The following is a 60,948-nucleotide window of genomic DNA, read 5'->3' on the forward strand; positions in this document are numbered from 1 at the left end:
CAGGGAAGAAACGGCCTGGACACGCTGAGCCCGCAGGGCAGGCTCCAGCTCAGGCCCCACCCCACCGCACCCAGGCCAAACCCAGGCTGTGGCTTTTGGTCCAGACACTGCTGGGCCCCAGAGCAAGGACTGGGGACACTGGTCTCACTGACCTCAGTCAGAGCTGAACAAGCGTCCACTCATGGCTCCCCGGCCTCCCAACATGGGGCCTCTCCCCAGGGCCAACCTCCTGGGAGTTGCTGGCTGCTCTCTCCTTTGACCTGGGTCAGAAGAGGCCACCAGGAGACTGTGAAGGACATGGGGACCTGGAGGAGAAGAAGGGCCCCCCGCTCTGCAGCCCTTGGTCCAGGCTGGATGCACTCTCCAAGCTCAGCTCGTCCCCTGGAACCTCAGCCTGCAGCCTCACCTGGGAGTGGGCCACCCTGGGGGCCACCCTGAAGAAGGCCGTCCCGAGGAAAGCTGGGACCAGTCGCGGCACTGGCTTCCTCACAAGAGGGGAGACACAGACACGGGAGGGGCCTGGGGGCTGTGGAGACGCACCCAAAGCCAAGGGGCTGCATGGCCAGCTGGCAGCGAGAGGCCCGCGGAGGACGCAGGACAGACGGAGAGGACAGCTTCTGCTGGGGGAGCCCCTCGGTCTGCGGGGTTTGATACAGCAGAAGCCAGGAGCTAACACAGCCCCATAAGCGTGCCCCTTGCCTGAGAGATGCCTTGGAACCAGCTTCCGCTGCATAGCCGCTCAGGCCCCACCAGGGGACCCCGGTCACTGGCTGCACCGGGGGAGGGGCCTTGTTCCACCCCATCCAGAGATGCTGGTGTGAGGGCCCCGCAGAGGGAGCACAGGTCCGCAGGGAGACCCGACCTGCAGTGCAGCTGAGGCCGCTCAGGTCCTGGGCTTCCCTGGAGCTCAGGAGCTCCCAGACCTGCCGGCCGGGGTAGGGTCGTGTGGAACTGGAAGCTGGGGGAAGGCTCTCAGGATGCCAGCCGAGCCCCGCCTTGCACTGTGGCCCCAGCAAGCAGCTCAGTCCCTCTGAGTCTGTCCCATGAAACTCACCTTCAGAGGCAATTTTGTGGACATTCACCACGACACAGCTAAGCTGGATGTGTGCAAAGTGTGAAATTTGATGAGTTTGACAGACATAGACGCCTGTGGATCCATCACCTCAATGCGGAGACTGAGCAAACCCATCACCCACAAGGTTCTCTCTGTAGCGCCTTGTCCTGCCCCACACTCACCCCGAAACCTGCAGGCTGCTCTCTGACCATAAACTGCTCTGCGGTTCACAGGGCCGTATGAGTCACACACACACACTCACACTCACACACACACTCCGTCATCTGCTTTCCTTCTCTGAGCAGGACTGTGAGACTCACCAAGGCTGTTAATATATGGTAGCAGTTGACCCCCGGGGCTTCCTCGTGGTCCAGTGGACAAGAGCCCGCCTGCCAGCGCGGGACACACCGGCTCAGTCCCCGGCTGGGGGAGCCCCCACATGCCGTGGGGCAGCTGAGGACCTGTCCACGACCACCGAGCCTGCGCTCTGGAGCCTGGGAGCCGCAAGTGCGGAGCCTGCACGCTGCAACCACCTGAAGCCTGCGCGCCCCAGACCCCGTGCTCTGCTACGAGAAAAGCCGCTGCAGTGAGAAGCCCCCGCTCCCCACAAAGACCCAGCAAAGGCCCCGAAATAAATAAAAACAATTATAGAAAAAATACCCAATCCCTCCGTGTGTGAGTTCATTCCACGCTCTTCACCCCTTCACCTGTGGGTGAACATTTGGGCTTTCTCAGTGATTAGTCATCATACGCAAAGTTGCTATAAGCGTTTGTATGCAAACCTTTTCCTTGACGAATACTTGAACTTCTCTCAGGGAAATGCGGGGAGGGGATGGCTGGGCCACAGAGGAGACATGGGTTTACCTTTTCAAGACACAGACAAAGTGTTTCCAAGTACTTGCAGCGTGCTGTGCCCGCCAGTGAATAAGGTCCCGGAGCCTCTATGTCACCCCAGCCCGGCTGCAGCACCCCTAACTTACACGTTCTAGTTCCCACAGGGCTGTGCACACACTTCCGGGGGCTGGAGACACTCAGCACCATTTACACACTTCTCTGACACTAGCACACCAACGTCAGGAGTGTGCCAAGTCACACTTCTTGCCAGCTTGCATCAAGTTGTCTCTTCTCTTCCCAGTGGGCTGTAGGCTCACGCATTTTCAAGCGCTCTATAGATCAGGCTTTCCACCAAACGTGTGGCTTGCAGGGTTTCCCAGTCTGTAGTTGTCCTTTTATTTTCTTGATGGGATTTTTCACAGAAAGTGAAAGTGTCAGTCACTCAGCTGTGTCTGACTCTCGTGACCCTGTGGCCTGCAGCCCACCAGGCTCCTCCGTCCGTGGGGCTCTCCAGGCAAGAGCACTGGAGTGGGGCGCCATTCCCTCCTCCAGGGGATCTTCCCAACCCAGGGGTCAAACTTGGGTTTTCTGCATTGCAGGTGGATTCTTTATCATCTGAGCCACCAGGGAAGTCTATTTTTCACAAAGCAGTTCTTAAAGAACTATAATTCATCAAGTTTCTTTTATAAATCACGCCTTTGGTGTTGCATCTGAGAAATCTTTACCTAATGTCACAAAAGTATCCCCTGTATTTTCTTTTGGGGTTCCATAGTTTCAGGTTTTACATTTAAGTCTATGATCCACTTTGAGTTCATTTAGGTACATGGCATAGTGTTCTGTTTTCAAATACAGATGTCAAAATTTGCCAGCATCTTTGGTAAAGAATCTGCCTGCAATGCAGGACGGCCTGGTTCCTTTCCTGGGTCAGGAAGATCCCCTGGAAAAGGGATCGGCCACCCACTCCAGTATTCTTGGGCTTCCCTTGTGGTTCAGTTGGTAAAGAATCCTTGTACAACATGGGAGACCTGGGTTCAACCACTGGGTTGGAAAGATCCCCTGGAGAAGGGAAAGGCTGCCCACTGCAGTATTCTGGCCTGGAGTCCATGGAATTCATGGACTGTATAGTCCAGGGGGTCGCAAAAAGTCAGATGACCGAGCAACTTTCATGCTTCACTTTTGTTGACAAGGCTAAGTTTATTCCATTGAAACGCCTTTGAAACTTTGTCAGAATTATTTCTGGACTCTTGGTTCTATCCCGTTGATTTATTTGCCTATCAGCTGCCAATACCAGTGTCTTGGTTACTGCAGGGTTATTTTCCAGTTGTTAAGTCGTGTCCAGCTCTCTGTGACCCCATGGACTGCAGCACACCTGTCCTGAAGCTTTCCTGTCCTTCACTGTCTCCTGGAGTTTGCACAAACTCATGTCCATTGAGTCAGTGATACTATCCAATCATCTTATCCTCTGCCACCCCCTTCTCCTCTTGCCTTCAATCTTTCCCAGCATCAGGGTTTTTTTGTAATGAGTAGGCTCTTCACATCAGGTGGCCAAAGTATTGGAGCTTCAACTTCAGCATCAGTCCTTCCAGGGACTGATTTCAGGGATTTCCTTTAGGACTGACTGGTTTGATCTCCTTGCTGTCCAAGGGACTCCCAAGAGTCTTCTTAAACTCCAAAGTTGAAAGCATCAATTCTTCAGTGCTCAGCCTTCTTCATGATGAACTCTCACATCTGTACATGACTATTGGACCATAGCTTTGACTATATGGACCTTTACTGGCAAAGTGATAACTGATTTTAATAAGCTGTCTAGGTTTGTCATAGTTTTCCTTCCAAGGAGCAAGCATCTCTTAATTTCATGGCTGCAGTCACCATCCACAATGATTTGGGAGCCCAGGAAAATGAAGTCAGTCACTGCTCCCAGTTTTTACCCTTCTATTTGCCACGCGTGATGGGACCAGCTGCCATGGCCTTAGATTTTGAACGTAATAGAGCAGTGAAGCAACATAGATGACCGTTGAAGACGTGGCCAAGGGAAAGACGCCGCTAGCAAGGCCGTGCGGCATGGGACCTGTCTACACGGAGCACACAGAGTGTGAGAGTCCACACGGATGGCAGACAGGGCTCATTCTCTGAGCTAGGGTGTGGGCAGGAAATGCTGCGAGATGGGCAGTGAGGATCAGCTTTCCTCACAATGATGAAAGTTTCCTAAGATTAGGATGCCTGGTGGTTTCACAACTCTGTGACAGTGCTAAAAACCACTGCCTCTCACTTTAAACAGACTGAATGGGGCACGGATTGTGCCTCAATCCAGTGGGCATGAAATGCTGCGAGAGATTCTTTCCCACAAAGTGGAGGCGCTTTCGTCCCGTCCACACACGCTCGCCAGCTCGGCCCTGAGTCACTATGAAGCCAGCTCCTTCTCCTCCCTGCTCATGCTCTGCCCAGCCTGGCTTTGTCACACAGGGGCGTCCCCGTCGTCCCGTCTCAGGGGCATCACACTTGTCCTTGGCCCTCGCGTGGACCAGATCCTCCTTAGGTAGAGAGGGCTTCCCAGAAGGCACTCTCTGAAGGCCCGTTGAGGCCCCTACATTTCGCTCTCCATACGTACGGCATCCCCCTGCACAACAGCCCCATGTCTGCACCTTCCCCGCTCAGATGACACCTCCATGAGAGATGAGCACAGGAGAGCCTTGAAACATTCACAGGAGCACGAAGGAACCAAGAGAAGGTGGGGCAAGCACTCAGAGGTCCCCATGGCCTCCTCACTTCCTCCTGAGGCCTGGCACCTCCAGGGAAGATGCTCATCCACCCAAGCGCCCTGTGGCCTTTCCAGGGCTGCAAGGCCCACATGGCCTCAAGTCAGCCCCTTGGAACCCTGGGCACCCGACAGGAGGGAGAAGGGCGGCCCTCAAAGCCAGTCTGGTCACAACAGCTGCTTCTAAACATCTAGTTGCCAAGGCCTCTGAGGCCATTGTTCAGAGCAGACCAATTGGTTATTGAAAACGCATGCACTGAGGATGGGCCGCAGCGTAACTAGATGTCTGTCCTTTATGGGGAAAACCTCAAGAAATGTGTTTCTTATGAGTCATTCGTGTCCACTGAGCAGTATAATAGCTATCCTACTACGTCAAAGCGCAACGCATGCACATCCCTTTGGAAGAGAGGCGCTGGGAACCGCCCGAGCTCCCGGGGCCGGGCCGCGTGGCTGACGGGAAGGTCTCAGCGTCGCCCAGAGAACACGGCCTTGTCCGCATGCTGGGCCCCACTGTCCTTTGGCGCAGGCCTCCGGTTGGGGCCATCAGACTCCAGGGCAGGCCCTGGGAAGGGAAGACGTGGGCTCCTGGGGCACCCGTGCTTGGGGCCATCTTGCTGGAGGTCAAATTCCAACATAAAGTCTTTGTTTCAGAGTCTAAAGAAGGATCCCTCAGCTGGCCTCTAGGAAGTGACGCCCCTCCGCCTCCTGGGTCCTGTCGCAGAACACTCAGCAGCCTGACCACCAGGCCAGCACCACAGAGCCCCAGACACACACACCACACACGTTCCCATATTCCTCACACGTTCACACACACGCGTGTTCACACACAACACATGCATTCACACACACACGTTCACACACACATTCACACACAACACGCACGTTCACACACAACACGCACGTTCACGCACAACACACACATTCACACACAACACGCACATCAGAGAATCACACCCCCCCACCACACATACCACACACACCACACACACCACACACATTCACACACCACACATGTTCACACACAACACATGCATTCACACACACACGTTCACACACACATTCACACACAACACGCACGTTCACACACAACACGCACGTTCACGCACAACACACACATTCACACACAACACGCACATCAGAGAATCACACCCCCCCACCACACATACCACACACACCACACACATTCACACACCACACGTGTTCACACACAACACATGCATTCACACACACATGTTCACATACAACACGCACGTTCACACACAACACGCACGTTCACGCACATCACAGAATCACACCCCCACACCACACACACCACACACACCACACACATGCACACACACCACGTGTTCACACACACCGCACACATTCACACACCACACGTGTTCACACACATGCACACACACCGCACACATTCTCACACGCCGTAGAATCACACACACCGCACACACCGCACACACCGCACACACCGCACACACCGCACACACTGCACACACGCCTCATGGCACACTCACACAAGCCGCGTGCATTTGTGCACACACTCGCACACCCCACCCACCACAAACATTCAATGCCACACACTTACACACACCACACATGCACCACACACACAGAGATGCGCCCTTGAACACACACACACAAGAACTTAAAACACCACCAGCCACGCAGACAGAATACCCTCCTGTTAGAGCAGCTTCCTGTCGAGCACCCGCCTTGGGCTGAGCACTATTTCTGTACTTCTGTTCGCTGTGTTTGTCTGTCTCAACAGATTCTAAGGAGAGAGTGCTGATGCTGTGGCGCTTTATAGGGCAGGAGACAGGCCCAGGGGTGCAAGCTCCCGGTGGAGCACCTCACATCCCTTGGTGCCTAGTGGCAGCTCTCACACACAGGCCACAGCTGTTCAACACCTTTCAGGATGGTCGACCAACGAAACACACACACAGAACTACCTGAGGAGCTTTTTGGTTCAGAAAATGACCTGCCTCTGTGGGTGGGGCTGGGGGAACGTCCGCTTGAGCGTCTCGGTCCGTCTGACTGCGTTTTGCGAGCAGGGGCACCGGGCCCTGGGGAGGAAGACGCGCAGAACTGGAGGCTCAGCTGCAGACGCTCTAGTTTTGGGAGCGTCCGCGTGCTTCCTCCCTCCACGCTCCCGACTCCCGCCCTGCCCCGTCCCCACCCCATGGTCAGAGCTGGAGCCAGGAGAGGGTCAGAAAGAAAGGGAAGGGATGTCCCCAGGGGGGTCGCCTGGTGGGCACCCAGCATCAGCAGCTGCTAGCTGGCTGTGTGTGTTGAGAGAATGAAGACGCACGCTGATGTCTGTAACCAGACCTGAGAGAGACGCACACCCACGACCAGGTGTCGTCCATGTGCCCAGAGGCGGTGGTGCTCAAGGGACAGCCACAAGCCTCCTCCTGAGAAACCTCCACCTCCCTCCTGCACCCGAGCCAGTGGGGCCGTCCTCTCGTCATCCGTCAGAACCCTTCCAGGGCCCTCCTAGCCCGGACCAGGCCCCAGGCCCCCTGACCTTCCTACCTCAGCCCTGCACAGGCAGCTCCTGTGGCCGGACACCTGCCACTGGGCTCCCCTGCTGCCCAGAGGCCTCAGGTCAGGCGCCCCCGGCTGCCCCAGCCCCTGCAGTCGGACTGGCCTCTGGCGCCCTCAGCGTCCGGCCGGTGCCTGTGACAAGCCCGACCCATGACTTTCACCGTGTCGGTTTTCACCTCTAGTTTGTGAGTCCGTCAAAGTCAGGGCCACCGCTGCCTGTCTTCCTGACCCAAGGCCCGAGCGGTCCTCAGTGTGACAGACACTGAGACCGTCCCCGCTGGAGAGAGGGCTGATGCTGGCGGGACTTGCGGAATCAGAGGCGCCAGGGCCTGGCTGACCCGAGGCTGCACTGGCCTTGAGACTCGCTTCACGGTGTCCCCGCCCTCCCTCTGAAGAACGGGCTTACGACCCAGAGGCCTCTGTGTGACGCCCACCTGGTCCTGGACGCCTGCAGTGATAGCACGCCGAAGCGTCAGGTGTTGGGGTCAGGACTGTGCTCAGCGCCCTGGAGGGCTGTGGCGTCACCGGGAGGAGGTGCTGGCAGGTGGGGCTCTAGGACCTGGCCCGGCGAGGCCCGTCCTCCATACGGCAGCGTGAGACGTGGGGTCACTGAGGAGGGGAGGAGGGACCTTCCAGGGCTCTCAGCATTGGAGCCTGGGGCAGGGCGGGACGACAGCTGGGGACACAGCTGCAGGGGGGCCCACCGTCCTGCAGGAGTGGATGGAGCCCAGGCACGTGGCCCGGGGGCCAGGCAGGGGATGGCCGGAGGAGACAGCCACCCTGAAGGCTCGCTTAGGACGACCACTGCCCCCAGGGCAAAGGCAGGACGGGCCCCTTGGGAAGGGGGTTGGGGGGAAGCCCCCCTCTGCAGACCCTGAAGGCAGGCTGTTCAACCCCACCCCAGGGCCCGGTTCAGGGAAGAGGCCGCGGGCGGTGGGCGGGTGGGAGGTATAGGGTCGAGAGTCAGAGGTCAGCTGAGAGGAAATGGAGACAGAAAGCAGGGCGGCCTCCTGGGAGGAGGGGCCCTCAGCTTAGACCCCCCGAGGCCAGAAGAGCCGGAGCTCCTGGAACAGAATGGACCAGGAATCCCTTCAGCCTCAGAACTGTTTGCTCCTGTCCTGGCCGGGGTCAGGGCGAGGCGGGGTTCCTCGGTCCTGCCTGATGGTCCGGCCTGTTTCCCCGACTCCCGCTGAGGAACACATGGGGGAGTTTCAGAAGTGGTGAAGATGCCTGGGCTTCACTCTGGGCTGGTCAGGAATATCTGAGAGTATGATCTGGTTTATTCCCAAGAGAAAACAAACTCAACTCCCTGTTTCGAAATAAACTTTCATAAGCGCCCTTGAGGACACTTAGAAACACTGGTCCCGAGGGCCCCGAAGGCCTGCGAGGAGGGCCAGCCCTGCAGGCAGCCCGCGAGGCACGGCCCTTCACACCCAGCTCCCGGACCCTGGGTCAGAGTGAGGCAGAAGAGCAGCCCAAGGGGCCCCGAGGCCCGCCAGGCCCCGCCTGGGCTGAGGGTGGGCGCTCCCCCGTAGAGTCGCGGGGAGGCTGAGGCCCTGCTCAGTCTGCCAGCCACCTGATAAGTTGGGGTGGTTGTCTCCCTGGGGGTGAGGAAGCGGGGCTCCGGGGCCAGTCCTGAAGGTGGCAGTCACACCCAGGGCCAGCCGTCCCAGTGGAAAGATGGACGGTCTCTGCCTCCTTCCTCCTGGACTCCTGACCCAAGTCACGCAGGGACTCTGCCGACAGGGAGCGGGCAGAGAAAGGCCGCGAGAGCCCACCCATCCAGCGCCCCTCTCCTCGGCCCACGCCGCCGAGGGCTGCCCCGCTCCATGGGGGTGCGAGGGTGTCTGTCTGCGGCTCTGGCCCCGGGCCCCATGGCCCCCAGCAGGCGGGGCCACCCTGGATGCCGGCGTGCAGGCGCCTGACCTCGCCCCACTGCCGACTGTAGCCAAGTTCATAGAACCTGGGACCCACGTCCTTTGCATCAGTTTAGAATTGACTGTAAACTTGAATATGCATTGTTGGGACATTCTACAAATGAAGGATTGAGGTCAATTTGAAAATAGAAAGTCTATTGTTGCCTTTTGGATAAAAGTGTGACTGTCTTAGGCTGCTGAACTTTAAAAATCGCTCCTTGCCTCCCATCAGCACGCTGATGACATTTCTTGGCTATGGCTGCTACTGAAGGGAAACAGAGACCAGAGACGTCCGGCCCCACCCCCACGGTGGGGAAGCAGCGGAGGCAGCGGGAAGCTCGTCTGTCTCACGAGGTGCTGGGCGCGTGGCGTGGCGTGGGCACGCGCCGGGCGTCCCTTCCCGGGGTTCTGGGACGAGCAGAGTGCTGAGAGGAGGCTCCGCGCCTTCAGCGGCGCCCCAAGCGTCTTCGCAGATTCTTTTCTGTTGTCATATTTTTACTTTTGCTTTGATTTTACCATTTGAAACGTAATTTTATGTCTGCTAAATATAATAATAAAACTGGGGGGTATGTTTTCAAATGTTCGTATTTTTATTTCTGTAGTACGTCGTTTTTGTCATATTTTACACCAGTATCAACTGACAGGAAACAGACGTGTTCAGCCTTCCTTGCAGGTGGTGCTGACCTTCTGAGGGCGGCTGTAGGGGAGGTTGGGAGGTCGGGGGCCCATGGGGACCAGCTGTCCGGACCCGGGCTGCGAGCTTTTGTTTGGAGTCAAGGGGACACAGCTCCGGGACCTGCACCCGGGAAGCCAGGGCAGGTTCCTCCTCGAGTCTCAAGAGTGACGCTGCCCCCCGCCCCCCCATGACCTGAGTGCCAAGGGCCCTATAGCCAAGTGGAGACTGCAACCACCTTCCCTCTTCTGCACCAGGTCCTGTGGCCACACCTCTCACGGGGCCTCCCAGACTGAACCTCCAGGATGCTGCCCACTCGCCACGGCTGGAACAGGGGCCGGGGCTGGGGAAGGATGGTGGCCTCTTAGGCAGCCTTCCAAGGCCATGCGGGGCATACCTGGGACGTGAGAGGAGGCTGCCCCAGCGGGGAAGAGGGAAGGACATATGGTCCAAGCACTGCCCCGCGCGGCCAGTGGGGACACGGCCGAGAGCCCGCAGCCCAGTGGCTGCGCCAGGGCCGGCCCGCATCCTCTGAGGAGGACGCCGATGGCTGAGGGGCAGCCCCGTGTCTGGGCGCGGCTCTCACGGAGTGCCTGTGAGAGAGCGGGCGGCCTCGCTGCACAGATGGCTCTTTGTCCCCCTGACACCTGCCATCTGCTTGTTTGTCTAAATGATGCTGGAGGGGCAGGGAACTCCCAATCTGCTGCCCGGCCCCTCCCGCTCACTGTGACCTCCTGACCCCTGGGCCCCCAGGTCCACAGAGTTTGTCCCTCCAGCCCAGGGACGCTTCCTCCTCCTCCCAGGCCCTCCCGGGGGATGGAGGGGAGGGGAGGGGAGGGGAAGGGGGAGGGGAGGAATGGGGGAGGGGAATGGGAGGGGTTTGGGTGGGGGAGGGAGGTGGGGGAGGGGAGGGGAGGGGATGGGAGGGGTTTGGGGGAGGGGAGGGGAGAGGGCAGGGCAGGGAGACTGCGGGGCAGAGCGCGCTGGGCCCTCCTCTCATTTGCAAGTGTGTCCCTCACACCCACTAAAGGAAGTGTTCTCCTATGAGGAGTCCCCCCCAAAGTCAGTGTGGGAACCCCTCGGTCTGGGGGCCATCCAGGGGGCTGGGGAGCGGGGGCTCAGGTCTGTGAGGGGAGTCCAGTGTTGAAGTGGTGGAGAGTGGATCAGGTCCAAGAATCTGCCCTTCGGTCACTAGGAGCCTTCCGGAGCCTGAGCCCTGCTGCTGGGGGGCGGCTGAGCCAGAAACCGCCCGGCTCGTGGGAGGTCGAGCTTTGGGCTGGCGGGGTGCGGGCTGGGGCGGGTGGGGTGCGGGCTGGGGCAGACCCAGGGGAGCCAAGCGACCCCAGAGCCCTGAGCCCCCAGAAGGCCTAGCCAGACGCAGCTGGGCCGCCAAGCTCAGGCAGCATCTACAGGGCTCAGAACCACCAGGGCAGCCGGCCCGTCCCCAGCTCCGGCTCTGGGTGACCCTGGGGACGGAGGCCCCCACTCGCGCTGCCTCCCTTCAGTCCACCCCTGACCGACAGATGGCTCACCCACAGCATCTTCTGAGTAAAAGGCAAGGCCTGCGTGTCAGGAGCGGGTGGTCACTGTGACCTGGTGAGGACTGGGTGGGCACAGCTGAGGGGCTTCAGGACGACGCAGGCTGGCCGTGCCGCATTCCAGCGAAATAGGCTCCGGTTTCTCTCCTGGGCCCTCGGAGAAGCACTGCGGTGAGCAGCTGGCCAGGGAGGCCCGAGTGACCTGCGGGGGCCCTGCAGGCCGGGGCCGAGGACAGGGCCTCCCCTGTGCGGGTGGGCTCCAGAGCCCGGCGCTCAGCAGCTGCACCAGACCTGCTCGTCCTGGTCGCCAGCCGGGCAGGCCCGTCTGCCTCACTGTCCGACCGTCTCGTGGAGGACTCCGGAAGGCTCGGGCCACCTGTAGCAGGACGGGGACCGTGCCGGGCCAGGCGGGCAGAGCAGTGGCGTCCTCAAAGGGGCAGCAAATCCGCCTGCACAGGACGCGGGTCTCACAGCTGTCCTGGCTCCGTGGGGCTCTCACCGAGACTGTGTGGGGCGGAGGCGGGACGTTTCCAGGACGGGCGGTGTCTTCGACCCAGAGCTCCAGACGAGCCGGGCTGGCAGCCTACAATCTCTGGTTTGAGGGCTGGCTCTCAGGAGACATTTCCTCCCACAAAATGAGGCTTAAATAAATCAAGAATTGTGTGGCCACAGAATTCTTAGGGTCAGTTTAACAGTAAAAGGCAAACTTCCGTGGACAGCGGTGAGGCTTGGGCCAGCCGCTCCGACCAGGAAGGACCCGCGAGGCAGCACGCAGACAGTCCGAGGGGCTGCAGACCACGTGAGTGGGGCCAGGGCCTGGGCCTCCACGCGCAGCTCCCGGTCTGGAGACGCTAGGAAGGGCCCACTTGCGGCGTCGTGCGCCCTCACACTCGCCTCCACGTCCGGCATAAAAGCGGCAGGCCGTCCTTGACCGGATTCCTCAGTGGACCGCAAGCACGTCGCCCGTGTCTGGATCTTGTGGACATGAGAAGGCCCAGGCACCTCTACATGCGGGTCGTGGACGTGGACCCTCCCCACGCCCAGAGCCCCGAGAGGCAGCCTGCTCCCCCTCCCTCCTGCACGGTGCTCCTGGGGGTCAGGCGGCCCTCGGGGAGGAGCCGGGACACTGGCTGGGGTCCACCTCCACATGTAGCTGAATGTTCACAATGCACACGGCGTTCATGCTGCCAGACGTGGGTGGTGGTGGTGGAACTGGGCGACAACCCCGGAGGGACAACCCTGGGTTCTGCGTGCGACTCCAGGAACCAGAGACGAGCCCCCAGGGAGAAGAAGAAAGACGGTGCCTGGAGGGGGCGAGGGTGGAACTCCATCGGGGGTGCCCTGAGAGGGAGGGAGGTGGCCAGCAGAAGGGAGGGAGCCTTCCGCAGAGAGCGGTGTGGAGAGCGGCCCTGCCGGCTTGGCCTCGGGGCTGGGCTGGCCCTCAATCCAAGGCTTGATCACTGGCTCTCTGCAGGGAGGGACGCACAGACGTCTCCGAAAGCGAGCGGGTCCGAGTGAGCAGCCCAGACACCCTCCCATCCAGGGAACAGCCCAGGCTCAGTGTTGTCCTACGTGGTGTTTTCAGTTAATCACACACCTTGAAATAATCCCGTGGGAAGAGTTCAGTGCTTCCTGAGGCCCCAGAGTTCTGGGAAAGCACAACACCTCAGCGACGTGCCGGAAGATTCACCGATTGGGACATCGGCTGCGCCCGCTCCCCTCCTGCCGAGAAATCTGCCCAGCACGGAAGTCAGTGTCCTTCCCGAGCTAGGGTCTGGCGTCTACCAGGCACCCCTCTGGGTGTCCTGCAGCATCCTGACTCCCTCTTCTGCTAAATGTTTCAAAGTAAAAGACGTCTGTGAGGACTTTCTGCAGCATAGACCGCCCAAGTCACAGGCTGCCGCATTTAGCTGCCCTGAAAACACAAGGCTGTTTTGGAGCCTTTGGAGACACTGAGGGCAGCCCCGCTCTGCTTCACACGCCCGCAGTGAATGCAGTCCCGGAGGCGCGGCGCAGCCCTGGTTGTAAACATGGGACGCGACCTGCGTTCAGAGGACACCCCAGACACCCTGTTCCCCCAGGCTCCCCACTCAGTCCTCACCCCAGACCCCCTCTTCCTCAGGGGTCACCCACAACGGGTGCCCCCCAACCCGGCCACCCTCACCAGCCATCCAGACCACCTCCTGAGCCACTGCTCCCGTCCGCTCGGCTCCCACCATCTTCTGAGCCCCATTAACACATTTGCGGCCTTTGCTCTCTTCCGTCCCATATCCCAGTCGAGCACGAGGCTCTCAAGAGCCAGGAGCCTGTTAACGTACACAGCCTCGCACTGCACCCGAACCGCAAGCCCGTCCAATGAATGTGTGTTGAACAAAAGAATTAAGCAATGACTCCAAGTCCCCTCTTGTCTTCTTATGAAGCCTTTCTTTACCCAATAATAAAAGACAGGTGGATTAAGATGTTCCTTGAATTTTCCATTCCTGGCCTCTCGCGAGGTCATTGTTCTGGGTTTGCCTGACCTACTTTTCTTTCTCAGACTGGAGACTGGAGGGTGTGAAGGCTATTGTAGTGACATGGCCATGAATTACTCTTCCCACTAGAAGAAAAGAGAATCCTACTTAAACAACATGTTCAAGAAACTGCTGATGACTGGGACAACACCGTTAATCTCATCTCTGCTTTTCGATTCTTTCCAGCTGTCTTTATACTGACCGCTTAAATTTACAGATCAATAGGGAGCATTTCACACAGAAAACCACAGAGGGAGCTGGTCTGTGCCACACACCAGGGATGGCCGTGGGCAGAGGAGAGAAGCAGGCAGGAGGCCCTCGGTGAGGGCCGGGGCTGGCCCGAGGGAGCCGGGCCACGAGACATGGACAGGTGGCTGCCCTGCTAGGCAGACTGAGCGAGGGCTTCTCGAGAGTGAGCTCGGGGACACCCCACCGATGACCTGTCCCCCGAGAACTGCATCCGCAGGCCTGGGTCGGATCCGGGGCCTGTCAGGAGGACCACAAAATCAAATGCTCAGGGAATGTACACTCCCCTTAGAGAGAAAGAGGAAAGTGCAGGGAGCAGGAAGGGACAGAGGGGACAGGAGGGGAGAGGAGGGGAGAAGAGGGGAGAGGAGGGGAGAGGAGGGGAGAGGAGGGGAGAGGAGGGGAGAGGAGGGGAGAGGAGGGGAGAGGAGGGGAGAGGAGGGGAGAGGAGGGGACATGAGGGAAGAGGAGGGAAGAGGAGGGGACATGAGGGAAGAGGAGGGGAGAGGAGGGGAGAGGAGGGGAGAGGAGGGGAGTGAAGGGGACCGGAGGGGACAGGATGGGAGAGGAGGGAAGAGGAGGGGAGAGGAGGGGAGAGGAGGGGAGAGGAGGGGAGAGGAGGGGAGAGGAGGGGAGTGAAGGGGACCGGAGGGGACAGGATGGGAGAGGAGGGAAGAAGAGGGGAGAGGAGGGGAGAGGAGGGGACATGAGGGAAGAGGAGGGAAGAGGAGGGGACAGGATGGGAGAGGAGGGGAGTGAAGGGGACCGGAGGGGACAGGAAGGGAGAGGAGGGGAGAGGAGGGGACAGGAGGGGAGAGGAGGGGAGAGGAGGGGACAGGAGGGGAGATGAAGAGACAGGAGGGGAGAGGAGGGGACAGGAGGGGAGAGGAGGGGACAGGAGGGGAGAGGAGGGGACCGGAGGGAAAAGGAGGGGACAGGAGGGGAGATGAAGAGACAGGAGGGGACAGGAGGGGACAGGAGGGGACAGAAGGGGACAGGAGGGGAGAGGAGGGGACCGGAGGGGAGAGGAGGGGACCGGAGGGGACCGGAGGGGAGAGGAGGGGCAGGAGGGGACACTGGTCTCACACACACGTCAAGATGAACTGGGTGGAGCAGAGTTGTGCAGAAAGGGTGAGTGGAGCAGGGTGCTCAGAGCTCCCTGGGGAGGCGCAGACGCAGAGCCCAGGCGTCCGGCAGGATGAAGGTTCAGTGCACAGCCTGGTTGGGGTCCTGGCTGTACACACCGATGACCAGGATAGGGGGGCTCCGGCCCTGGGGACACTGCGCCTCCACAGAGGCCAGATCTAGCAGTGAGCCTGGAGAGGTCAGGGAGACCTTTAAAGCAAAAGAGGGGTGTCGTGGAGCTGGTGGAGACACGAGGAAGAAGAGGGTGCCCTGTGGGGCCGCCAGAACGTGGACTCGGAGCTGGGGTGGTCGGGCGGCCCCCGGGAACAAGAGGGGGCCTCAGTCAGAAGCAGGAGAGGACCCCCTCCCACCCCAGAGCCTGGCGACGCCTCAGTCAGAAGCATGACCCCTCCCTTACGGAGCCTGGGGATGCCTCCGTCGGAAGCAGGGGAGGAGACCCTCGGGTCGGCCTCGCTTGGAGGGGCTGCAGGTCCCGGGTGGAGGGTACAGGCCAGGCGCCCGTCCACCACGCCTCCCCCAGTTTCCGGCACGTCCTACCATTCATCTCTGGGGCCTGGGATCTGGATCGGCGGTTCCGGCCGGCCCGGCCTGACCCCATGGGTGGGGTGTCTGTGGCGACCTCCCCCGGCTCCTGTCTGGGGTTCCTGGGGTCCTGGGCGCCCTTGTGCTCCTCCTCAGCTCTTGCTGGTCAGAGATCCCCCCGGGCTGCCGACACCAGGTGCCCCTCTGGCTGTAGGCGAGGTCTCCCCAGGCAGTCACAGCACAGCTGAAACAGGCCCCGCCACCGGGCAGCAGGTGCCATCTCCCTCCAACCCTGTCCATGTCCTGCAGTTTTATTAAAAAGGAGGATCTCAGATCTGCGGGGGAAAAACTCCGTTCTCTAGAGGCTGTGCTGCTCGGGACCTGGGGCACAGAGAGGCCTCCCAGAGGCACTGGGGGTTCGTAGGGAGTGGACAGTGGCCACAGCTGACCTGTCTGTCTACCAGACGAGACTTCCTGAAAAAATACTACTCTGAGCAGCTCAAATCTGTTCCTCACACTTCTGCTGTGACGAATTCCCTGTGACGCTCGGGTTGTGCAGGAAACCTGGGAATCGAGGGAGAGAGTTCAGGGAAAGGTGGGTGTGTGTCCCCCCCACACGCCAGCTGCCCCTGCTCGCATGCTATTTCCTGGTTTGCATCTACAAACAAAAATCATAAGATCAGTCAGTTTTTCAAAACAACTCTGCTGCTGCTAAGCCGCTTCAGTCGTGTCCGACTGTGCGACCCCGTAGACGGCAGCCCACCAGGCTCCCCGGTCCCTGGGACTCTCCAGGCAAGAACACTGGAGTGGGTTGCCATTTCCTTCTCCAATGCATGAAAGTGAAAAGTGAAAGGGAAGTGGCTCAGTCATGTCCGACTCTTAGCGACCCCATGGACTGCAGCCCACCAGGCTCCTCTGTCCATGGGATTTTCCAGGCGAGAGCACTGGAGTGGGGTGCCATCGCCTTCTCCGAAAGCAACTCTAGGAGTTACTGTTGCTATTTATTTAATTTCTCACTCAACACAGGAAAATTTTAGCCAAGAAGCCCAAGTAAGAAAATTGATTACATGCAATTTTATTAATATTAAAAACATCACAGTGTATGTTTTCAAAGGACTTAAAAGTATATCCATTCGTGTGAAACTGCTTTTGATTAATTTCTGAGTCATTTTAAAGACCCTAAGGATCTGCATACAGAAGCGTTTTAGTCATTTTTCATTGTCAGTCAGTGTTGGGGTTAATTCTCCAGAACTGGCTCTTAATAATTGCTCACAAAGTTGAAAGACATCCTCTGAAGAATAAAACTTTATTGACAGTAAAGATGAGAGAGCTTCAGAGGACTCTGAAGGCAGTTCCGAGAGGGGACTTCTAAACAAGGGAAAAACACAAGAAACTGATGAAAGGCAAGTAAGAAGACAACAGGACAGTGAGTTGGACACATGAAGCAGAGGCCAGTCTCCGCGCAGGGGCAGCTGGCGATGCAACAGGCGATAGCTTTCTGGGTAGTGCACTGCGGCCGCCTATTTTCCTTCTGTCTGAGTGTGGTTTTCTAAAATTGGCTTAATGCAGGTATACAACTTTTGCATTGGAAAAACTGAATTTTGTTTACCAGTAAAACAGCTCAGTTTAAAAACCAGCTGTAACAGGCGTTTATTTTCCACTGTCTCCCCTCCTCACTTGAAAACAAAGTTGGCCTGCTTTCTCTGGTCGTGAGGGTGCCAGCGTCCTTCTCAGGGAGGACTGTTAAACACCCTTCTTATTTCAGAGGGTCAGTCCCTGGACAATCGCATAGGCCTCTGTTGAGCAAGACACTGTGGCCACTCTGAGCACCCAGGACCCTCGAGGTTTCCCTGTCCTGAACCTGACTCCGCTGCCCAGCCCCTTCCTCGGACCGCGTCAGCGTCCCCTCCACCTGAGAAGCTTGCTTCATCTGCGACTGTATTTCAGCCTAGAAATCTCATCTCAACACAGCCTCCCTGGAAAACAGCACAACACAGCAGATAGAAGGCCTGCAGACCCCCGCCCGCACGCCAGGCCGCCTCAGTTCTCTCCGTGGTGCTGAGCTCTGGGGAGGGTGTGGCTCAGACCAAGGAGCCCGTTTCCCGTCCCAAGGCACTGCGTCCAGACGCGGCGAAGGGCAGCTTCACCCCCTGGGGAAACTTGCTGCTTCCCCAGGGGCTGGGCTCCTCAAGGCAAACCTTTACAAAGGGCCCAGGGGCCCCGAGCCGGCCAGGCTGAACCCCAGTCAGCGCTGCCGAAAGCCCAGTTTTCCAGTTCCAAGTTCTGAAAGCACTTGGAAGAATCTGTTCACGGCTGGCTCCCCAGAGCCTGAAGTCAGGCACCTTCATGTCTTCTAATCTGAGGGGGGACCATATGCTTCTCCCTGATGTCCGTGAGACAGGGCAGTTTTCAGACATTCACAGGCTGTCGGAATTTTTCTGGTCTTGTAAACTGTTTATCTTGATCTGGCCTCGTCTCTGCTGTGTGGGAAGCCTTCCTCTCCTGACCCTTCTGGACCCCCGTGCTGACCTGTCCCTCGAGCGCCTTGCTGACCTCACTTTGGCCACGCTAGCCGCACAGCCTCTTCCACCAGGTTCCATTTCCCCACCTGAGTTTTCTTCGCCATTTAAGGTGTTCCCTGCCCCCAAGACTACATAAATGCTCTCCTTTTCTCCACGGCTTTGAATGCTTGCCTTCTCTGCTTTGGTCTCGCCCCTTTGTGGAATCTGATTTTGTAAATGGTGTAGTTGGGGGTTTGGGGGCACGGAGTCCTCTGTGTCGTCTGAAAACCCTCGACCTCTGGGGTGCGGCCGGGGGTCTGTGAGCTGCTGCCCCTCCTAGGCCTCAGAAATGTCTCTCAGGCTTCCTCCCGGGTCCCCTGCACCTGGTCCTGTCCACCTGCTGGCAAGACCACCCTCAGCAGCCCAGTTGAATTCCCACACCCCTGCGTCCCTGGTAGGCAACCTTGGGCTCTGCCCTTCACCCCCACCCCTGCGTCCCTGATGGACGGACCTGGGCTCTCTCCTGTGAAGTCACTGGGTCGGGGCCACTGAGGACGGCCCCGGGGCTGTTCTCCAGCCGTGCTTTGTTTTGATTTTGCTGCCTTTGGGGGACCAACTAGCCTTTAACTAGGAGTGAGTGTCACACCCGTTGCTGCCCCGCTTGTCCAGAAGGGACAGTGGCTTCTTGTCCCTGCCAGGAGGAGGGCAATCAGGGCCCCCCCGCCGCCTGCCAGCCTGGGCTCCTCTGCTGGCGGCGATCCCGCCCTGCCTCAGCACTGGCATGGGCGCCTCTTAGCCAGCCGCCCTCCCGGCCAGCACCCTCCCTGGGCCTTCACCCCCAGCCGCCGGCATGCGCGGGGCAGGCACTTGGGGCCGCTGCAGGGACAGGCCGAGCTCCTCCCGAAGCCCAGCCACAGTGGGCAGAGGCCCCTGCCCCATGGGGCTCGGGTGTCTGCTGCGTCCCCATGGACCCCTGGGCTGGTGCCCGTCATGGCCTGAGCGCTGTGTCCCCGTGCCTCGTCCACGGGCAGCCTGAACCACATGTGAGCAGGACTCCTGCCCTGCGGCCGGGCGGCGGGCTGGCCCCACGGCTGACACCCCCATGAGGCTCCTGGGTGGCGGCTCCGCTCAGTGTGGACCAGACCTCGGGCAGAACCGCAACCCACTGGGTCTGTCCCGGCTGCTTCCAGGGACCTCACCTTCCGCTGAAGGCCCTCCTCCGGCCACAGCAGGCCAGCCCACCTCCAGCCGGTCCCCCACCTGCCACTCCTCGTTTCCAAGCTCGCCCACACCCGCCACGCCTGCCCAGTGCCTGGCACACAGCAGCTTCCACAAACTGGGCCCTCACTGCACCGCCCCTTCCCACTGAGACCTCGAGGTCAGCTGTCCAGTTAGGCATATGGCCCGAATGGCCAGCCTCCACCTGAAACACCGCTGCGGTCCAAGCACTGGAGGGGCAACTGCCTGCTTCCGGCTGCCCCACTGACCGCTGAGAACCAGACCCAGGAGGGGCAGCTCTGTGCCCAGGTCTTCAGCAGTTTAGGGGCTGGACAGAGCTGGGGAGGGAGACCCACCCTGGGACCCAGCAGATGGCCGAGCCAAGGGCCCTTCACTCCAGACAGACTAGAGCTCCACGTGAGCCTGTCAGATGATGGGCTCACAGAAGGTCACTGAAGGGGAGTCTAGACCCTCCTGGGAGGACTGACCCGGGCTTGGGCTGCCCTGGAGGCCCTGCGCACTCCCGGGGGCCTGCGGAGTCCTGCGTGCTTCATGCTCTGCTGAAAGCCACCGCGTGACCGAGTGACGGGGACCCGACGGGACTCCAGGAATCGGCATCTCGGGGTCCTCTGGGGTCTGTTTAGTGTGGCTTTCACGCCTGCATTCACTTTCTATGTCTCTGTCACCAACCGCCCCCCACTTGGCGGCACTTCTGTGTCGGGAGTCTGGGCTCAGCTGGGCCCTTGCTCACGAGGCTGCTGGGCTGGGTGTCGGAAGCCTCTGGTATGGAAGGCCTCTCCCAGGTCTCCCCTGCAGGATGGGAGCCCGGCTCCTTGATGGCTGGAGCTGGGCCCCTGGAAGTCACCCCCCACGCCCGCAGGGTCTCAGGGCAGAGGGGCACGGGCCAGCCCACACTGTTGGCTAGGGCATCCGGCCAGGAGCTGGGTTCAGGGGCACCCACCCAGCCTCCTCAAGGATGCAGACCTGGAGTGGAATGGGCAGGTGGGCCGGGCCGGGGGCTGGGCTAGGAGACCTGGCCCAGCACGGCGTCTGCACCAGCGGCTCCAGGGTGCATCGACTCTACTGTCCACAGCCGCCCCAGAGGCAACGGATTCTCTCTAAATCTGTAATTCCTCCTCCTGAACAGACAGCCTGTCTTCCAGGGTTTCTTCGGAGCTCTTGGAAACTTCTGGGTCTGGCCTGAAGTTACCGCTTTGCTCTTACCCTGGACCCCATCCCTTCCACCCCGCCCGGCCCCACGGAGGCCCCGTCTGAGCCCGCCACGCCCTCTGAACTGCCGGCCGGGCCCTGCCCTCTGCAACCGCCCCGCCTGCAGGTCCCCCTCAGCACTTCCCACCCGTCAGGATTTCTCTGCCGACATTCTTCGGGTTCAAGCATGAGCTCTGCTCCCTGCCGCCTGGCACCCTTATCGTGCCTTTCCTGCCTGTGACTGTGGCTTTTTCCAGCTCTCCCACCTATGCTGATTGTCCTGAGCAGGAAGTGGACTTTCTCACTCTTGCGTTATCGGCTTCGCCATCACGCTGGCCTTTTTCCTGTTCTGAACAAAGTTGACTACATCCCCACTGCCCTGCCGTTACAAAGTTAATTGCAACCTTTAACATCAAACAATCTGAAAAAACACGCCTTCTTCATTTTCTGCTCCACACATCCGTCCTTCTCTGTGAAAATATTACGACGTTTGGTGCCCTCCTTTCCCTTCTTGGCTCTTATGAGCGGGGGGCCTGGGCTCCAGCCGTGGCTTCTCGGCTTGCTCCCGACTCACTCCACTTCAGCCTGTTTCCATGCTGACCAAAGCCACTTCCCAAAACACCCACTGCCAAATAAAAGCCCTCTGCCCCTGGGCTGGGCAGTGATGCCTGCCGCAGGGGGTTCTCTGGGGAGCAGCCTCCCCCAGCAGAAGGGAGCATGAGAGATGTACGGGGGTGCCTGTGAAGAGCAAAAGTGGGGACCAGAGCCTTCCACATGACGCGGACCTGCCACAGCCCTTCCAGCCTAGCGGGGCTGCTGGGGTCAGCGGTGCTGCTGTGAGCCTGTGACCCCTTGACCCCCAAATTGCAGCTAAGCCCATGGCTCCGGATTGAGGGAGGGACATCCTTGCAGCTGGGCCCAGACTTTCAGGAGCTCATTTCCAGGGAGAAGTGCCAAGTAGACTCGGGGTGCAGCTGGGGGCCAGGGAGCTGACCAGCTGGAGCTACTGCCCCTCAGCAGGAAGCTGTGGGCCCCTGCACCCCCCAGAGCCCACCCCAGAGAACCTAAGGGCCTCCCAAGTGCACACGGAGCAGTCGGCGGCCCAGAACTGGACAGGTCTGTGGCCCCAAGACAAGAGCCAGGAGGACAAGGCGAGGTTCAGGCCAGGGAGCCCCATACTCACCCCGACCCAGACCTGGGGGGTGGGTCCTCATCCCTCCAGAGAGCAGGCTATGATCCGACAGGGAGCCTGGCCCACGTCAGTCTGGCCTGGCCTCGGCGGGGGCGGTCCCATGGCTGGACGGTGCTCATGCACTGCAGGGACCCACCTCCAGAGTCTCAGGGTGAAGCTGGGCCTCACCTTCTGCCCGGCTGCCCAGAGCATGGCCAGTGGACCCAAGCGCAGCCCAGCCTCACCCTGGGTTCTTGAAAGAGGCCTTCCCTGTCAGCCTAACCCCTCAGGACTGCAGCTTCGGCCAGACGCCAGACCCCTACGGTGACAACACGTTCATCACCACACACCACAGACTTGGGAAACACACACACGCCCGCGCGGGCCCTCCCAGAAGGCCAAGCGCCTGGCACACAAGACCGCTCCTGCGTGCTCCAGCAGAGACCACGGCCTCCCGCCCCTCGAGGCTGCCCACGTGCCGCTGCAGCGCCTCTCTCCACCCGAGGGAGTGGCTGTGCGAGCTGCCTTTTCCAGCACTTCCCAGCGTCCTCCAGCCAGTCCGAGCGGACCCTGTTCTGGTCAGGGCGGACCTGCGGCAGGTGGGTGGAGGAAGCCTGGGGTCAGCTGTGAGCCCGGGTGGGGCTTAGTTTTAAACCAGCACCCAACCTCTCGAATGGAAATCAACTACGTTCAGGCAATCCGATGTTTACAGAGCCCCTAACACAACATTCCCATATTTTATACCACACCACCGCTTCCTCTGAGGAAGGTTTTTCTAACAAGGATTCAGAGGTTCAGATGGCTGAGTGGCCCAAGGGCCAGGGTTTGCCCTGGACACTCACTGCCCTTCCTGACCTCAGGCCGGGTGCCCTGCACATGCCACGCTCCGGTGGTCCTGACTTAGGGGACGGGTCCTGCCTTGGATACAGAGGCTAATCCCCCTGGCTAGGGGAACCCCTCTCACCAGGTAGCATGGTAGATTGTCCCACCTCAGCACAGTTCTGCCCGGAAATGGCTGCACCACCCACTCCCACCAGGCAGTCCCTCCCGAGAGCTGCCAGGGCTGGAAGCCCCTGAGGCCCCCGGCACGAGGCCCGTGGCCGCTCCCCAGAGGCCAGTGCTCCCCCAGCACCCCAGCCCGAGCCCAGCGTCCAGTCTGCCTGTTACAGGAGCATAGCTTACACCCCAGAGGCCGGTGCTCGCCCAGGCCTGGAGGCCGTCCTGATTAAGCTGCGTGCTCCCCTGAGGCCCCTGGGAGTGGGGTCCCTTCTGCCTCCTCGGGCTGCTGGGCCCCAGGCATCCCTGCTTGTGGCCACACCAGCTGATGTCACCTCCAAGGTCACAGGGCCTGCCCGGCACCAGTCATTAGATTCAGGCCTTGGGGTGATCTCATTGCCAGACCCTCAACCACATTTGCAAAGACCTTCCTCCTGAGTGAGTTCCCTCTCACGAGCGTGACAGGCTTGGGTCAGGCCGCCGCACCCTTCTCTAGGTGCCCCCAGAGCAGTCCCCACCTGCAAGTCTGAGTGGCCCCCCCCACAGTGGGACCCTCCCAGCTTTGCTACCTCTAGCCTCCTTTCAAGATGGCGACCGGAAAGAATTGTACAACCTAGAAGCTGAGTATTCTGTTTTACTTGGGGACACACTGAGGACTCGAGCCTGGCAAGACAGCCCCTCGGATGCTCTGAGGGGCTGCTCCAGAAAGGCAAGGGGGGCGCGGGAGTGGGGTATATGGGAGCTTTGGCATCAAAAGCAGGTGGTCAAACATCAGAAGATTAGGGTCGGTTATGGAGAGCCAGGAGAAGGCGATGGCATCCCACTCCAGTGTTCTGGCCTGGAGAATCCCAGGGACGGCGGAGCCTGGTGGGCTGCTGTCTATGGGGTCGCACAGAGTCGGGCACGACTGAAGCGCCTTAGCGGCAGCAGCACCATGGAAAACCAGACGTCACAGGGCAGTGAGCTTACGCTGCTCCGCGCGCGGGGAGCTGCGGGAGCCTGGCCTGGCTGAGGGGCTCCTCTCACGGTTCCTCAGCTGTCTGGACGCACAGCTCCACGGTGTAACGGCTGCCACTTTGGACTCTGAATCCAGCGATCCGAGTTCGTGTCTTGGTGGAACCTGCCAGCCTTTCCGCTTCCACTCTTTCTGCTCCCCTGCTGGCTCAGACAGTGAAGCGTCTGCCTGCAAAGCGGGAGACCTGGGTTCAGTCCCTGGGTCGGGAAGATCCCCTGGAGAAGGAAATGGCAGCCCGCTCCCAAGGATGGAGGAGCCTGGCGGGCTACAGTCCATGTGGTCACAAAGAGTCAGGCGTGACTGGGCGGCTGCACTTCACTCCAGCTGTCTGGGGCCAGCACCCCATTTTTCCCTGTCCTGAGCCCCCTCAGGGTGTGCGGCTGAGGGCGGCGGCAGCACTGTCTGTGTGCTGATGCGGCAAGTGTGGTTCTCATCCGCACAGGCCTGACCTGAATGGATGCGACCATCACCGTAAAACGCCTGCTCTGTTACGACTGGGGACCTCGGACCCTTTAATCAGTAGAAGCTGACACGAGGCCAGACGTGGAGCTCGGGCAGGTCTTTCCTGGGGCTACAGCAAGAGGAGCCAGGGCAGGACCAGGTGCTCCTGCACGCCTCCTGGGGAGCAGGGCGTGAGCTGGCTCTTCATGAGGCGAGGCCGGGGCGGGCCCAGGGGGCAGGCCCGCTGGGTGGCTTAGGCGGTGCTCCCCCAGCCCTCTGGAGGGGCTGCTCACAAGGATCAAGGGCAGGGCCTGCTTTTGCTCCCAGAACCTGGGAAGCGGAGGTTGGTTTTCGGCCTTTTTGTGTCTTGTTGCTCACGGTTTACGGTACAGGCTCCCAGCTATTTTGTCCCTCGTCGTTTCTCGGCATCTGCTGCTCAGGAAGCCTTTGTCCAAATGCGAGTCCTCTGGCAGAGGGGCCCAGGCCGCAGGCTGTCTCAAAACCATAAGCACCTGCTCAGTCCAGGTACGGGGCTAAGCCTGCAGAAGTCGTCTCCGTGAGCGCCTGTGAGACTCCACATTTTCCAGAAATCTGAGGCTTGAGCAGGTCTGGTGGCTTCCTGATCGTCCCATTAGAAGGCGACTCACACTGCTAAGCCCAGGAGCCCAAACCACCAGGCCTTCGATGTTTCATGGATGGCGTCTTAACTGCACGCCTCACTCACCAAAATCTAACCAGCTCTGACGAAGCAACAGAAACACAAATCCCTCCTGACTCTGCACGGGCAGCAAGAAAACAGGCTTTGTTCTGACTTTAAACCCCGTCAGGCCAGGGCTTCGCCGACCTGCTGGGAGCTGGGGTCCGAAGGCTGCTGCTGCGGTGGGCCAAGGGGCTGGGTGGCCAGCGCCGCGGCTGTGTCCCATCTGTGCTGCTAGTGGGGACCCCGAGGGCCCACGGCAGCCTGCAGGGTGAGCCGAGAGGAGAGGGGGCCTCACTCTCTTTGCCTCTGCAGGGAGGCCTGGCCTCGCGGGCTCCTTCCCCGCCTGCCTCTGTCCACCGTCACGAAAGCGGGTGACTTGCTCTGGGAGTCCTATCTAGTCCTGAACAGTCACTGTGACTTGGCAGCTCTAGGAGCCCCTCCCTGACTTTCCTCTGCAATCAGCCTTCCGTTTCCCCTTGGCTCGGGCGCATCGGTTGGGGGAAGCCGGTCTCTGGACGCAGGGCCTCCTTGTTCCTCTTCCCTCCCAGCCCCCATACAGAGCCAGCTATGCTGGCAGCTCCCATTTGGCCCTTGCTGCTGCAGTCGGGTTGGCACGAGCCCTACAGAACTCCAGGGGGTGACAGAGCAGAGGGTCCCTACAGCTCATCAGCCGGCAACCAGAAAACCATGGGGAGGGGTGGTGGGGGCATCACCGCGGGCAAAGTCCAGCCAATATTGTCACTGGGGCCCTGGAGCTCCCCAGGGCTCCGGCGGAGCCCCCGGGCCCAGATCTCTGCTGGCGCAGACAGCCGGTCGCCCGAGGACACCTGTGCTGGTCGCCTCACCCACAAAATGGCATTCGATCACCAATCAGCTCGTCATCAGCGGATGTTACAGATGCGGGTTCTAGTTGCCCTGTTTCCAGATGAGGCCCCAGAAGCCAGAGGACGTCCCTCAGTTACTCGACTGGTCAGTGCAAGGCTGAGGGTCAGACGGGTGGCCGGCACTGTTGGCCTTGATCCTCCTGGGGGACACACCTGTGAGGGGGCAGAGGTGTCCGTCCTGTTCAAAACCACACACGCAGGCTTCTCCTGCACAGCCTAGAACCAGGAAGCCACGGCGAGGACCCTCCTAAGTCTTCCTCTGCTTGCCCCCTCCCCCTTCAGGATCCAGCCAGCCCCCAAGAGACCCTAGATGGAGAGGCAGCAGCAGCCCACCTCGGACTGGCAGCGCTGCCCTCCCCGGGAGACTGGGAGGCAGGATGGGGCGCCAGCTCCCGAGCCCGGACCCAGGCAGGAGAGGGGCCGAGGGAGGGGCTCCAGGGACCCAGGCAGGAGAGGGGCCGAGGGAGGGGCTCCGGGGACCCAGGCAGGAGAGGGGCCGAGGGAGGGGCTCCGGGGACCCAGACAGGAGAGGGGCCGAGGGAGGGGCTCCGGGGACCCAGACAGGAGAGGGGCCGAGGGAGGGGCTCCGGGGACCCAGACAGGAGAGGGGCCGAGGGAGGGGCTCCGGGGACCCAGACAGGAGAGGGGCCGAGGGAGGGGCTCCGGGGACCCAGACAGGAGAGGGGCCGAGGGAGGGGCTCTGGGGTGACCCAGAGGAGGACCCCGAAGGAGGGGGCTCTGGGGTGACCCAGGGGAGGACCCTGAGGGAGAGGGCTCTGAGGTGAGCCAGGGGAGGGATGGAGGGAGGGGGCTCTGGGGTGACCCAGGGGAGGGGTGGAGGGAGGGGGCTCTGGGGTGACCCAGGGGAGGGATGGAGGGAGCGGGGCCCAGTGTCCAGGTCACCAGCCCATTTGTCACCTCTTGTGATGCCCCCGGGGGTTGCCTCCTGCCGATGTCCAGTCTCAGGAACTCCCTCAGTCCCTTTGCCCTTGACCTGCTCTTTCTAGAGGTGGCCTTCACCCCAGAACTCCTGTCCCGGTGTCTGGACTGTGCCTGGTCTGGGTGGAGAGAGCTGCGGCTGTCCTCCTGGAGGCCCTGCCGCTCAGGCCTGCAGCGGTTGCTTGGATGGTCGTCAGGCCTCTGCCAGGGCTGCCCCTGCGCCTCTGCCAGCTCCCAGCTCTGTGACCCCCTCCTGGGTCCCTACATGGAGGTGAGGCCCAGCTGCAGGAGACCTCCCGGAGAGAGGCCGCACTTCCCCCCCTCCGCCCCCTGGCATCCCCGTGTCGGGCCGCATCCTCTGGTTCAGCTGGCATCATCCCGGCTCTGGCGTCACAGGTGACCCCTCCCTAAGGCGGAATATAGTAGGGCGCAAGCCCCTCTGGGGTGCTCGTGGCTGTGCATGTGTGTACACGGCTCCTGCCCTTCTGGAAATGAGAGAATGTCTCACATATGGGCCCTGTGTGGAGAAAACCCACACTGACCTCCATCTTATCCAGAATAAGCCGGGGGTGGGGCTGAAATGAATGCAAGGCCCACAGGGTTACTTGGGGAGCCTGCAGGCACGGTGGGGGCATCCAGAGCCTGGGCCCCCCTCTGGCCATGGCCTTCTCCCCCAGCCTCAGGAGCTTCAAGGAGGCAGGCCCAGGTGGGTGGGGCCCCTCCAGGCTCTGCTCCCTCAGGAGGATGCCCAGCTCTGGGCCCTCCTGTGACTCCGGGGACTGGCCGAGCTCCCACAGGCTTCTCTCCAGCAGACCTGGGCAGGGGTTTCTGACGTCGTCTAGGCTCCTTGTCCGCAACCTGCCTGGCTTACACCTGCAGGTTAGCGCCAGGCATCACCCCGCGTGTGGACAGAACGGCCTCGTACGGGGCCAACCGGAGCCTCTGGGGCGCGGTCTCCTCACCACCCGGCAAGGCAGCCCTGAACGCTCATGGATCCCGAGACTCAGGCTGGGGCAGGCGTGTGCCCTGGGCTGCAGGCTCACCACCTCCAGCCGTCTCCTTGCTCTTCCAAGGGAGCCTGGGGTGGAGGCTAATCACAGGCCCTTGTCTGCGGACCATTCATGAAGCGATGAACAATTACTGCACTTGAAGGAACCCTATCATCAACCAAAGGGGAAAGACTATTTTTCTGTAGCATGTGAATTCAGCTTTTATGACTAAATGACTACTTAGATCTTAAAATTCTAATCATTACCATTTGCTTCCTAAAAATAACTGTCTCCCAAGTCCATATTTAGAACAGAGAACACTGCGCTCGGAATGCTTCTGCTGGCCCAGGAAGGCGCCTGTTCCCAGAGCCCTGTGTCCCCGCTGGCCACTTAACCCCTTCCTGCCCGTGAACAAGCCCAGTTTGCTCTTCGGTGAATCCAGACAAGGAGACGGAGTCCTACAGGCCCAGACGAGGACCAGCAGACAGAGGACGCTGGGGCAGATGCAGGCCTCCCCGGGCCTCCATCCCACGGGGCAACACGGGGCCTTGTGCTACTCGCGGCCTCGTGCCCTGTCGGAGGGCGAGCTCCCGAGGGCAGGGCGGGGGCTTCCTGTCCTTGACACTGGTGGGGAGGGGCTCAGAGGGTCCCACGCAAAGGCCCCTCCCCCTCCAGAGTGTGTTCCGTGGACGCGAGAGCAGGTGAGTGTGTGAGGCTCTTGGCATAACGGCACACGCACCCGTCCTCCGGGAACGCTTTCTTCTTGCTCACAGCCGCTTGGAGTGATGCCTGACACCTGACGTTCTTCCAGGAAGCAGAGCAAACGCTGACTCAGACCCAGTGACTCAGTCCTCTCTGGAACTGGCCTCAGCAGAGTCTGCACCTTCCTGGCAGCTCGGAGGAAGCCCCAGGGGAGCAGGGCCCACCTGGAGCGGCGGGCTGAGGTGGGGGCGGTCTGGGGAAGCTGCCGCCCTTGCCCAGCTGCACGGCTGCACACTGCCTGCCAGGGATCAGGCTGCCTGCCAGTCCCGTGGAGAAGGCCTTCGGGAGCGTGGCGGCTCTCACCCTGAGGAATCAGCAGGGGCCAGGGCTTCCCACCACTCCCGGAACACAGGGCATTTCCATGAGTTTCTGCGGTCCTTGCAAACTGGAGGGGCTGCCGTGCCCCCTTGGGATGGGGGCAGAGACTTAAGACTGTGGGTAAGAGACAGAATCCTCATGCTAAGATGGCCTTTTCTTGTCAGGGTGCCCCAGGGCCCTCCCCACCCGCGAGGCAGAGGCCACACCTGCACACGCACACCAGTAAGGAGCACGGTCCTCACACTCGCCCTGCTCCCCAGAGACACACATGCCTCCCCAGCCTTCTCATCACAAAGGTTCCCCGGAAAGGCAGGGCCAGAGCTTCACCGAGGACTGTCTCGGCACCAAGGTGCTCATCAAATCCCTGTTTTCAATTCTGCAGTGACATACAGAAAAGATCTGAAGGCTAGCAAGGCAGCTGTGGGGTAAAGGCACTGAGTGGTGCCCTCGGGCGCTCACACACATGCGCGCCATTCAAAACAACACATTGCAGAAGTAGGCTCAGAACAGCCTGGAAAACTGATCGAAATGCACTTTGGAAACATGGGTGACAAGTTTGTACGAGAGGCTCCCACTCGGGAGGGGAGGGGTGCGCGTGTGAGCACCAGAGTGAGGCCAGTCGCTCCCTGGAAGGCGGGTTTGGGAGAGTGTCTAGCGTTGGTGTCTGCTCGCCTGCACTGTATGTGCTAGCAGAGCAGGGAAACGCATCACTCTGGAAGAGCCGGGTAAACAGGCGAGCGTCTTCACAGACAATGCTGTTCCCACCCAGGACAGAGCGATGGCCCTGAGCGGCGGGGGCATCGGGCCTGCCCCTGCCGGGCATCTCGCCCTCTTCTGTGCTGACTGGCAGAGCCCACGGTCCACCCCGAGGAGCCTGAGACAGAGATGGGGCAGTGGTCAATCGCGTGTGGTCACCCAGGTCACCCTGCCGTCCCACTGCTCCTTGTGCTCACTGACAGGTGTCATCGAGGCTCTGACCTCAGAAGCTCAGTCACAGCTGCCTGCAGCCCCCGCAGACATGGGCATCTCCTGGCTCCCTTCCCAGTCGCCCACCAGCGAGGACAGAAATGTCAAGAACCTAACCGAATGCTCTTCCAGGTTCAAAGGCTCACTGCCCAAGTACCAACAGTAGCTTGACCTGATCCCGGAACCATAGCCCCAGAATTGAGAGGACATTTCCCTGCAGAGTGAAGTGAGGAAGCAAAAATTTCACTGGGAAACCCTAGGAATATTACCAAGGGTGGAAACGCCTTCAAGAATTTGACCAAACGAAGTTACAGCCGCCCTGTTACTTCTGTGACTATTTGAGAGCAGAGGCGAGGAAGGAGGGGGTGCGAGGGAGGCCCTGGGCCCCCCCCCGCCCCCCCACCGGCCTCTCACCCCAGCCTGGCCTGCTCCCACGAAGCCAATCAGTCACCGTGTCCAAGCTCCCCTTCCAGCGGCCGTCACTCGCTGAGTGCAGACCATCCAAGTCCCATTGGGATCGTGGGCACTGTCCTGACCGCGCAGCCGGCACTGCGCCCCTTCGAGCCCTAGCCCGCCGGTGCTGGCCAGGCTCACCCCCTGTGAGCCCCACAGCGAGGGGTCACGGCGACCGTCTCCCCAAAACCCCCCGGGGCCCCAGCGCCTGCGCCCGCGGCGCGTTCCGCTCCCCCCCCTTCTCGCGGGAGCCCCGCGGCTCTCCCAGCCCCGGGCGCCTCCCTGCTCAGGCCTGCCTCCTCCTGCCGTGGCAGCGGCGTGTGGGTTCAGAGGCCACGGGGTCTAGCTCCCTGCCGCTCTGTCTTTCCCTGCCTAATGATTTTCAGATTATGAATTCCTAGAAGAGAAAGACACACAGGAAAGAAGTCTCAAAACAAGAGCGTGAAGTGGCAGGGGTGGGGCGTGGCCAGAGGCGGCGGCAGCGCCGAGCAGCCGCCAGAGAGAGCGCCGCTTGCGTCCTGCGCACAGCCCGTTTTCCACGAAACTGCTGAGGGAAGACAGTTCGACCCCCTGACATAAAGGTGAGCTCCTGTGAAGGCCAAGAGAAGGATGGAGGTGCTGGGCGAGGGCCTGCGGCCAGCAGCGACCCCGACCGCCGTCGGGCCAGGCACCCAGCTTGATCCCATTGTTCACAAGCCTGCCCTTTGCCTTTGTTTCCAGGTCAATAAGTAAGGGTGTGAGGCGGGGGGGTGGGAGCGGAAGGGCGCGGATGCTGAGAGCGCCAGCCTTCAGGCCTGGGGGCCGCGGCCTCGGGAGCCCGGCCAGAGGATGTGAGGGGTGTGGCGGCCTCGCAGCCCAGGGAGGGCTCCTGGGAGGAAGCGGACCAGCGCAGGAAACCCAATTCCTGCTGATGCTGAGCAGGGTGGCCGTGGGGCCCGGCCCACCAGCCCCAGGGCGGAAACCGCCCGCCACGCTCCGGCTTCCTCTGCCCCCATCACAGGGGCCTGAGCCAGGCGCTGAGTGGGGGACAAGGACAGCTTGTCCCAAACAGCTGGGAGGCAGAGAGCAGGTCCTCGGACTGGAAGGAGCCTGGGCGCCAAAGGTGTGTTGGTGTGGAGAGGACAGCGACTCCACCTTGCTCATAATAGATTGAGCAGTGAAGCCACTGTCTTGATTCCACACGTGGAAGGGTCTCAAGGACAGGAGATGGAGCCTCAGATTAGTTCAGTGCTTGAGAATATCTCCAGTGTGCTTCATATTGTATCTCCAAACTTTCAAAATCCTCAAGTCATTAGTTCAGCTTTCATGTCCCGGGGGAAGGCCCTCAGGATTCCTGATGTGCCCAAGGTCACACAGAAAGCCCGGTTGCAGGGACATGGCAGGACCCAGGCCTGCCCACCTGGGCTTTCTCCTGCGTCCCAGGAATCACAAGACACAGACTCTTAGCAAGTCCAAACACTCTGGGGCTGTGGGACCATGGCTGGGACGGTAATGAAGTGGCAACAGCAGCCTTCATCCGCAGAGCCCTGTAGGCGCCAGACGCTGAACTCAACTCAGACAGCACCATCCATCCAAGCACCCGCATTATTAGACACTGCTGTCCACGGTCTGATCCAGTCTCCTGTGAAGATTAGAGAGACTCTCAGTGGAGGAGGATCTGGGATCCAAATTCAGAAGACAAGACTCCGGGTCCACACTTCCGCCTGCTCTAGATTCTTTCTCAGCTGAGACCAGGCACTTTGCACTTGAGGGTGTGGTGACCTCGGGTGTGTGATCACCTGTCTCCCTCCCCGTGTGTGTGAAGGGTCTGCCCCCCACCGGTGAGGCCATAGGTGCGGGGATGGGAACTCTGAGACAGCTACTCTGACACTTGTCCGAGGCTCCAGAAATAGGCTGGATGAGAGGAAGGCTCCTGCCACAAGATGCACACGTGTTTTTAAAAAGGGAAGTGTGAACAATTCCAAATAGTGGCAAGGATGTGAGGCAACAAAACTCACACATCTCATGGGACCACATTTGCCCCAAGGACAGTGAAGAGAAGCTTGGTGACTTCTCACAAAATAGACACGCGCCTGTCCCGTGTGCACGCACGCTCACTTGCCCAGTCGTACCCGAATCTTCGGAACCGCATAGACTCCAGCAGGCCAGGCTCCTCTGTCCGTGGGATTCTCCAGGCAAGAATATTGCAGTGGGTTGCCATTTTCTCCTCCAAAGGATCTTCCCAACCCAGGATTGAGCCTGTCTCCTACATCTCCTGCATGGGCAGGAGGGTGGATTCTTTACCCCGGGCCATCTTGAAGCCCACACACCTGCCCTAAGAGCTACAATTCCGTCTGAGATGTTTACCCAAGAGAAATAAAAATATGCGCCCCCCCCCCAGACATGCAGATGGATCTTGTAGCAGCTTCTTCCTGGGAACAGCCCATGAGGCCGCCGAGTCTACAGAAGGCGAGTCGTGGTGTGTCTGTGCAGCAGACCTGGCCTGGGGGTGGACAGGGCTGGCCACTGATGGCCGCAACGTGCAGCTCTCCCACCTGAGGCCACGCACTCTGAGTTCCCACTTCAGTGAAGGAGAAAGTGAGTCTAAGACAGAAGAAATGGAGGAAGTGAGCTGAGATGGGCGGGGGAGCGGGGAACTTCTGGCCCGCCTGCATCCACCCGCCCGAAGGTGCCCCGGAGCTCGGTGGCTGGAGTGAAAGCCCCGTGGGGAGAGCTACTCCTGATAAGAGAGCAGCCGTTGACCTCCTGAGGCCACTGCTGGGTTTTCAAGGTCAATGACGGTTCCCAGACTTGCTAAGGTGTTTCCTGGTACACACGGCCTGTCTGTTTGAAGCCGTGCTCTGAAACTGCCAGTGGGCTGTACCACTGTGACCTGGGCTCGCTGTTGATTATTATACACCAAGGTATGGAATGCCTCTGAGAAAGACCCTTCACTCAACATCCTCAAGACATCAGCTCTTCTAAACTTAACCTCTAAATTCAGTGCAATCCAAACCAAGACCCCAGTAGGTTATTCTGTGGGTTTTGACAAGCTGATTCCCAAGTTTATACAAAGAGGCAGAAGGCCTAACTAACCAACACTGCGGTGGGGAGAGAGAAGGACGCAGCCGGGGGCTGCACTGCCTGACTCGGGACTCTCTATAAACCACAGTGCTCGGGACGGCGCGGGGCCGCAAAGAGCAGACGGACACGCCGGCTGAGCAGAACAGAGGCTTGCTGTCATCTTCTGTCGTTTTGCTGGGGCTTCCCTGCTGGCTCAGTGGTGCAGAATCTGCCTGCAGTGCCGGCAGACCCCAGCTCCACCCTTGGTCAGAAGGTCCCCTGGAGAAGGGAAGGACAGCCCACTCCGGTGCTCTTGCCTGGGAAACCCCATGGACAGAGGAGCCTGGTGGCTACAGCCCATGGGGCCGCAGAGCGTCAGACACGACTGAGCGGCTGGCTCACGCAGCACGGCTGTGCTGCTCTGTTCTCTGCTTCTTCAGCTTCTCTCCACCTTTACTAACTGCTTTCCTTTCTGTCCTGTGGGTTTGTTCTGCAGATTTTAAAAAATTGATTGCTTATTTTATATTTTTCCACCATTTCTGTTTCCAGAATGTGCTCAAAGCAGTTTCTAGGTGTAATTTAATCCATAGTCGCAGCTCACATGAACCTGTGTGTGTGTGTGTGTGTGCACATGTGAATGCCCCCCCACCTCTCACACACACATTTCTGAGTCTTTATCTGTTTGTGCTGCCTTGTCAGAAGGTTCCTCGATTTGATCTCCCATCCACTGATTTCCTAAACAAGCGTCAGAACTCGCTCTCCACCCCGTTTCCTGTCTTAGTCGTGCTCACTACCGCTGCTTCAGCCCTAATGAGTCTACTGGTCCCGTTTCATGACTCCCTTCTACTTGCATCCTCTCCTCTGTGAGGGTGTTTAGTCTTCTGAAGGGGAGGACAGAGGACGAGACGGCTGGATGGCATCTGCGACTCGATGGACGTGAGTTGGAGATGGACAGGGAGGGCTGGCATGCTGCAGTCCGTGGGGTCGCAGAGTCGGACTCGACTGAGTGACTGGACGGAGCTGAGCGTTGCTGCTCACCTCACGCAGGGCCCCCTGGCCCTCATCTGTGCATCGTCTGGCCCAGATCTAGCGGCACCCCACTGGCATGCTTTGTTCAGCTTGCCTTCCCTCCCTCATGGCGGTGCCTCGTGGGGGTCTGTCCTGGCCTGTGACTTCACGCTCCCCTGGGGGGCCAGCTACCCCATCAGGTGGAGTGGGCAGAGAAGAGCCGGGAGCAGCCGTGGACCATGTCCCCAACAAGGAAGTAGCAAGAGCGGTGGGCTGGGGTTGGGGTGGGCGGTGGACAGCCATGGCCTCCGGCCGCCTGTCCACTAGGGAGCGTCCATGCTTAGAAGCACAGGGGCCAGAGGGCACTCCTCTGCGGACATGTCCTCCGCTCGGGGGTGCAGGTGGAGATGCAGATGGGGGGCGACAGCTGCACGGAGCACACGCCGAGCTGCTTGGTTCTGAGCAGACGTCAGGGGCGGCACGAGAATGGCCCTGCTCCCTGAGTCCTCCTCGGCCGCTGCCTCCAGCCCCGGCCCAACAGCTGAACACACACACAACAGTCCTGGTTCCCACCAGAGCCCCACTGCCTTTCCCCCTCAAGCCCGCACTTTTCTCTTCTTGCGTTTTTCAGTAGCTAATTCTGGAGACTGAAGCCAACAGTCAGACTAGGTGCCATCATCTCTACGAAAATACCAGATTTTGCCCAATGCAGCCAGATCACCACATGCTAAGAGGAAACAAAAAGCAAGGCCAACTAGCATATACCCATTCACACCCCACCTCGCTGCAGTCACACTTCCTCTGAACGTGCAGCAGGGCGAGGAGACAGCCAGCACCCGTCTACCTCATTGTCCCTGAGTCCCCAGCCCCAGCCCACAGATCAGAACTAAAGTAAAGTCCATGCAGACGCGAAGGCCCCTCTGTATGCCCTCAGGAAAGGTCTGCACGTGGGGCTCTACGCTCAAGCAACAGTCACAGACAGTCCTGCCCAAGAAAGGCCCAGCAAAAGCCACTGAGTGGGGGACGCACCCTGTCGCGGTAACTGGGGGATTGCAATGGCAGGCTACAGAAAAGCAGCTCAAGCCCGCTTAAGAAAGTGAAAGGAAAGGGGCCTGGGGAGGAGTTAACCCCGAGGAAGGCGGGGGTGTAGACACAGGGTGTCCGAGACGCCGACCCGCCCGCAACAGGCTGTGTGCCAAGAGCGAAGGGTCACGCACGCGGGTGACTGCCACACGGAGCGGGAGCCCTGCAGGCAGCCCCCGCCCAGCCCGGCTCGCGCGGGGGCCACGCTCCTCCCCCTGGCTCCCGCCGCGGCCCCTCCAGACCCGCACAGGCGGCTGCAGCGCGAGCCGGGCCGAGCTGGGCGGCGCGACGCTCGCTGCTCCCTCAGCGAGTCCCAGGCCTCCGCGGCCGGAGCCACGCGGTAGCGCAGCCCACCCCACCAGGCCAGGGTGGCCCAGGCCTGCGGACAGACCACCGGGCCTGCAGACTGGCCACCACACGTGGCCGGTCTCCCCGGACCGCTGGACGCTCGGCGTCGTCTCCTTCCCGGCGGAGTTTCCTGGGGCTGCTCTTTCCGTGCGTCTCTTAAGCAGCGACAGGCTCGCCGCCTGGGGGCAGGACCCAGGGTGTTAGAACCGGTTCCTGAGGGCTTCCTCTTGTGGGCCCCGAGGTGAGGGTTGTGTCTGAGGGGAGAGTCAAAGTGAGAGGCCCGGGGACACGGCGTCCGGGCGGCATGTCCTCTGTGGCTCCGGGCAGTGACCCGCGCGGGGCTGGGGGGTAGGAGTTGATGGCAGCCACACGCGGGGCGCGGGGCAGGCAGGGGGCCCGGCTGCTGCTGCCCCGACCACTTCCTTCCAGCCGGGACACACGCAGGCCCACCCGAGGGTGAAGGGATGACGAGGCACCGGGCAAGGGCGCTGGCTGTGCCGCACGTGGCTCCATGCCTGCCCGCTTCCCTTTTCTCTGCTTTGGAAACGTGGGATTTCAGGTCATCTTTATTCAAGTGGCCCGTTTGATCACTGATCACTGCCTCAGCCTAAGTGCTATGATCAGTCACAGTCTAACACCTCCACAGCTTGTTCTGACTAACTTTTGGAACCAGGGCCTCATTTCATGAGCACAGCAGCTCTGCGAGAGCACACACCTGCCACGTTCCAGCCAAGAAGCAGAGCGTGAGTGGTTCACCCAGGTCACAGGGAGAACTCAGGTAATGAAGATTAGAGAAAAGCACAGGAGCCCTGCCCAGCCCCTCTAGTCTGTGCAAGCACTGGGAGGCTCATCAGCACTCCCGCCAGGCCTCCCCACACAGCAAACTCTGGAGAACTCCACACCAGACCCTCCCACACAGCAGACTCTGGAGAACTCCACACCAGACCCTCCCACACAGCAAACTCTGGAGAACTCCACACCAGTCCCTCCCACACAGCAAACTCTGGAGAACTCCACACCAGACCCTCCCACACAGCAGACTCTGGAGAACTCCACACCAGACCCTCCCACACAGCAAACTCTGGAGAACTCCACACCAGTCCCTCCCACACAGCAAACTCTGGAGAACTCCACACCAGACCCTCCCACACAGCAGACTCTGGAGAACTCCACACCAGACCCTCCCACACAGCAGACTCTGGAGAACTCCACACCAGTCCCACCCGCAGACTCTGGAGACCCAGTCTCTGGAGAACTGGAAAGGAACAAGGCCTGCTTCATCCCCTGCCTGGCTGCCAGGAGGTGGGACTCAGAGAGACAGACGCTTGTACATAGAGATGCTTCCTTGTGGAACCTGCAGGGAAAACCCTAAGCATTCCTGAGATTATGTGGAAGGTTGAGCTGTATCAGGAGGGGGCAAGGTGTCTGCCAAGTGCAGGAAGAGTCACCGGAAGGGCCAGCTGGCAGGGGGCCCATAAGGAACTCACAGAGGTGGCAACTTATCTGGCTGAAGGCTAAACACCAATCCAGCCGTTAATCCAAACAACCCCTCATGACCACAGGCTGCCGATAATTAGAGGGCATGCAGCTTGGGCCTACCTGTCCTAGACCCTCCCCAGAGGGGTGGCTGCAATGACAGTCCCCCTCATCACCCAGAGCAGGAATTCCAGGCTGCCCAGATTCCCATAGCTGCAGGGGCGACTGAGCGGGGAGTGGCCTCCAGACAGACCTGCAACCACGCTGTGTAAGAGTCGCAGCAAGTCAGAACAGCGACTGGCCTTGTGACATGAGTCAGCTCACTGGGTTCAGAGGCTTGGTGGACAGAAGCTAAGGGCACAGGCACTTTTCCGTCCTCCCGGTCAGCAGCAAATGGCCGCCCACCTTGGACGGGTTGGCCAAGGAGCCTGAGGGGAGTGGCCGTCGGCCCAACACAGATGGGTGGTCAGGGAGGGGGCGCCTACGAGGGCTGCTGGCTGAGAGTCCCCAGGCGGGCGAGGGACCAGCCAGAGGTGCTGGCAGCTGTGGCGAGTGAAGCGTGCGTGCAGAGTCCGGCTCTCAGGTGTCGACTTCATGGGGTTTGTCCTCCAGCAGACCCGAGGGCCCTCCTCCTCCTCCCAGGCTGGGCCTCGCTTCCTGAACACCAGCCTGTGGGGACAGCCTCGTGGAGAAGCCTCTGCTCTGAGGCCTGGACACGTCAGGAGGAGATTCTTGTTTCCTGGAAGTCTCAAAACAGCCAACAGGGTTTTGTTGTTTCCTTAGAAAAGGTCAACTTTTGCTTTTTCCCCAATACAGAATAATGCCTCATGTTAAACAAGCTTTTGCAAACCAGATACCCCACCCCCACCCCAGGAACAGCAATCGCCCCTTCCCTGGAGGGTCCTGATCGGGACCAACACCCTCCAGGGGCCAGGCGGGCGGGCAGGGGGGCCCGAGCCCTCAGCGGTGCTGATGGCACAGACAGGTGTGGCGAGTGAAACACGCCGGCGGAGCCGGGAAAGCAGTGTGACCGGGAGGGGCAGGAAGGCGCCCTGGGTGTGAGCGCCCACACACGCAAGCCTCCTCCGTCACTACCCCTCATTCTCCGATGGGGGCAAAGTGGCTCCCGGTGCCTGCCACTCACAGCCACACCTCTGAGACCTGCACCCTGCTCAGCTGGAGCCTCGCGGGCACCTGGGGAGCGGGCGCCACGTGCAGAGGCAGGGACGCAGGTGTGGGCGCAGGCGCACGCTCGGGCCGGCCTGGCCTGAGCAGCTCCCTGGGGCACAGGGACCCTTCCCTGCGGGCACAGGCTCGTGTCCCTCGCAGAGGAGCAGGCGCCAGACCGACCCTGCAACAGGGGCGTCCCCAAAATGCTCAGACGCAGGCCTGCGGCCCGCACTGCTGCTCCCGGCGGCCTGGGGCTCCGCCGTGCCATGGGCTCGCGCCTCCGCTGCACCGGCCGCCCCGCTCTGGGTCTCCTGCAGCCCAGCTTCCATCCCCAAGCCCCGAAGTTCTCCAAACTCAGACTCTCAGCAACGCCTGCCGCCCCTCCTCTCACACGGCCCCCGCCTGCCCTCTGGGCTCCACCTCAAGCCAGTGGTCAAGGCCGACTCCAGACTGCAGGGTCACGTGTGTCCAGAGTCTCCCGCCCAACAGTGCCTCAGACCACACCCCCCAGGGCCCTTCCGCCCCCGAGAGTGCCCCGACACCGGTCTGTGGCTCACCTGTGCCTGCGCGGGGGTCCTCTCTCCTAACCCCACATCCTCACAGCATCCCACGGGACTCCCACAGGGCTGTTCTCCTCTCCTGCCCACAAGCTTGCCCCTGCCCCCACCTGGACACAGAGCACTGCCCACCCAGCCCCAGGCCTGTGCCGTCCAGCTCGCTGGGCCCAGGGCCACGCCGCTTCCCCACAGCCTGTCACCGTCTCCCGGCCCTGGGACGCCGGCCAGCCTTCTTGGGTCCCGGCTCCTTCAGGCACCATTTCCCCTCTGAGTTTCCTCTAATGACTCCAGCATTTTGTACCTCGTAATTTGTTATTTACATGCAAGTTATAACCCATGTGGGCAGGAGTTCAGTCCAGTTCAGTTCAGTCGCTCAGTCGTGTCCGACTCTTTGTGACCCCATGAATTGCAGCACGCCAGGCCTCTCTGTCCATCACCAACTCCCAGAGTTCACTCAGACTCACGTCCATCGAGTCAGTGATACCATTAGCCATCACATCCTCTGTCGTCCCCTTCTCCTCCTGCCCCCAATCCCTCCCAGCATCAGAGTCTTTTCCAATGAGTCAACTCTTTGCATGAGGTGGCCAAAAAGTGCTGGAGCTTCAGCTTTAGCATCATTCCTTCCAAAGAAATCCCAGGACTGATCTCCTTAAGGATGGACTAGTTGGATCTCCTTGCAGTCCAAGGGACTCTCAAGAGTCTTCTCCAATACCACAGTTCAAAAGCATCAATTTTTCGGCGCTCAGCTTTCTTCACAGTCCAACTCTCACATCCATACATGACCACTGTAAAAACCATAGCCTTGACTAGATGGACCTTTGTTGGCAAAGTAATGTCTCTGCTTTTGAATATGATATCTAGGTTGGTCATAACTTTCCCTCCAAGGAGTAAGCGTCTTTTAATTTCATGGCTGCAATCACCATCTGCAGTGATTTTGGAGTCCAAAAAAATAAAGTCTGACACTGTTTCCACTATTTCCCCATCTATTTCCCATGGAGTGATGGGACCAGATGCCATGATCTTCGTTTTCTGAATGTTGAGCTTTAAGCCAACTTTTTCACTCTCTTCTTTCACTTTCATCAAGAGGCTTTTTAGTTCCTCTTCACTTTCTGCCATAAGGGTGGTGTCATCTGCATATCTGAGGTTATTGATATTTCTCCCGGCAATCCTGATTCCAGCTTATGTTTCTTCCAGCCCAGCGTTTCTCATGATGTACTCTGCATAGAAGTTAAATAAGCAGGGTGACAATATACAGCCTTGACGTACTCCTTTTCCTATTTGGAACCAGTCTGTTGTTCCATGTCCAGTTCTAACTGTTGCTTCCTGACCTGCATATAGGTTTCTCAAGAGGCAGGTCAGGTGGTCTGGTATTCCCATCTCTTTCAGAATTTTCCGCAGTTTATTGTGATCCACCCAGTTAAAGGCTTTGGCATAGTCAATAAAGCAGAAATAGATGTTTTTCTGGAACTCTCTTGCTCTTTTGACGATCCAGCAGATGTTGCCAATTTGATCTCTGGTTCCTCTGCCTTTTCTAAAACCAGCTTGAACATCTGGACCTTCACGGTTCACGTATTGCTGTGCCTTACTCATCTTTCTGAGAGCAAAAGAAATACCTGTCAATCAAATTTAGCGCCAAGCCCAAAGCATTATTTTACATTTCCCTTTAAGATCCAAGCCAGTGGTTCAGGCCAGACAGGAGGTCAAAGTGGGCAGACTCAGGAGCTGGAACTGGAATGCCATCAGGTAAGAGGCTGGACCAAGGCAGCGCTGCCTACACGGAGGTGGGTGTGAGTCTCCTGGGACTTCGCTAAAATGCAGATTCTGATGAGGAAATCTGGGGTGGACCCAAGACTGCATTTCTAACGAGTGCCCAGGTAAAGTGGGGGCTGCTGGCCCTGGGGCCCCACCTCCAGTAGTGAGGAACCTTCTAGAACTTTCCAGAGCTAATGTCCAATGTGAGGCAAAATAAAGTTAAGTCCAAGGTCTGCTGAGGCCTGAACTTAAGGGTTGTACTCCAGCTCTCAACCCGGTGACCTTGGCCAGGCCCCTTTGCACCCCTAAACCAGCCCTCCTGGGAACAGGGACTGAGGCCCGTGGCTGCTGCAACAATTACAGGAAAAACTCGCACAGAGGTTGGCCCTGTGCTTGGCCGGGAAGGCTTTCAGACACCAGCGCCTACCTCGATTTTGGGATTCCCTACCCTGGCATCCTCTTTAGGGCCCCAGGGCCCCGGGGTGCTGAGAAGGGCACCCTCCACCCCAGATCTGGGTCCCCAGGGCTTCCAGCCAGCTGCCTCTCTGACCAGCAGGGCATCGGGAGGGTCCCTCTTTCCTCTGGCCCCTCTGAGGGCCTCCCAGCCCTCAGCATCACTGCTCCGGGCAAGAGGCCATGAGCTGCAGGAACAGGACGTGGAGGAGAAAATCTTCTGTTGTGTAAACATGGGCCCGGGTTTGAGGTGGATGAACTCAACCCGAGCCAGTGCTGTGGTCGGCGGCTTTGAGGGCAGGGCATGGAGCTTCCACAGCCAGGCGTCCGTCCGGAGACGGCGTCCGACGCCGCAGGAGAGGGAGCGAGGCTGTGTTTCTGATGCAGCACCCACACAGAAGGAGGCTCAGCGCACGATGCCGGCAGCTCGACGCACACCGCTCACCGGGCCCTCCGGGGAGCCCGGGCCCCCAGGGTGCCTTGCGGAGGGCAGCACACCAGCTTTCCCACTGGCTGTGAGCACCTGCCCCACACACCCTATAGGGAGGGGAGCGCAGACACAGCTAACAAGGCCTGACTAGAACAGGTATTCAACAACAGGATTGTGAGGGACGTGGTCTGCACAGCGCCCAGTGACACCACTGAGTGCCTTCTGCCTGCACTGGTGCTGGACGGTCCACACCACTGGCCAGCCCTACTCACGAAGCCACGGTGGAAGTGAGGCCGTGTTTCTGCCTGGCTGCGCAAGCTTCCAGGTGGCTCTAGCGCTGAAGGGCCCGCCTGCCATGCAGGAGACGCGAGAGATGAGGGTGCCATCCCTGGGTGGGAAGATCCCCTGGAGGGGGCATGGCAACTTGCTCCAGTATTCTTGCCCAGAGAATCCCTTGGACAGAGGAGCTTGGCGGGCTATAGTCCACGGGGTCGCAGAGTTGGACACAACTGAATCAACTCAGCACACACGTGGGCAAAGGCACACAGAGCTCCTTGCTCCTGATGAGCAGGAAGCCTGCAGACTTCCGCTGGCTCCCAGCTGCTCCACGCCCCCCGGGGTGCTGGCGACGCTGGTGACCACGCCTTGCCCCACAGAGAGTGGCTTGTCTCAGGCACGGCCACCAGGCCAGGTCAGCCCTGCTGGGCAGAGACCGGCCCAAGAGGAGAGCTGCAGCTCGGAGGCAGGGGGCTGCCCAGCCCCAGTGCCCCTGATGCCAACAGGGTGGCAGCCTCCTGGGAGCCCTGTGGGCTGAAAGGCCTAGACTCCTGAGAACAGAGGTGCCCTCGAAGGCCACACTGGACAAGCGCTACTCTTGGCTGTGGCCTCTGTTTTCCACTGACTGTTCGCTTCCCAAGCATTTTCCACCCACACCCCCTCAGAGTATGATATTCCTGTCAAATGAACCAAACACTTCCCCCAGTTAACAGTCCAGAATGAGGTGCCCCCGCCCCCAGAGAGCCTGTCCTCCCCAGCTGCAGCCCGGGGCTTTCCAGGGTGCAGGGCCCTGATGCCGGGCAGACTCTGGGCTGCCTCCCACAAGATGTGGGTGCCTGCTTCCCGTCAACAAGAGTGGGGTCAGGGGAGCCTGGAGCCATGGGAACCAGCTGCTGCCCCCCAGCCCCAGGTGACAGGCCCACAGGCCCCCTGGGAGCATCTCGCCAAGATCTCACCTTGGCTTCCTGGCACACTCTCCTTGGAGCACCCCTTGGTGGTGCCCAGCTGGGGCTTTTGGTCTGACACTGGGCACTCCTACAGCAGCATGCAGGCGTGTGGCTGATGTTTTCCCTAACAGATGACAGAACTGACCTTCCAACAGTGGGCGTGTCTAGGCAACTAAACGCCTGTGTGGAGCTGGGTGATCACCACAGTCAGGACCCAGACTCACGATGAAACCCCCCTGCAGCCACACTCCACGTCTCCCCAAAGCCCCATGCGCTGCCCTCCCCCTGGCTCTGTCGTGCTTGCTTCGGTCGCACATGGAAGGGCACAGCAGGCCCCTCCAAATCTGGATCGCTTCACCAAGTAGAGCAGCTCTGCAAGGAGTCCTCATTGCTTTGTGGATCGGCCTTGTCAGCTGAAAGGAAAACACAGCGTGGGAGTTTAAGTTTTCCTTGGGGCAAGATGAGGACTATGGCCTGGGAGACAGCATTTCAGATAGCTCTGAGGAGCTTCTCTGGAGAGCTGAGGGGAAGGTCAGCAGATATGATTCTGGTGAAAGAGGGGTGCATGCAATCAAGCACACATTTCTGCACAAGGTTGCTGCACCACAAGGAGCAGTTGTCAACACCCATAATTTCAGTGCTTTTCTAAACATTAGCAGATGCGAGAATTGAGCTCATAAATCTTGTCTTGAAAATGTCTATCTGAAGGGCCTATTCTGCCACTTTTCCCAGAGCATATCATGCCTCGTTCCACCCTGAACTTCTGTCGGTGGGCGCTGAAGGTCCGCAGAGGCAGCCTCGTGTTAGTTAACCCTTCTAGAAGCTGATGGCAAGGAACAGTCTTCAGTTGGCAGCATCCTCGTTCCTCGCTGCCCAGCGGTGTTGCTGCTGTGGATGGATCAGCTTGTTGTCTCTTCACACAATGAAGAAAATTTGAGTTGTTCTGAATTTTTGTCAGTGATGAATACAGCTCTGTAAATGTTCTTGCAGGTTTGAGGGTAACCATAAGTTTTCATTTCCCAACTGTAGATCGAGTGGAATGGCCATGTTAAACCCTAAGAAACCACCGCAAGTGTTCAGAGTGGGGTCCACCCTGCAGCCCCACCAGAGACATGTGATCCAGACACAGCCTCCTCTGCACGGAGTGTTGCCAGCATCTCTCGCTTCAGCCATTTGGATGCACGGTGGAGTCTCTCGGGGTTCAATCTGCGTTTCCATCTTTGTGCCCCCTCGGTGACCTATCCACTCACATATTACTGGGTTACCTTCTCACTCCTGAGTTTTGAGTGCTATCTGTTAGATCTAAACCTTTCGTTGGACTCACCATTTGAAAGTATTTTCTGCTCCTCTACAGCTTGTCTTTTCATTCTCTTAACATACTAAAAGTGTTTCATTTCAGTAAAGCCCAATCTATCCATTTTTCAAAAGGATTGTGTTTTTGGTGTCATGTTTGTTCAAAAGGCTAGCCTTTCTCCACTGAATTGCCTTTGAATCTCTGCCAAGAATCACTTGGCCTTGCCTGTTGGGGTCTGTTTCCAGACTATTCTGTTCTGATCTGTTGGTCCACACATCTATCTTTGCCAATCGCCTGCTGTCTTAGCTGCAAAATTGGTTAGTATGATACCCTCAGGTTAATTATTCTTTTTCAAAATCATTTTGGCTACTCGGCCATTAAAAAGAATGAAATAATGCCCTTTTCAGCAATATGGATGGACCTAGAGATTGCCGGGAGATGGTGATGGACAGGGAGGCCTGGCGTGCTGTGATTCATGGGGTCACAAAGAGTCGGACATGACTGAGCGACTGAACTGAACTAGAGATTGTCATACTGAGTGAAGAAAGTCAGACAAAGAAGGAGAAATATCATGTGATACTGTTTATATGTGGACTCTAAGAAGAAAGGATACAAATGAACTTATTTATAAAATAGAAATAGACTCACAGACTTAGCGAGTGTACGGTTGCAGGCGGCGGGACAGAGGGGAGGAACAGCTGGGGAGATCGGGCTGGACGCATGCACACTGCTATATCTGAAATGGAAACCAGCAGGGAGCCACTGCGGAGCTCAGCCAACTCTGTCCAGCGTCATGTGGCAGCCCAGGTGGGAGAGGAGTTCGCAGAATGGATGCATGTATGTGTGTGGTTGAGTCCCTTTGCTGTCAGCCTGAAACTATCACATTTTTAATCTAGCAAAAAGAAATCATTCTGGCTACTCTAGTTTTCCTGTTCCATGTAAGTTTTCAAATTTTTACATATATTTATATATGCTCCCACACAAAATACATCTGGGATTTATACTGGAATTGCATTAAATGAGTAGGTCAACTTGGGAAGAATACATACGCTCACTGCATTGAGTTTTCCAATTGATGAACACAGGATGCCTCTTCGTTTCCTTAGTCCTTTGATTGGTTTCAATGGCCTTTTGTAGTTTTCGATATGCTTGTCTTACATACCTTTTGTTAAATTTACAACTAAACAGTTCGTGTTTTGCTGCCCTTACAAATGGTATTCTTATTTTGATTTCAGTTGCTATTATTGATTTCTACTCTAGGATTGATTCTTCGTATATTGATTTTGTATGTTACAAACTTGCTAAACTCACACGTTAGTTCTATGAGAGTTTTTCTGTGTGTCTCTTGGGGTTTTATGCGCAGACAGCCGTGTCGTCTGTGAATGCGAAGAGCTTTATTTTTCCTTTCTAGGTCTGCATGCTGGTTCCTGCCCTGACCGGAGCCTCCAGTACAGTGTTTAACAGGGGGCAGGAGAGCGAACATCCTTGTCTTTCTCTCCAAGTGAATCTTGGGGTGAGAGCAGCAGCTTCGCCATCAAGTGTAAAGTTAGTGGTAGGACTGTTTTCTTTTTTAATCTGAACTTTGTCAGGATCAGGAAATCCCCTGCTGACCCTGGTTTACTGGGAGTTTCTCATGGAAGACTGCTAAATGTTTTAAAGTATCAGCTGATAGGATTTTTCTGTAGTTTTTCTTCTTTAAACTGTTAATATTATGAATAATGTTGATTGATTTTTGACTATTGAACCATCCTAGAATTCCAGGAATAAACTTCACTTGGTTGTGATATGTCTATATCTAAATATGGATTCATTCACTAACATTTTGTTAAGGATTTTGGGCCTGTATCCTTAAGGGATCTGCATCTGTAGCTCCCAGGACTGGATTTTGGGGCCCGTATCCTTAAGGATCAGTGTCTGCAGCTCCCAGGACTGGATTTTGTCTGGATTTGAGTATCAGTGTAATGTTGGTGTCATAAAAAAAGTCGAGTGATGGGGTTTTCTTCCTGTTTCTGAAAGTTATTTATGTAGAATAGAAGCTACTTTTTCTTTAAATTTGTGGTAGAATTTTCCAATGAAATCATCTGGGTATGGAGTTCAGAGCCTTCCCGTTACTATCCATTCAGTGTTTGCGAGTACTGACACCTGTCTTTTGTTCCTGGTATCAGAACTGTGCATTCTCGCTTCTTTGTCTTTGCCTTTGTTCTTGTCAATATGAAGGATTCTGATCAACTCATCATTTCAAAGGACCAGCTTATGGGATCATTTGTTCTTCTAAATTGTTTTTATGTTTTCAATTTTATTTCTGCTCCTATATTAATTCTTTACATTTATTTTGGTCTTTTTTTAGTTTGTTAGATTTGAAGCTTTTTTTTTTTTAGTTGTTTTTTCAGTTTTATTTATTTATTTATTTTTTACTTTACAATATTGTGGTGGTTTTTGCCATACATTGACATGAATCTGCCCCATCCTGAACCCCCCCTCCCACCTCCCTCCCCATCCCATCTCTCTGGGTCATCTCAGTGCACCAGCCCCGAGCACCCTGTCTCATGCATCAAACCTGGACTGGCAATTCATTTCACATGTGATAATTTACATGTTTCAATGCCATTCTCCCAAATCATCCCACCCTCTCCCTCTCCCACAGAGTCCAAAAGACTGTTCTTTACATCTGTGTCTCTTTTGTTGTCTCGCATACAGGGTTATTGTTACCATCTTTCTAAATTCCATATGTATGCGTTAGTATACTGTATTGGTGTTTTTTTTTTCTGGCTTACTTCACTCTGTATAATAGGCTCGTTTCATCCACCTCATTAGAACTAATTTGAAGCTTAACAGTAATCTTTTGCTTTGAAAACAAAATATTTTTCTAGTATAAACATTTAATGTTCTACTTTCCCCTCTAAGCCTTGAGAGCAACCCACAAATTTTGATATATTATATTCTCATTTACATAGTTTTCTAATATTTGCTAATTTCCCAATATTTTATAATTTCTTTTGAGACTTTCTCTTTGATCAAAGGATTACTTGGGATTGCTTTGCTTGATTTTAAAGTATTTAGAGATTTTCATGTTGTCCTTTTTTATTGACTTCTAGTTTAATTCTTTTAGGGTCAGAGAACAGTATAATTTCAGTTCTGTTCAATATCTTGAGGTTTGCGTTTTGACCCAGAGCACAGTCCACCTTGGTGCTTACTGAGCTCTGGAATATAACGTGTCTTCCATTGTTCAGTTACGCTGCATGAATATCGGTTCTACACTGTTGGTTGATGCTGCTGTTCGGAGCTTCTGCATCTTTGCAGATTTTTGTTCACCAGTTGTTTCTATTATTGAAGGACGGTGCTGAAGTCTTCAGTCACAACTGTCAGCTTGTATGTCTGTCTTCAGTCCTGTCATTTTCACTTCATGTGTTTTGAAGCTCTGTAGTCAGCTGCACACTCACTTAGGACTGCTTCGTCTTCTGGGGGAACTGTCTGCTTTATTATTGCATAATGTTCCTCTTGACCTCCGGAAATTTTCTTAGCTATGAGATCTTCTTGCCTCATATGGGTATGTGCTGTGTCGTTGTGCTAAGTTGCTTCAGTCACGTCCAGCTCTTTGCGACCCCATGGAGTACAGCCCTCCAGGCTCCTCCCTCCATGGGATTCTCCAGGCAAGAATACTGAAGAGGGTTGCCATTCCCTACTCCAAGGATATTCCCAACCCAGGGATGGAACCCAGGTCTCCTGCATCATCTGGCAGGTTCTTTACCGCGGAGGCCGCCTGGGAAGCCGCAGCCACTCTCTAATTCATGTTTGCATCGCATGTGGTTCTGTCCCGTTACTTTTCACCTCCACGTATCATTTATTTGAAGAGAGTTTCCTGCAGATGACAACTACTTAGGCCGCGTTTTTCAGTCTTTCTAACGCTCTGCCTTCTAACTGAGGTGCTCAAACACTCAGGGTGACATGTCTGGACTTGAGCGACCAGTTTCTACTTGTCTTCTGCTCCCTGTTGCGCACCCTCTGTTTTCCCTGCCTGCCTTCTTGGGAGCCCCCTGGACTGTTACGACTCCACTTTAACTCATCTGCCGTGCGTGTGCTACGTCTCCGACTAATGTTACTAGTAGTTACTCTGGGGTCACTTTGTAGTAGTTTCACAGTCCGCTCGGAATCGGTATTCCGCCTTTTGGAATGTGAAGCGGAGTCCTGCCTCCCGTCTGCCTCCCTGCTCTCTTATTTAGGTTGTGTTTCCCCTGGGTGCACTGGGAACCCTGTGAGGTGCCGCTGCATTTTGCTTCCATAAGACGCACCGTGAAGAGCTGCGAGGAGGGGAGTAGCCCAGGGTTCTGCTCGGCCCTCGCCGCCTCTGGGACTCTTCCTCGTGAACAGAGCTCCGCCCTCCCGGCCGCTTCCCTTTCGTCCAGAGCACCTCCCGCAGCAGCTCTTTTGAAGTAGTTCTAACCGGGAAGCTCGCTCCCTTTTGTTTGGTTGAAATACGCCTGTGCTTTTACTTTCATTCCTGAGGGACAGAATTCTGTGCTGACAGCAGTTTCCTTTCAGCTCTTGAAGAGTTTGAAAAGTGTATTAAGCAGAACTGTCAGCTTCTGATTTCAGATCTTCTGTATCTTTGCAGATTTTTTATTCGCTAGGTATTCCAATTATTGAAAGGGTAGTGCTGAAGTCTTCGATTATGCCTGTAGACCTGTGTGTTTCTCTTTCAGTTGTTGTTTTTACTTCATGTATGTTGAAACTCTGTAGTTAGGTGCACACAGCTGGGACTGTTACGTCTTCTTGGGGAACCGGCTCTTTGCCAACAAAGGTCCGTACAGTCAAAGCTATGGTTTTCCCAGAAGTCATTTATGGGTGTGAGACTTGGACCATAAAGAAGGCTGAGCACCAGAGAATTGATTCTTTTGAACTGTGGTGCTGGAGAAGACTCTTGAGTTCCTTGAACAGCAAGGAGATCAAACCAGTCAATCCTAAAGGAAATCAGTTCTGAATATTCATTGGAAGGATTGGTGCTGAAGCTGAAGCTCCAATCCTTTGGCCACCTGATGTGAACAACTGACTCATTGGAAAAGACTCTGATGTTGGGTAAGATTGAGGGCAGGAGGAGAAGGGGGTGACAGAGGCTGAGATGATCGGATGGCATCATTCACTCAATGGACAGGAGTTTGAGCAACTCACGGACATAGTGAAGGACAGGGACGCCTGGCGTGCTGCAGTCCACGGGGCCACCAAGAGTCAGACATGACTTAGAAACTGAAAAACAACCTGAAGAATTTTATGCTGCTTCCTCCTTGTCCTCAAAGTTCCTGATAAAAAATCCACTGTTATTCCAGCTCCTTTTCCCTGCAGGTAATGTGCTGTGCCAAGGTGCTTCAGTCGTGTCCAACATTTGGCATCTGGTCCCATCACATCATGGCAAACTGATGGGGAAACAATGGAAACAGTGACAGACTTGATTTTCTTGGGCTCCAAAATCACTTCAGATGGTGACTGCAGCCATGAAATTAAAAGATGCTTGCTCCTTGGAACAAAAGCTATGACCAACCTAGGCAGCATTTTAAAAAGCAGAGACATTACTTTGCCAACAAAGGTCCATGTAATCAAAGCTATAGTTTCTTCAGTGGTCATGTACAGATGTGAGAGTTGGACCATAAAGAAAGCTGAGCACCAAAGAATTGATGCTTTTGAACTGTGGTGTTGGACAGAACTCTTGAGAGTCCCTTGGACTGCAAGGAGATCTAACCAGTCTATCCTAAAGGACGTCAACCCTGAATATTCATTAGAAGGACTGATGTTGAAGCTTAAACTCCAATACTTTGGCCACCTGATGCGAACAACTGACTCATTTGAGAAAACCCTGATGCTGGAAAAGATTGAAGGCAGGAGGAAAAGGGGACGACAGAGGATGAGATGGTTGGATGACAATACTGACTTGATGGACATGAGTTTGAGTAAACTCTGGGAGTTGGTGATGGAAAGGGAGGCCTGGCATGCTGCAGTCCATGGGTTCACAAAGAGTTGGACATGACTGAGTGACTGAACTGAGCTGAACTTGTTAAGATCATTCAAATTAAGGATATAAAATTACTATAGGGCCTTAGAAAAGCCTGTGCAATAAGGGACTGGGAAATTTAAATTTCACTGGCTTCATTATAAATTTGCTTTGTTAGGCTTTGAATATCTCAAATGCTTGCTGCTAAGCTGCTAAGTCACGTTAGTCGTGTCCAACTCTGTGTGACCCCATAGACGGCAGCTCACCAGGCTCCCCCGTCCCTGGAATTCTCCAGGCAAGAACACTGGAGTGGGCTGCCATTGCCTTCTCCAATACATGAAAGGGAAAAGTGAAAGGAAAGTCGCTCGGTCGTGTCCACTCTTAGCGACCCCGTGGACTGCAGCCCACCAGGCTCCCCGTCCCCGGGATTCTCCAAGCAAGAACACTGGAGTGGGTTGCCATTTCCTTCTCCAATGCATGAAAGTGAAAAGTGAAAGGGAAGTCACTCAGTTGTGTCCGACTCTTAGCGACCCGGTGGACTGCAGCCCACCAGGCTCCCCCGTCCGTGGGAGTCTCCAGGCGAGAGTGCTGGAGTGGGTGCCACTGCCTTCTCCGTCAGATGCTTGGGGGTGTGTCGCCACACGCCTCACGTGTTGTTTTAAACGTTTTCTGACTGGTTCTGATGCACGTGTAGGAACAAGAACCTCAGACGCGTAGCAAGCAGGACACACCCCACTTGGAATATGGCACCTAGGAATATAGTCCTCTAAACGCAGGCTTCCAACTAAAACAAATGTAGGGGTGTGTGTGTGTGTGTGTGTGTGTGTGCGCGCAAGACCCAAACACACTCGGACACGCACACGCTGGCTGCGCAGAGACTGGCAGGGACAGCGATCTCTTGGGCCAGAATCTTAGCAGTCTCGAAGGTGGCAGTCCTGAGCAGATAAGGCTCTGGGGGCCAGTCCCAGCCAGAGAGCCTGGGAGCCCACCCTCCTGGGGAACTGGCGGTAGGGGCGCCCAGCCCTGTCTTCCGTGTCCAATCAGAAGAGCAGAGCCTACAGCCTGCCTGAGGAGAGCCCAGGTCGACTCAGCACCTAAACCTGTCATTGGAAACTGGTGGATTAACAGTTTTGCCTCCAACTAATTTTATGACCTCAGGTAAATCAGTGTATCACCCTAAACCTCAGTTTCCCTAAGTGTGAATTGGGAATAATAAAAATATTTTGCCTCTGGGTTTGTTCCAGGATAAAATAAAATTACAGACCTGAGGATCTGAAAATCACTATTTGGATGCAAACAAGGAAAGATTATAAATGATGCTTTTCTCAACTACTGCCTGGAAATTTTATAGTCTTGAAGTGACCAAAGTCTTTTCTCAGCATACCAACTGAGAATTCACAAACGAAAAGAAGGCAGATCTGTTGACAGCGACCTTTGTTGAAAGAGAAAGAATAAAAAAGGGAAGCTATTCACTCTTTTCCACTTAGATGGCGTGGGAGCTAACCTCAGGGGTGGCCGCAAAGGCCCACCCATCTCCCCTGCGTAGCCCCTCCCCACACCGGGAGGGCTGGCCGACGCAACGGGATGACACCGGAAGCGATACCGTGAGACTTCCGAGGCGGTAACGGGATGACACCAGAAGCGATACCGTGAGACTTCCAAGGCGGTAACGGGATGACACCGGAAGCGATACCGTGAGACTTCCGAGGCGCATCCTCCCTGTGCCCAGGAAACGCCTGGGGGACTCGGAGTCCAGGCAACGACAACTGCGCCCAGGCCTGAGGTCCGAGTCCCGCCACAGAGCCCCGGAGGTCGTCCTGGCGGGGGCACCCCTGCCGCAGGCGTCACCTCCACCGGGCAGGGGCCAGGCTGGGCGGGGCCGCGGGGAGCGGGTCCAGCCTGGAGGGCTTGGAGCTTTGGACAGAGGGTGACCCTTGAGGCGATGCTGAGGCCTCAGGTCCCAGGGTCCCCCTCCCACCTGCTGTTCAGAGAAAGTGAGGGCAGACCCGCTGGGGCTCTGGCCGCCCCTCTCACCTGTGTGGGTGGGGGGGGTCTCTCCATCCCTGCCCCCCTGCTTCCAGCTTCACAGCGAGCCTGGGCCCCTGCCACCCCAGATCAGACCCTACCAGGCTGGACGAGGCTCCTCCACCCCTGGAGGTGATACGAGGTGGACGCTCTGGCCTCACACCCAGGGCAGGAGCCCAAGGATCCAGAGATCAGGAGAGGGCAAGCCTCAGCGGGAGAGAAGGCAGTGCTGCAAGCCCCTCAGTGAGGTGTTGAGGGGTGGACAGAGGCAGGGGCCAGGGGAGGCGCGTGGGGGTGGGGCGCAGGGGCCACCTTTCCTCCAGAGGCTTGAGGTCAGGCCCGAGGCCCTGACCCACGGCGTCTGAGTCCCGCAGGTCTCCGTGCTGGACTCTGAGGTAGATGGACCAGAGAGCCTGCCTCCATCTCCCCATCCTCCTCGCAAACCCGTCTCCCCTTTCAAGCTCCCACGAGGACCCCGCTCTGAAACCCATAAAGCCTTCTCTGGCAGGAGCCACGCGACCCTCAGCCCCAGCTCTGTCTGTCTTGTCAGGCTCCCGGCCCGCTGAGCTTTGACTCTGACCCTTCCCACCTGCTTGGGCAGGACTGAGTATCCACCAGCACAGCCTACCCCTCGGGCTGCAGACTCCGCAAGGGCTGAGCGCTCATCTGCCTCTTGTGGTTTTATCTCTGCCGCTGGGCAGAACACTTGACAAAGGAGGCTCTGGACACACTCCTAAGTGAACTGACCTGCCCACTCGTCTGTGTCCACGACCCACTGCACTCTCCCTGGGGAAGCGAGGCGGTGCGCCCTGAGCTGCGTCAAGGTGCCTCCCCAACCCGGACACCCAGGTGCAGTCCCTGGCGAAGCACCAGCCGCCTGGGAGTCTGAAGCACAGAGCCGGTGCTCCCCGACCTGCTGTCAGAATCTACCTGCAGTGGGATCGTGGGGGACACGCGTGCCCCCTGACTGCTGCGCCGTCTGTGGGGCTCACCCAGCACGCATCGGGGAGGATGTCAATTTCCTCCCTGCACAAGCGGCAGCGCTCACACAGGCTCAGCGTCCACTGACTCAGGGGAGGGGCTCGGGGACCCTGCTCCAGGCAGGACGCGGACGGCTCCCTGCAGAGCCAAGTCCACCTGCTTCTGGGTTCTGGGCAGGAAAGACTAAAGTCACAGCTGACCCTGGAGTCGCTCTTGGCTTAGAACCAGCAGAAAGGCCACAGTCTCTCTCCAGTGCTGCAGCCTCGGCTCCACCTGTGTGGCCTGGAGCCTGTGACGGGGGCACCCCTCATGCCCCACGACCATGTGCCTCAGGAGGACCAGCCTGGCGTCCTAGTCCATTGCTTTGATGAACAGTCCTGCCCGACAGTCGCTGTTGTGCCTGAAATTCCTCCCAACCCAAGTCTGGTCGCGGGTGAGGCTGACTTGGCCCACACGTCCTCAAGTGTCCAGCAGAGGCGCTAAGCCAGTGCTCCCACTTGAGTCGTGTTTTAGCACGCGCTCCGCGTTTTTAATTCTCCTGAGATTTTTTGGACTCTTTACTATTTTTGTCAAATAATATTGCTAATGGCCAGGACCGTGGGTGAGAAATCATAAGATAACAGGATAATAAATCCTCCAGGAAGAGAGGGAGGTTCAGGAAGACAAAAGACACTCCCAGGGCACGCTCACCCCAGGACACTTGATTCTGGATGGTGGCTCTTGCTCCCTGTGACCTGACCTAACCGCCTTGGAGGACAATAGGAAACTAGCAGGCCATAAAGACGCACAAGTTCAGCCCCAGCCCTTCCTGCTCCTAAAAATACAGCCATTCCTGCAGCGGCTATTTTGGACAACAAACTGCTTCCTCAACATGAAAAGACCCCGTGGCCATAAACAGGATTTCAGACCCAGACTCCGTCAGACAGGGGTCAGGGCTCAGGTCCACTGCTACCCCTGGGAGCCGTGGTTTTCCGGGGCCGGGGCGGGGGAGGAGTGGTACCTCTGTTTTTCTTAGTTTTGTTTTGTTTTTAAAAATAAACTAACTCAGAAAAGGTGGGGCTTGGAAAAGGCTGTGGAGCGGGGCGAGGACGACTTGGCGAGACTCTAGGATCTGAGCGCCTGTCTGGATGCGCAGCCGCTCCATCAGCAAACACCATCCGCCTTGCCCTCGGAAGCTGGCCTGGTCTTTTCGATGTAGAAACCCTCGGACTTCGACCCAGAGGCTCAGGATCCCAAGCGGGTCGACATCACAGAGCTCTTCCCAGGGGATTTCCCGAGACCTTCCTGTTTCTCCACAGATGTGACCCCTGAAGAGAGGCTTGACCGAGCAAAGGTCAGGCCTGTTTCTCTTCACAGCAACGTCCCTCTTTTGATGTTGCTCCAGGGCCCCTGGATCCTGGCGGGCCTTCTCCTGGCTCCTGAGAGAGGCGGACATGGAGAGACAGCGAGTCCACCCACAAGCAGCCCAGGCCGCCACTCGGGTGCAGGCTGAGGCCGGGGGGGTCACCCTCGCTCCCCAGCATCCCGGCGGGTGCTGCCCCCTGAAAAGCCGGCTTCACTGTTCCGTTTCTTTCTCACCATCAGTAGAGCACAGCGGTGACCTTGGCCCCCAGACCTCCTGGTGCACGCAGAGCACTGCAGCCACCTCCCCGCCGAGCAGGCCTGCTCTTCTGCGCAGACCCGGGCCCCCTTCTGTCTCCAAAACAAGTCCCGGCCTCCCCTCACGAGCCCTGCCCTCTCTTTCTCCCGGGAGCCTGGGCACACCTGCTCGATTCCAAGAACTCCTCTGGATCCGCCTGCTTCTGACCAACCCTGGGGGTTGAGGAGTTCTGTCTGCTTAGAGAAATGTTAGATCATGAGGCTGCAACTCTCCAGCAGTTTAGAATGAGCTCGTCAATTTTCACTTTGCTGTGCCTAGCCTAAGGCAGTGACCCACCCCCAAGGAGAAAGGGAACGCAGGAGGACATCCCTCGGAACTATAACAGTAGTGGCCCTTTAACAAGACAAAAAATCGTACACGTCACACAGGAGTTTGGCAACGCCAGCTATCATTGTCAGAACATTAGGAATCAAAGCTGGATTTTCCAGAGACTAAAACAGACAGATAGGCCAATCTGAAAACCCTGAAATGAGGGTAGTCTTGGCCCTGTGCACTAGCTTGGCCAGGCGAGCAAGACTACGCCACAGGTGGGAGCAGTCGTTAATTGGGCACGATGAGAAGGGTGCGTCTCTGTGACTTTCTTCCCTAGAACTCATGGCCCCAGTGTAACCATGAGGAAAACCTCAGACACACTACATTCTACAACCCCCCCCCCCCAAGCAGAACTCCTCAGAACCATCCAAGTCATTAAAAAAAAAAAAAAAAAAAAGACTGAGGAGCTGCCCCAGCTCAGAGGAGCTGAGGGAACGGTGGCTGCGCACCACGGCCCTGGATGAGCTCGGGGAAGGAAAAGGGTGAAAGCCCAGTGAAGTCAGGAGTGGAGTTCATGCACCAGGCAGCTTCCTTCAAGTTGACGAATGCCTCCTGGTCATCGTCTAAGACATGAGCAAAGGAGGCTGAGGGGAGGGTGTAGCAAACCTTAGACCGTCTTTGCAGCTACTCTGTAAATCTAAAATTATTCCAAAATGACTACTATTTTAGTGGTGTTGGCCTTATCAAGAGCAATACTAGATACCTAACATAATACCTAAAAGTTATGTGAACTTTTTGGTGGAAAAAGTTATTTCCACCAAGAACTTCATGCCAAGCTGTGGTTTTTCCAGCCGTCATGTGAGATTTGGACTATAAAGAAGACTGAGCGCCAAAGAATTGAGCGCTTTCAAACTGTGGTGCTGGAGAAGACGCTTGAGAGTCCCTTGAACAGCAAGGAAACCAAACCAGTCAATCCTAAGGGAAACCAACCCTGAATATTCATTGGAAGGACTGATGCTGAAGCTGAAGCTCCAATACTTTGGCCACCAGATGGGAAGAACTGGCTCAATGGAAAAGACCCTGAACCTGGGAAAGGTTGAAGGTGGGAGAAGAAAGGGACGACAGAAGATGAGACGGCTGGATGGCATCACTGACTCAATGGACGTGAGTTTCAACAAACTCCTGGAGAAAGAAATGGCAACCCACTCCAATATCCTTGCCTGGGAAACCCCATGGACAGGAGCCCGGTGGGCTACAGTCCATGGGGTCGTGAAGAACTGGACACAGCTAAAGCGGCTGAGCGTGACGGAGCACGGGCGTATCCTGCCAAAGAGAACAGTTTTATAAGTTGATTTTAAAGTAGTGGCCTTTGTTGCTTATTTTTTATTTAAGATGCATTTCATGTAGTAGAAAAAAAATACCAAATCCCTGACCATAAACCCGGCTGCTTAAGTAGCCACCTCTTCTGCATCTGAACCGCCACCCCACCCAGCCTGTTCCTGCAGCCCCTGGACGTGCCTTCCCCACAGCACAGGTCCCAGCGGGCATTCCCAGCAGGGTCTGTCGCTGCTACAGCCGTACTCCCTGTTCCCGAACAAGCTCAGCTGCCTGAAAACACACGGCTTCTGTCTGCGTGCTGAGGATGGCCACACAGGACAAGCTCTGGGCTGGGTCTGCCTTTCCCTTCAGCCCCTGCAGCTACCCCGGCTCTTCTGCAGAGCTCTGGCAGGAGCGGTCCCCTGCTTCTCCACCCTGCCTGTCCCCGGCTCTGTTTCAGGTCAGCTCTCTTCCTGCGTCAGCCCTTGGCTCTCCTGGGCAGTCCTCAGGCCTGACCCTTGTCCCGACACCTACAATCGGGTCTCGGCCCCTGGCCACATGGCCTCAGCTCCGGGCCCCTGCCCCCCATCCTCCCCCCCAGACCATCTCCCTTCACCCTCAGCACCCCAACCCCGCATCTCGTCCAGAAGATCCCACATTTCACGTACAGCTCAGGTCCTGCCCACCCAGACCAGACCCTCCCGGGCACCTGTGTGTTCACACCAAGCTCTCCACCCACTCCTCCCAGCCCTCTTACGCGGGGCGCTAACAACAGCTCCCATCTGCATTGCCCACACCGTCCCAACCTGCACCTGCCCCGGCCTCCAGGACACACTCACTCGTCCACTGTCTGTCTTCCCTCTGGGGTGCCAGCCCCGGGTGGATTCAAAACACTTTAGATTCATTCAGGGTGTGTCCCCAGTGCTGAGGAGTAACGTGGGAGAGAACACCCAAGAAGAGCCCGTGAGCACCCAGCCAGGGCCCGTGAGCACCCAGGAAGGGCACAGTGAGCACCCAGGGAGGGCACAGTGAGCACCCAGCGAGGGCCCATGAGCACCCAAGGAGAGACCGAGAGCACCCGGCCAGTGTCCGTGAGCATCCAGACAGGGTCCGTGAGCACCCAGGGAGGGCACAGTGAGCACCCAGCGAGGGCACAGTGAGCACCCAGGGAGGGCACAGTGAGCACCCAGCGAGGGCACAGTGAGCACCCAGGGAGGGCCCGTGAGCACCCACGTGGCAGGGGCGGGAGGGGAAAGAAAAGCCCTCTTCTTTCTCAGAAGTGTTTGAGGTCCCATGACCCCCCGCCTTGTTATTGTAGGTCCTCTCATCTGTTCGTTTTCATTTTTCTTAGAATCCACGTCCCTGTCATCTTGACAGAGAACTTCTAGGTACGTTTTTCTCTCTGTTTTTGCAGTTACCATACTCTGAGAACACACGTGAGAACACACAGGTCTCCTCAGGAAGGAGGAGAGGACACAGTGTCAGAACAGTGGGTCCCGTTTTCCTATTAAGGGCCCGTCTTGCCTCTTCTGCCTCGGTGGTTTGGTCAGTCCGCCCCGTGCTGACTGCAAGGGGAAGCCCTCCAGAGACGTGGAGCCCGTCTGCCTTCCCTTTTAGGGAGCAAAGCGGCCGCAGCTGCATGCGGCAGGCTCATGATGTGACGGGGGGCTTCTCTGCTCGCCCACTGAAGCCTTGGGGAGTCTGCCTCCATCCCCAAGCTGCAGCCGTGTCGCAGCAGCAGAGGCGGCTCCCGGGACCGTGCCCACGCGGGCCAGCTCAGGCTGTGGGGCGGGTGTGCTGCTCTTCAAGAGCGAAACAGACAGCGGGGCTCCTGAGACGATCCTAGAAGTCAGGTGTGTTGCTTAGGAAAAGAACTATGGAAAGGGCAGCTCTCTGAGAACCACAGCCCCTCAACACCCTGCCAAGGCTGGAGGGTCCCTGCAGCCTGGGCCCAGCAGGGAGGGGGTCTGTCTGGGCAGCAGCAGAGGCTGGGGCCCCTGCAGGTTTAGCGTGAAGGTTGGCTCCAGACTCCCAAGCTCCCAGCAGGAAGCTGGCTCCCTGACAGGTGCAGACTGGATGGGTCAGGTGTGGGCTCGAGAGGCATCTGGGTTTAACTCAGGGAGTGTGCGTCAAGGCCGCTCTCCTGGGACAGGGAGAGGGCCCTGGTCAAGCGAGGGACACCTCGGTGGGGGCTGCTGGGATCCGGCGCAGAGCCCAGGTCCACCACTCCAGCCCCCGCCAGGTTGGACTCTGTCCTGCAAATTCATACCCAGTTGAGACCAAGCTTCTTAAAACTTCCTGCCCAGATATTCCCAAGTGCCTCAGTATAAGTCGGAATGTCTGGGTGTTCTTTAAACGTTAGCATCTTCCTCTGAGTATCAGGGTGCAGCTGAGACACAGTGGGATTGTGTCCAGCTGCTCAGCTGCAGGAGGCCTTCCCTGGGCTTGTGTGAGAGGGAGGGCCAGGCCAGCAGCTGTTGGATGAGAAGGAAGAGCTGCAATAAATACACCCAGATTCCAGAATGTTCTGTGACATCATCTGCACAATCCCTGGTGTGCAGTGAAGCCAGCCGGCTCAGCTTGACCAGGGTCAGTGGGTGGTATGGTGGCAGCACAGTCCTTCTGCCGAGAGGAGGGGTTCAATGACACCCCCACCCCTGGGATTCGCTGCGGAGCCAGGTGAAGCTGGAGGGCAGGGGCTCGCGTGGAGGTGGGGGCCTGCTGGACCCCGAGGGCACCTCGCAGAAGCGGACGCCCTTTCCTGGGGTGCTGATCGTTGGACTCTGCTGCCACGTTTGGAAATGCTGTAAGCAAAGCACAGGCAGGTGAAAAGGGAGACAGATGGACGGAAGCACCCAGGTGGCACCAGCACCCCTCGGCGGGCCCAGCCCCGGAGTCAGGAATGGACAGCTTGCCAAAAGCACCTCCTACCGGCCACTTGACCATTTCTGATCACGCTTGAATCGTGAAATTAGAAATGCCTGGATTCTTTTTTTTTTTTAATTGAGGTATAGTTTAAAAGCTGGCTTAAAACTTAACATTTAAAAACCTAAGATTATGGCATCTGGTCCCATCACTTTATGGCAAATAGATGGGGAAACAGTGACAGACTTGATTTTCTTGGGATTAAAAATCACTTCAGATGGTGAGTAAAGCCACGAAATTAGAAGACACTTGTCTCTTGGAACAAAAGCTACGACCAACTGAGACAGCACATCAAAAAGCAGAGACATGACTTTGCTGACAAAGGTCCATCTAGTCAAGGCTATGGTCTTCCCAGTCATCGTGTATGGATGTGAGAGTCGGACCACAGAGAAGGCTGAGCATCGAAGAAGTGATGCTTTTGAACTGTGGTGCTGGAGAAGACTCCTGAGAGTCCCTTGCACTGCAAGGAGATCCAACCAGTCAATTCTAAAGGAGATCAGTTCTGGGTGTTCGTTGGAAGGACTGGTGTTGAAGCTGAAACTCCCATACTTTGGCCACGTGATACAAAGAGCTGACTCATTTGAAAAGACCCTGATGCTGGGAAAGGTTGAGGGCAGGAGGAGAAGGGGGCGACAGAAGATGAGATGGTTGGATGGCATCACCAACTCAATGGACATGAGTTTGAACAAGCTCCAGGAGTTGGTGATGGACAGGGAGGCCTGGTATACTACAGTCCATGGGGTCACAGAGAGTCCGACGCGGCTGAATGACTGAACTGAACTGAACAGTTTAGATGGGTTCCCTTCTCTCCATAGGAGAAGGCAATGGCAACCCACTCCAGCACTCTCACCTGGAAAATCCCATGGGCGGGGGAGCCTGGTGGGCTGTAGTCCATGGGGTTGCTAAGAGTTGGGCATGACTGAGCGACTTCACTTTCACTTTTCACTTTTTGCTTTCATGAATTGGAGAAGGAAATGGCAACCCACTTCACTGTTCTTGCCTGGAGAATCCCAGGGACGGGGGAGCCTGGTGGGCTGCCGTCTCTGGGGTCACACAGAGTCGGACACGACTGAAGTGACTCAGCAGCAGCAGCAGCTTCTCTCCACGTCATCGCCAGCTTCTGTTGTCTGGACCTTTGATGATGACCGTCCCAACAGGTGTGAGGTGATATCTCGTGTGATTTTTTTTTTCCTCTTTTGTGATTGACACCTGTTGGCCATCTGTATGTCTTCTTTGGGAAAATGTCTATTGAGGTCTTCTGCCTGTTTTTTAATAGGGTTGTTTGTTTCTTGATACTGAGTTGTTGTATAAGCTATTTATATAATTTGCATATGACTCCTATTTGACTGTATCATATGAAAATATTTTTTCCCATTCAGCATGTTGTCTTTTCATTTGTGAGTGGTTTTCTTTGTTGTACCAAAGATTTTAAGTCTAATTAGGTCCCATTTGTCTATTTTTGCTTTTGTTTTCTTTGCTTTTTAGTTTGTTTTTTTTTTTAAAGAAGACAAATATTTGTATGAAGTGAAGTGAAAGTTGATCAGTCGTGTCTGACTCTTTGCAACCTCATGAACATCCATGGAATTTTCCAGGCCAGAACACCATGGGCAGGGGAGCCTGGTGGGCTGCAGTCCATGGGATTGCTAAGCGTTGGACATGACTGAGCAACTTTACT

At 57.3% G+C, this 60,948-nt stretch overlaps 1 protein-coding gene and 1 long non-coding RNA gene across 2 annotated transcripts; both read left to right on the forward strand.

Annotated features, from left to right (window-relative positions):
• The first annotated feature begins 23,452 nt into the window (after nt 1–23,452).
• Nucleotides 23,453–28,081, forward strand: LOC138445416 (uncharacterized). The gene is made up of 4 exons (XM_069599381.1): nt 23,453–25,955; nt 26,153–26,278; nt 26,878–27,080; nt 27,689–28,081. Exons 1-4 carry the CDS (start codon nt 25,554–25,556, stop codon nt 27,957–27,959), a joined length of 1,002 nt encoding a protein of 333 aa, XP_069455482.1. The 5' UTR covers nt 23,453–25,553; the 3' UTR covers nt 27,960–28,081.
• Nucleotides 28,082–30,609: 2,528 nt separating this feature from the next.
• On the forward strand, nt 30,610–45,933 carry LOC138445417 (uncharacterized). Its single transcript, XR_011258863.1, has 3 exons — nt 30,610–30,878; nt 43,869–44,940; nt 45,545–45,933. It is a non-coding gene; the product is annotated as an uncharacterized lncRNA (long non-coding RNA).
• The last annotated feature ends 15,015 nt before the right edge of the window (nt 45,934–60,948 follow it).

This window comes from Ovis canadensis, chromosome 8 (genome assembly GCF_042477335.2).
Source record: "Ovis canadensis isolate MfBH-ARS-UI-01 breed Bighorn chromosome 8, ARS-UI_OviCan_v2, whole genome shotgun sequence".
NCBI classification, from domain to species: domain Eukaryota; kingdom Metazoa; phylum Chordata; class Mammalia; order Artiodactyla; family Bovidae; genus Ovis; species Ovis canadensis.

Bases quoted from the DNA above. Each gene is read 5' to 3' on its own strand.
- LOC138445416 (XM_069599381.1), top strand. From the start codon at position 25,554: ATGCTGGCAGCTCCCATTTGGCCCTTGCTGCTGCAGTCGGGTTGGCAC. The intron at 25,956-26,152 runs GTCAGTGCAAGG...CTCCCCCTTCAG, and splicing joins GTCCCTCAGTTACTCGACTG to GATCCAGCCAGCCCCCAAGA. The intron at 27,081-27,688 runs GTGAGGCCCAGC...TTACACCTGCAG, and splicing joins TCCTGGGTCCCTACATGGAG to GTTAGCGCCAGGCATCACCC.